At 40.4% G+C, this 72,089-nt stretch overlaps 1 protein-coding gene and 1 long non-coding RNA gene across 7 annotated transcripts; one reads left to right on the top strand and one right to left on the bottom strand.

Annotated features, from left to right (window-relative positions):
• Nucleotides 1–20,062: 20,062 nt before the first annotated feature.
• PABPC1 (poly(A) binding protein cytoplasmic 1) lies at nucleotides 20,063–35,035 on the bottom strand. 3 transcript variants are annotated; one of them, XM_037503205.2, is made up of 15 exons: nucleotides 34,313–35,035; nucleotides 31,155–31,348; nucleotides 30,853–30,968; nucleotides 28,771–28,910; nucleotides 27,221–27,315; nucleotides 26,785–26,922; nucleotides 26,496–26,591; nucleotides 23,746–24,018; nucleotides 23,445–23,535; nucleotides 22,841–22,951; nucleotides 22,610–22,764; nucleotides 22,101–22,185; nucleotides 21,358–21,488; nucleotides 20,776–20,869; nucleotides 20,063–20,184 (listed from the first exon to the last, which is right to left on the bottom strand). In XM_037503205.2, the coding sequence occupies exons 1-14, from the start codon at nucleotides 34,503–34,505 to the stop codon at nucleotides 20,777–20,779; spliced, it is 1,911 nt and encodes a 636-aa protein (XP_037359102.1). In that variant the 5' UTR covers nucleotides 34,506–35,035; the 3' UTR covers nucleotides 20,063–20,184; nucleotide 20,776. The 3 variants fall into 3 exon arrangements, with proteins under 3 accessions (XP_037359102.1, XP_054548036.1, XP_054548037.1); XM_054692061.1 differs by having other exon boundaries at nucleotides 28,780–28,910; XM_054692062.1 differs by lacking the exon at nucleotides 34,313–35,035 and adding an exon at nucleotides 33,689–33,713.
• A 5,132-nt stretch (nucleotides 35,036–40,167) lies between these two features.
• LOC119237788 (uncharacterized) lies at nucleotides 40,168–71,296 on the top strand. 4 transcript variants are annotated; one of them, XR_005123451.2, is made up of 4 exons: nucleotides 40,168–40,348; nucleotides 43,283–43,324; nucleotides 43,710–43,787; nucleotides 70,744–71,296. It is a non-coding gene; the product is annotated as an uncharacterized LOC119237788 (long non-coding RNA). The 4 variants fall into 4 exon arrangements; XR_008550592.1 differs by lacking the exon at nucleotides 70,744–71,296 and adding an exon at nucleotides 70,707–70,743; XR_005123460.2 differs by lacking the exon at nucleotides 70,744–71,296 and adding an exon at nucleotides 66,629–66,864.
• The last annotated feature ends 793 nt before the right edge of the window (nucleotides 71,297–72,089 follow it).

Here is a 72,089-nt window from a genome sequence, read left to right as displayed (position 1 = left end):
TTCTAGGCTGGTGGTTTGTATACTTCCTGTGAAACAGATCTCTAGGCCCAAGTTCACTTCAGGCTTGGCAGTCATGTCCACTGAGGTTACGTCTATGCTTGAGGTAACTGTACTCAGTAATAATAATGTTGTTCATGAATATTTTACTCTGGGCCAGGTGCATCAAGAGCTTTGCATAGGTTATTTCCAATAAATCTTCCTAAGAATCTGTGAGGTGTAGCCCTTGACTCGTTCCATTTGAACAATAGGCTGTTGAAACCTAACTTACTCCAAATCCAGAGCTGGTAAGTGATGGTGCTGGAATTTGAACCTAGGAAGTCTGTTTCTAGTCTGCTAGCTGAGCCACTGTGCTAAATTCTGCCTTCATGCTTTCTGTTCTATCTTGCGCTTCTTGAATTCTGACCTAGCTTCATCCTAGGGCCGGACAGAAAGTGGGGCAGCAGGAAACGATGGTATCAGTGTTTATGATGACCTCCCTGCTGGCCAAGTGAGGGTGGCTGGTAGTTGTGCCCAGTGTTTGTGTCACTGTGTGCTGAGGGACACAGAGAGGTGACCAAGTAAGGCCAGAGGAGCAGAGACTGATGTAGCCCACCCAAACACCAGCATTCCTTTTTTTCCATACAGACATGTGCTACCTTAATTCCGGGTGGCAACTATAAGACTAGATTTCTCCACCTCCCTTGCATGCATCCATGTGACTAAATTCTAAGCAATGAGATGTTAACAGAATTATTGTGAGACTCCTCTGGGATTAAATAAACTTCACTCATGGGCTTCCCTGGTGGCACGGGTCAAGCACAGCACTGTGAAGGTGTCCGCAGCCTCTGCAGCACGAGTTCGATCCCCGGCCAGGGAGATACCCACATGGTGCAGCAGACCTCTCCTGACTCACCTGCTGCTCCCCTCAGCAGTATACTTCAGGAAGTATACTTCTGCCTATTCTGTTCCCCACTCGTCTCTGGTGGGTGAATCCTCTCACTTCCCACATGTCTGGCCTGTACTCCAGTTCTTGTAATCATAAATAAATAAATCTTAAAAAAAAAAAAAGAAAAGAAACTCACTCAACAGAGAAGTGAGTCTTTTCACTTACTTTCTTCTCCCTGATGCCTGCAATGCCACTATAATGGTCGGTGCCCCAATAGCTGGCTTGGACATTGAGGTCATTTACTGGGTAGGTGGGCAGTGCCTCTCAAACTTTAATGTCATATGAATCACTCAAAGATTCAGTTTAAAATGCAAACTCTGATTCAGTCGTCCTGGGTACATTCCCTAGCACTTTGTACCAAGGGATTGATACATAAGAATACACCCGACACTCAGATTTGAGCTTCTAAATATCATGTTCCACTAAAAGAAAGCAGGGTTCCTTGGAAAAATGTCTGATTGAAGGACTGGAACAGGAAAATATAAGAAAAGCCTGGCACATCTTGTGCCCCAAAGCAAGAAAGTGTTCAAAAAATAATGGGGACATGTCAAAGGGAAGCCAACTTGAAAGGACTGCCACTGTTATGTCAGGGAAAATTTGAGCACAAAAAATATAGTATTAATAGTAACAGGTTATAACCCATTGAATAAAATAGGAGACTATGAATCCATACAGATATAAATAAATCAATGAATAAATGAAATGTCTTTTTTTTTTAAGTAATTTCTTCCTAATCCACATTCTTTATGAATGGACAGGAGTGGTGGGGATGGGGGAAGGTCCACTCATCCAGGGATGCAGCTCAGCATTAACCCAAGGGGATCAAATGATAGCATGAACTTGGCCAGCAAAGCATAAGCTCACAAACCACGGAACTGTAAGCTGGAAGCACCTCAGAGACTCTAGCCAAATCCTATTTTGTTGTTATTTTGCTCATGAGTTCTTGATTGTAACTACTCTGGCATAATCAAATAATCCACATTTATTTTCACTATTTTTCCCCACCACCATCCCTTATCCCCTTGTAACTTCCTCCCTTTCCCCCTCTTAACCTCAGAACCTTCACTATGTTTACTAATGTCCACTAGTTTTGTATTTTACTTCTTCAAATTGTCTGTTATACTAGTGTCCAATGTTTGTCTTTGTTATTCTGACTTGCTTTATTAGACATAATTCTCTTGAACCCCCTCCATTTTGCTGTAAATGGCTGCATTTCATCTTTCCTTATGACTGAATATATTCCATAGTGTGACTATTCCACCTCTTCTTGATCCAATCTACTGTTGATGAACATTTAGTCTGCTTCCATGTCCTAGCTAAGGGAAATAATGACACAGTAAACATAGAGCATATAGTTATTTTGCATTGATGTCTTCACGTTCTTTGGATGGATGACCAAGAGTGACTGGGATTGCTAGGTCCCCTGGTAATTCCATTGTTGGCTTAAGATGAATCCAGATCGCTTTCCGTAATGGCTACACCACTTTACATTCTCACAAACAGTGTAATAGGGTTTCTTTTCTCTCCGCATCTCTCCAGCACTTGTCGTTGGGGGTCTTTTTAATAGATGTCCTTTTCATAGGTGTGAGAAGGTGTCTCATCTGTGGTCTTAACCTGCATCTCTTACTTGAACATGGCCTTCCAGATATCCTCTTTGGTTTATATCTCTTCATATCTGCTGCCCATTTATTAATTGGCTGTTTGTTTTTTTTATTTTGGGGTTGTATAAGTATTTTTATATCTTGGATATTAACCTCTTGGCAATTGTATATTGTATGAATATTTTCTTCCATTTAATATGATGTCTTTTTAATCTCATACATGTTTTCTTGCTATAAAAGTTTTTATTTCCCTTGCTGCAAGTGTTGAGTCTCCAAAAATATTTTTATCATTTATGTCATGGAAAATATCATTGTTTTCTTCTACTTATTTTGCAGGTCTTATAGCTTATTTATTTATTTGTTTGTTTGTTTATTGATACAAGAGCCAGGGTACAGGCTAGATGCATGGGAAGGTAAGAGGATTCACCAGAGACAGAGTGGGGAACAGAACAGTCAGACTGACCGAGATACACTGCTGAGGGGAGCAGCAGGTGAGACGGGAGAGGTCTGCTCGCCATGTGGGTTGTTCCGAGGCCGGCGGGGATCGAACCGGCACTGCAGAGGCTGCAGACAGCTTCACAGTGCTGCGCTCAATCGCCTGCTCCACCAGGGAGGCCCCTTATAGCTAATTTTTAATCTATTTGGAATTTATTTTTGTGCATGGAGTTAGAGAATGATCCAACTTCATTCTTTTATGTGTGACCTTCTAGTTTTCCCAGCGCCATTTTAAAAAGAGACTCTTCATTCCCCTTTCTATGGTCATGGCTGCTTTAGCATAGATTAGGTGTTGATAGATTTGTGGATTTATTTATGGGCTTTTATTAAAAAAGATTTATTCTTATTTATGCATACAAGAGTTGGGGTACAAGCCAGAGGTGTGGTGAGAGGATTCACCAGGGATAGAGTGGGGAACAGAACAGGCAGAATGACTGAAGTACACTGCTGAGGGGAGCAGTGGGCGAGATAGGAGAGGTCTGCTGCGCCATGTGGGTAGCTCCCTGGCCGGCTGCAGAGGCTGCGATAGCTTCATAGTGTTGTGCTTACCCCCTTGCACCACCAGGGAGGCCCTATTTATGGGCTTTTGATTCTTTTCCATTGATCCACTAATCTGTTTTTGTGTCAATATCATATTTTTCTTAATTTTAATTTTTGACTTTTTTATCTTGAGGTAATTTTGCTTTACAACATTGTTTGTGATTTAGAGGTATAGGATGTCCCCTGTCAGGTGTTGTTACCACAATGCACCTCCACTGTAGCCCATTTAGCTCCCTCCCCACTTTGTTCTCTACCCCCCTCCCCTCCGGTAATCTCAGTTCTGCAGTCAGACTTCTAGGGTTTGTTATTGATTTGGCTTTATTTGAGCCTTTGTTTGTCTATGTTCCACACGTAAGTGACTCTACCCAGTATTTGTCTTTCTCCTTCAGACTTATTTCACTTAGCTTAATCCCTGTCCCCCAGTTCCATCCATATTGTCCCAGATGGCTAGAGTTTGTTGATGAATAGATGAGTATTCCGTTGTGTATATACACCATCCCTTTCTGATCCACTCATCTGTTTTGGGGCACTTAGGTTGTTTCTATAGCTTGCTAGTATATATATATATTTTTTAAGATTTATTTATTTATACATACAAGAACTGGGGTGTAGACCAGAGGTATGGGAGGTGAGAGGATTCACCAGAGACAGAGTGGAGAACAGAAAAGGCAGATTGACGGAAATATACTACTGAGGGGGATAGTGGGCGAGACAGGAGAGGTCTGCAGTGCCATGTGTGTAGCTCCCTGGCCTGGGATGGGCAGGGACGGGATTGAACTGATGGTACAGTGGCTCCTGATAGCTTGATATAGCTGAAATTTAACCCCTTGTGTCACCAGGGAGGCCCAATAGCTTGCTATTATAAATAGTGCTACTTTGCACATAGTGGTGCATATTTTTCTTCAAATTAGTGTTTTTGTATTATTTGGGTAGAAACCTAGCATTAGAGATGCTGGATCATATGGTATATCCAGTTTTTGATATTTTGAAAAATGTCCATACTGTTTTCCATGGGAACTCTACCAGTTTACATTCCCATGAACAATGTTACTGGGTTAATTTTTCTCCACATCTTTGCAAACACTTGTTTTTAGCCTTTTTGATATGGGTCGTTCTCACAGGAATGAGGTGGTATCTCACTGCGACTTTAATTTGCATTTCCCTGACCATTAGTGTGAGCATTTTTTCATGTACCTGTTGGTGTCTGTATGCCTTTTTTGGAGAAGTGCTTATTTAGCTCATTTGCCAGTTTTTTGTTTGGGTTATTTGTTTTCTTTTCGTTGAGTTGTATGAGTTCTTTGTAGCTCTTGACTATCAGCCCTTTGCCAGATGTATGGTGTGCAAATATTTTCTCCCATAATATCAGATTGTTTTTAACACTGCTGCTCTATAGTTAAGTGTGAAGTCTGGTAATGTGATGCTTATTTCTCTCCTTTTTCCTCAGGATTGCCTTTGTGACGCCATAAAATTTCAATTATTGTTCCATTTCTGTGAAAAGATAGTGCTGGTATTTTGATGAGCATCACATAAAATTTATTGCTGTAGGCAGGGTAGTCATTTTGATTATATTGATTCTTCCCATCTTTAAACAGGAATGTCCTTCCACCTCCTTTATGTCACTGTAGAAGTCCTTTAATAATATCTTGTGGGCCTCCCCTGGTGGCGCAGGCGGTTGAGCGCCTCACTGTAAGGCTGTCCACAACCTCTGCAGCACCGGTTCAATCCGGCTGGCTGGGGAGGGTCCCACATGGCGCGGCAGACCTCTCCTGTCTCACCCGCTGCCTCCCTCAGCAGTGTGTTTTGTCAGTCTCCCTGTTCTGTTCCCCCGCTCTGTCTCTGGTGAACCCTCTCACCCTCCCTTGCATCTGGCCTGTACCCTGGTTCTTGTATAAATAAATAAATAAATCTTTTAAAAAAAATATTAGTATCTTGTAGTTCTCATTGTATAGATGCTCCATGTCCTTAGGTTAATTCCTGGGTATTTGATTATAAATATTTTCTTGTTTATTGTTTGTATTTTAAAATCCCTTGGATTTTCGTATGTTGATTTTTCACCTGCCACTTTGCAATATTCACCTCTTGTTTCTAATAGGTTTTTAGTGGAGTCCTCAGTCTTCCATACATAATATATCATCTGTGAATAGTGATAGTTTTAGCACCTTTTTTTTTTTTTTTTTTTACAACTTGATAACCTTTATAGCCTGTTTTTGTCTGATAGCTCTGGCAAGTACTTCTAGTACTAAGTTAAACAGAAGTGGTAATGGTAACAGTGTTCATCCTTATCTTGGTCCTGACCGTAAGAGGAACATTGTCAGTTTTTCACCATTAGCATTTTATTGGCTATTGATTTATAATATATGACCTTTGTTGGAAATGTTCGATGAGGAACTGGATATTTACCTAGTTTCAAAATACCTCCCTCCAAAATATGATTTACAGAGGCAGATACCAACTTAAGTGCTTCCAATGAACATTATCTGTAATGGGATAAATTGAAATTATGGATGTATGAGAGGAAAGCAGCATTAATTCCATGGAATTCCCACAAAATATATATTTAACCTCAACTTTATAATGAGGAAACATCAGACACATCCAAATCACAGATACAAATACAGAATAACTAAACTATAATGTTCAGAAGTGTCTAGGTCATGAAAGTCAAGAAGAATCGCTCCAATTGAAGGAGTCTAAAAGTCGTGACAATTACATATAATGCATAGTTTTAAATTAGATCCTTTGGCTATCAAGGCATTACTGAAACAGAACCTTAAATGTGGATAAAGGATTAGATGGCAGTACCGTATCAATAATTTGGGTGGTGGTGGTATGGTTATGTAAGGGAACATCCTTGTTTGGAGGGAATAAAAACTAAAGTATTTGGGGGTACCAGGATGACAACTTACTCTCAGATGGTTTAGAGGAAAAAGAATTTGTACTGTATTTCCAGTGTTTCTATAATTTTGTGAATGTTTCAAAGTAAAAATTTTAAAACCGGCATGTTCAGCAGTAAAGTGGGATGTTTGGATTCAGTTATATCCCATTGCAGGGCATATTTTGATTTGGGGGCTTGGACATGATTCTTTTAGCCATGTCAAAATCTCTTGTTCAAAAGTATAAAATTTTTCCTGTAGAATGCAAATAGATATTTCAGATTTTTAACTTCATCCCTGACTCTCTACCCCCACCATCCAAATGCCCAGTTATGAAGGGCTTTTACTTTCTTCTTAAGAGGATCTATTATTTTTGGGCCTTCCTGGTGGCTGGCGCAAGGGGTTAAGCACCACACTATGAAGCAATCTGTAGCCTCTGCAGCCTGAGTTTGATCCCTGGCTGGCCAGGGAGCAACCCACATGGCGCAGCAGAACTCTCCTGACTTACCCGCTGCTCCCCTTAGCAGTGTACCTCAGTTGATCTGCCTGTTCTGTTCTCCACTTTGTCTCTGGTGAATCCTCTCACCCCCTGCATCTCTGGTCTGTACCCCAGCTCTTGGATGCATAAATAAATCTTAAAAAAAAAAAAAAGAGGACCTGTTATTTTTTAAATAAGTGAAAGGAAAAAAAACAATATACTCTTAAAAGACATGTCATAGCTAGTTAATCTCTAGGGTTAATCTCAGTAGTCATACAGGAGATTAACAATATTAAGTTTAATACCTTTACATTGCTGAGGAAGGACCCAGGTAATATAGATCACAAAGGAAAAAGTTAATATATTGGACTCTATCAAAATTAAAATTCTGTTCAACCTGGTCAGAAAATAGAATACATCACTAATATAAATTGTGTGCATAGGTCTATGTTGATGAATGAATATGGAATTCACATTGTGAGAGCTAGAGTGAGAGCTAGAATTGGTGAAATAATGAACATGGATACTGACGATGATAGTTGTATAACAGTTCTTTGATAAATAGCTTGTCAACATCAACAGTAAGTTGGAGTAGGACATAAGGGCAAAATGCTGTTGGTCCTGTGAAATTGTGTATAGCCTAATACCTTCCATTCAATTAGTATAAGGAATGCTATGGCATGTAAAGTGGGAATAATTTATGAAAGAAAATTAATTATGAACACCATGTTAGGGAGAGGAATTCAACATCTGATTGTAAAGGTTTACAGTTTACAAAATGACAGGACTATATCACCCTAACAACCTGTTTGGGGGCAGGGTTATTATAAATTAATTAGATTAAGATTGTAACATCTGTTTGTTTGAAGGCACTTTTGTAAAATTGACTTTATTTCTCTTGTCCTTTTTCTACTGGGAGAAATATAAAATAGAAATGTACCCAGACTACTCCAGTTTGAAATCAGATCATATAGGACTTTAATTGTTAAACAGACAAGCCACTACTAATATTTATACCATTGGAATGTCCTGATCCAACATTGAGGTCTTTAGCCCTATTTTCTATATGAACTCTGAAAGAGGCTTGTGCATTTATCTTTAGAGTAACTTGTTCCATTGATGGAAGATTTGAATCAATAAGTAATGAAATATTTTGACTAGTTGGTCTAGATTTTAATCACTTGGAGGTTATGCCTTTTCCTGAGGTCATCCCAACCAAAACTGGTCCATTAAAATTTTTGTTATCCCTTGGTTGAAATCCATTTGACCATATATGTAAGAATTTATTTCCAAGTCCTCTAGTTTACTTCTTAGTTCTATATGTCTGTCTGTATGCTAGTTTCTTACTTAGCATAATATCTGCATGGTACTTATTTTGTTGCAAATAGAAGGATGGCCTTTCTCATGACAGAATAATTTTCTGTGGTGTATTTATATACCACATCTTCTTGATCCATTCATACATTGATAAGCACTTGGGTGCTTCCATATCATGACTAAAGTGAATTATGCTGCACTAAACATGGGAGTGCATGTCCTATTTTCTTTTTCTTTGGGTATAAACACAGACATGGAATTGCTAGATCATATGGTAGATCTATTTTTAATTTTTTGAGGAACCCTATATTGTTTTCCATAGTGACCGAAACAGTTTACTCACATGGTGCTTAATAACACAGCCTAAGAAATGTGTTCTTAGGTGATTTCATTGTTGTGCGTGTCATAGAGTGTATTTACACAAACCTGAAGTACTAGCCTGCTACACACCTGAGAATTGCTCCTAGGCCACGAAACTGCATAACATGTGACTGTACTGGATGCGGTAAGCAACAGTAACAATGGTGTGGGTATCGACACTTACGTTGACATAAGAGAACAGTAAAAATACAATACAAAAGATAAATGGTGCATCTGCATGGGGCACTACAATGCACAGGACTTGCAGGACTGGAAGTTGCTCTGAGTAAGTCTGTGTGAGTAGTGAATGAACACAGAGGTCTAGGCCATTGACTGAGCACTACCCTAGACTTCATGAACACTGTCCACGTAGACTACACTAAATCTATGAAGAACACTTTCTTCATTAATAAAATGATCATAATATTTTGCTTCATAAACTTTTAACTTTTTGACTCTAATGTGTTTGTAGCTGTTATTACACTGCACAGCTGTACAAAAATATTTTCTTTTTTCTTTTTTTTTTTTTTTTTTTTTTTTTGTGGGACCCTCGCCAGTGGCTGGGCATCGAACTGGGGCTGCAGAGGCTATGGGCAGCCTCGCAACCCAGCGCTCAACCGCTGCAACACCAGAGGAGGTCCCCCCACAAAAAAAATTATTTTATTTCTTTACATCCTTGTTCTGTAAACTTTTTTTCTATTTAAAACTATTTTTCACTTTTTCAATTTTTCTTTTCAAAAACTAAGCCACAAACACATAAGGTTGGGCCACCAATATCACTCACTTCCCGAGAAGAGCCACGAGGGTCTTTGGAGGAAAGAACTTGCATGGAGCTGTCCTCTCTCCTATAACAACAATGTCTTCTAGAATAAGTCCCAAAGGACTGGCCTGAGGCCCTTCTTGAAGAGGGGTCAGTCTCTTCAGAATTGTGTCTCTGGTGCTTGCTTGGTTTCTTTCTTTTTCCATCATCGATTTGCTTATAAGTAAATAAATGCACCATGAACATTTCTTTTTTAATGAAAACCTTTAGATGTTGAGATTCAAGTTTTCAAACATTTTAAGGAGCTTACTGAGGCCTACAGAAGTTTCTGCTAAACACTTAACTGTGAATTTTCTGTGGAGTCTTCCTTTTCTTCCCTTGCTGCTTCCCCAGCTATGCATTCCTGCCCCAGTTCCAGCAGCTCACTAGTTCCTCACGAACCACCGCTGGGAGTGCCTCACTGTCATTCATCCTCATTCACACACAGGTCATAACTGCATTCCATCTTAACTGCAGCCTCGTTGATTTTTATAACTTCCTCATTCTTGGCACATCGTTGAAGACATGGACAAATCTTTTGAGTGTCTTCTTCCAGATGCCACTAATATATCCTGTGATGAAATCACCTCAAGTTCAAGCAAGATTCTTGATGCAATCATAGATGTTGTAATCCTGCAATTGCATTAGTTGTAGCAATGGGCAAAGGTCCTCTTCAGGTACTAGGGCTAAAAAAACTATCACTCTTTAGTCGTTTGGTTTGATCAAAGAAGTGATGTTTGGAGCGAGAGCCACTTTAATATTGGGATGAACATCCCCCATGAAAGGAGGATGTCTAGGAGATTATCAACAATAGGCAAAATCTTGAAAGGGATGCTGTTCTCCAAACAGTATTTCTCCATTTCATTGGCCTAGCAATGCAGGAAGGCATGTTGGAAGACAAGCTGGTCCATCAATGACTTCTTATTCCTCGCTAGTACGCTGGCAGTGTGTGCTCACTGATATGCTTGAAGGCCTCTGGGTTCTCACTTCCAGATCACAAAGGGTTTTAATGTGTAGCCTGCAACATTGTCCTCAAGCAAGACTGTTATCCAATCCTTTAACACCTTGAAACGCAGCATCAACTTGACTTCTTTATGGCTAAAAGTTCTTCAGGTGTCCATTTCCAAAATAGGGAGTTTTCATCCATGTTGAAGATTTGCTCTGGCAAGTAATGTTCCTCCACAGTCAGCCTACTTATTTTTCCCTCAAAATTTCAGCTGCCTTTACAACACTTGTAGATGCGCCACTCACTTTCATACTATGTAATGAATAGTGATTCTTGAATCATCTGAACCACCAGAGCCAACAGTAAATTCAACATCATAGTCAGCTCTTCTTTTCTTGCAACATCAAGAACTTTTTGCTTTGGTCATAATCATCATAGTGTTGACAAGGACACACTGTTTTTTTTTTTAAAAAAAGATTTATTCATACAAAAAGATTTATTCATGCAGGCCAGAGGTGTGGGGGGTGAGAGGATTCAGCAGAGACAGAGTGGGGAACAGAACAGGTGGATTGTCTGAAATACACTGCTGAGGGGAGCAGCGGGCAAGACAGGAGAGGTCTACTGTGCCATGTGGGTCACCTCCCTGGCCAGGGATAAAACTCATGTTGCAGTAGCTGCAGATAGCTTCATAGTGCTGAGACTTAACCCCTTGTACCATCAGGGAGGCCCCAAGGATACACTTCTGTGTCTGATCTTCAATCCAGGTCATAGGCGTTTCTCCAAACTTGATATATGATCTTCTCAAATTGTTGCTAGTCTCATTACTTTCAAAGACACGGATCCTTTTACTTCTTCATAGTCATGGTGAAATGAGAAGTGCCTGGCTGGTAAAATCACTGCTTTTCCATTTTTGTAACACCTTGAACACTTTTCATTTTGTTTCCAGTTCAGTCCCTTGATGTGGCCTCTTCACTGGCAAAATTAATAGTGGATTTTGAAAATGTTGCTTCTCCCTGTTCTTTAGTAACTCTATGCTATATGATTTCTCCCCTTTCATTTGTGATTGTTTATTATTTTATCTTTTTTTGTTAGCCTAGCTCGAGTTTTATCTATTTGGTTTATCTTCTCAAACCATCTCTTAGCTTTATTGATGTTCTTGTATAGTCTTTTGATCTCTATTTCATTTATTTTCACTACTTCTTTCTACTGAGTTCAGGTCTGACTTTGAGTCTGCTAGCTCTGGGTCTTTTTCAAATTGCTTTATGTGTGACATTCAATAGTTTACGTGAGTTTATCTTGCTGCTTAATGTGGGTCTATATTGAATTATCTTCCCACTTAAGACAGCTTTTTGCTGCATCCCATAGATTCTGGTAGTTTGTATCATTTTCTTTTGTCTCAAGATATTTTAAGATTTCTTTTGACTGGTAAGATCAGGCTATTTATGTTTAAGGTGACTGACACTTTAGTGCACAATGCCATTTTGTTATGGTTTTGTTTGGGGGGGCTTCCTGTTGTTTAATTCCATTTCCATTGTCTTATGTGTTACTTCTATTAATTTTTGTTTGAGGGTTCTGCTGAGGTTAGTATATGGTGGGTTATTTGTATGACCCATTGGACAGCCCCATCTATGAGTGGCTCTGATGGGCGACATGATTCTGTGTCTATTGCCTCAATATTCATTGCTCTGTTGCTTTATAATAACCCCTTGAAAACTTCTTGCGTGGCTTGGTGTTGGTAATTCTTCTAATTTTTGCTTTTCAGTGAAGCTCCTTACTCTTTTGTCTTGAATGTTAATCTTGCTGGGTAAAGGAGTCTGGACTGGCAGTCTTTTTCTTGAAGTACTTTACTATCTCCTTCCGTTCCCTTCATGCTTGCTGTTTCTACTGAAAGCCCTGCTGACCTGGTTAGTGTTCTCTTATGTTACCCATTTCTCTCTTGATTTTTTAATATTCTGTTCTTGTCATTGGCTTTCAAAAGCTGCATTATAATGTGTCTTAGTATGCATCTGTCTGACAGTATTCTGTTTGGAACTCTTCTTTGGGCCTATTAGATCACAACATCTAGTTCATTTCCCTACATGAGATGATTTTCAGTAACTATTTCTTCCAAAAAAAAATTTTTTTAATAACTTGCTTTTTTTTTTTTTTAAAGATTTATTTATTTATCTATTTATACAAGCACTGGGTACAGTTAGAAGCATGGGAGGGCAAGACAATTCACCAGAGTCAGAGCGGAGAGCAGAGCAGGCAGACTGATGAAGTACACTGCTGAGGGGAGCAATGGGCGGCAGGAGAGGTCTGCGCACCATGTGGGACCCTCGCCCAGGGACCAGGGATCGAACCGTCGCTGCAGAGGCTGTGGGCAGATTTGCAACACAGCACTCAACCGCTGCGCCACCAGGGAGGTCCACTTCCAATAAATTTTCTATAACTTTGTTTCTCTTGTGGAACCTCCATAATAAGGACATTATTTCTTTTTAAGTTGTCCCAAAGTTCTCTTACACTGTTTTCATTTTTCAAGTTTTTTCTGTACATTGTTCTAGTTGTGTGTTCTCCAACATTGTGTTTCGAGCTCATTAATTCTTGCCATTGCTTCTGTTTGATGTTGAGGCCTTCAACTATATTTAAATCAGCTATTATTTAACTGTTATTTCTAATTGTAGTTATCTCATATTTTCTTTATATTGTTGTTCTATGTACTTAGTTGTGTGTGTGTGTGTGTGTGTGTGCGTGTGTATTAGTTCCATAAGTGTTAGAACTATTCAGGTTATCTTGAGCTCATCTTCTCTCATGTTCTGCCATTCTGCTAGGTTGGGCTCCTGTCTGGGTTTTTTTTTGATCCAACATTTGTGGTGTGATCGTCTGTCTCCTCATTTTAATTTTTTTATTGGTTGTTAATAGGAATAGAGCTTCAGACTTGTCTTTTTACTTGTTGAAGTAATCTGAAGACTGATACTGACAAGGGGTAGTAGGCTAAAAGAGGGCCCAGGCAGTAGGACACCAAAGGATCACATCCAGTGCTCTCAGGAATTGAACTTCCTATTGTTTTGTGGGTATCAGAGTTGTGTGATGGGGGTCCACAGTGACCCCCTCTCTAGGCCAGCTCCTTGGTTATGGTGTCTCTTACAGTCTCATGTCCATTTCTACTCTGAGGCATTATTAAACACTAGAAGCAATGTTGGCACAGATTGTAATTGGTACGGGCACAGGCATAGAGACTTATCCTGCAGTGTTTGCTCCTGCTATTGACAGGTGCTTGAGCTCTAGTTTGTTCAAGTCTTTGGTTTGGTTTTAGCCTGGGGTGAGGATGATGGCAGGTGTTTTGAACATCTCAACCTGGGCTTCAAGGAGTAACCTTTTCTATTAGGATTGCCAGGTGCTGTGACTGCTTTTCCCTGCCAATTCAGACTCTAGCTGTTTTTGAGAATTGAGTTTTGAGAGTTTTCGGCCCAAGCCAGTAATCCACATTATACTGAGAGTTTTAGGCCCAAGTCAGTTATCCGCATTCGACAGCCCCACCCCAGCAGCTCTCCCGTAGTGCACTCTGCATCCTGTGTGCCAACTTGCACGCCCCCTTATCCAATGCAGTGCCAGGTCTCGGGGAGTCCCTGAAGTTGATGTGTCAGCATGAGTCAGCACTGTAGGGGGATCTGCACGGCAGCTGTTCCTCCCTCCTGTGAGTTGTGCTGCCCTGTTATCAGTACGAAGCTCACTTAAAATTTGTCCTACCCCTAACACCAAATATCGCTGCTAGTGTGTGTTGCGGTCATCTGTTTTTCCCTCTGGAGATTTTTGTCTTTGTGTTACTGTAATCTATTTTAAGTGTTAGGAAGAGAGGAGCCTGTTGTTTTCACTCTTACCATATTGCTGGGCTCCTCGTGTAACTGGATTAAGTCTATATCCCTATCTTCCAAGTCATTCATTCTTTCTTTTGTCCTGCCTCTAACCTATACTCTGTATTGCACTTTTTATCTCACTCATTGAATTATTTAGCTCTGAAATTTTAAAAATAATTTTAATCTCTCTAGTAAATAAGTCCTGTATCAATTTTATCCTTGAGTTCATTGTCTTTTTTTTTTTTTTTTAACTAGGTTGTTGAATTTCTTCACAATATTCCATGTGTTTTTGTTTTGTTTCTGGAGAACTGTTTTATTTTTGTGCTGCCATATTTCCTGGGTTATTCATGGTGTTTGTAGGTTTTGCTTTCACATTTGAAGTAGCAGTTATCTTCTTTAAGTTTTTTTTTAAAGATTTATTTATGCATACAAGTACTGGGGTACAGGCCAGAGGTGCGGGAGGTGAGTGGATTCACCAGAGTGGGGAACAGGCAGATTGACTGAAATATACTGCTGAGGGAGAGCACCAGGCAAATCAGGAGGTCTGCTGCACCATGTGGGTAACTCCCTGGCTGGGGATCGAACTCATGCTGCAGTGACTGCAGACAGCTTCATAGGTTGCACCTTAACCCCTTGTACTGCCAGGGAGGCCCTTCTTTAAGGTTTTATATTCTCTTCCGTTCTTAGAACTCTATAGGTTGGCCATTAAAAACCTATCTTTTGTTTTCTAGAATTGACCTTGTAGCTCTTTTCTGGTTTTTCCCTTGCCCCCCACCCCCTCATCTGCTATTTAGGCACACTGTCTACAGGAGCTGATGATGCTTATGGATGCATTCAGGCACACAAGTCAGTAAAAGAGGTCTCATCTTAGCACTTGGGTCTTAGGGTTGGTGGAGGGGGGATCTTTGAGGTTTGTAGGTAGAATTCCTGATTAAGTCCTAAAGCAGACCCCAAGAAATGTATTCCTGTAGTGGCTTTTGTTATTCTTGTCTGCTTCCTTCCCTCCCTCCCATCATAGAAGTCCCTTAAGAAATATGAGTGCTGGGTCTCCCTGGTGATGCAAAGGGTTAAGCACAGCACTATGAAGCAATCCACAGCCTCTGCAGATCAAGTTTGATCCCCAGGATGGCCAGGGAGCAACCCACAAGGCGCAGCAGACCTCTCCTGTCTCACCCGCTGCTCCCCTCAGCAGTGTATTTCAGTCAGTCTGCCTGTTCTATTCCCCACTCTGTCTCTGGTGAATCCTCTCACCCACTTCCACCTCTGGACTGTACCCCCAGCTCTTGTATGCATAAATAAATCTTTAAAAAAAAAATGTTAAGTGCTGCTGTAGAAAAACAGGTTTTTCTGGCTATAAACCACAAAGGTGTAACAGCTGGGCAGTTGTGACTTTTGCTTTCCACTTCTTCTGTGGGATTGTTGCTTTCCATCTCCACTACTGAAGAGATCACCAAAGCCACTGTCCAAAGTCCACCCTCTTGTCCTGTTGTCATGGATATCTGCCCCATTCTGCACTCTCCGGGAGTGTTTTCTCCCTGATAGTGGCAACTTGAAGTAGAACAGATTCCTGAATCCATTGGATTTGCAGCACTTACTGAGGAACTATTTATTATTATTCAGATGCAGAGATGGGCTGGAATCCTTGATATACCTTGGTGTAATATGCAGTGATACTTTTGCTTGGTTATGTCTAGTAAGATTAAACTGGGGGAGAAAAAGGAATGACCTACACCATAGGTCATCAGACCTATGGTGCTCATGTATTTTGGTCATCTCTTAGACTAATTAAAAGTTCAAATGACTTAAAAAAAATCTTTTGAAGTTATTATTTCAGCACAGTAATACTGTGCTAAAACTTCTCAACATTAAGAATTAGCAAGGGAAGAAAATAGTTAAACTAAAAATAGAAACTAAGAGCAGAGCTTGGAGTAGAGCCTCAGTTTCAGATGTCACTCACTAGCAGAAAACATACTTAATTTGTTGAAAATTTCTTTCGTAATTGGTGTCTTATCCAGTGTATTTTTTAATAACTGTTGAGAAAAGGTTGACATCTTCCTATTGCACAGATGGCAATAAAGGGTCAGTTAATTCTGCAGGTTTTATAAACTTACTAAGTTTTGGTTAAGTCCATGCATCAATTTCACAGTACTTAAATGGGAATATGAACAAGCTCAGAAAAATCAATGTTTGATATTTAGTCCAAGGTGCTCAAAAGAAACATGATTTAGAATTTTAAGCCAGCCTGGTTAAAACCCTTTTCTTCTAAATGACTTTCTCTTTTCAACTGCCCTGAAAATGTTTTGCTCTCTGGGTCATCCCACCTCTGGATCTCCAGACTGAAGGGAGTCCAAGTACCTAAGATTTTATGGAACATTACAGGCATTTTACACAAGCCTAAAAGCATGAAGGTCTGGTGCCTCATCACCACTGTGACTGTGGGCAAGTCATTCCTAAAGCTTTAGCTTGCTCCTAAGAGATGGGACTATACTACTGAACCTAGCTCATAGACTGGTTGTAAGAAATAAAGCAGTGCAAGTAGATACTAACCACACGTGCCTCTGCCTTAAGGATCACCATGATACACAGGTGCTCATGACGGCTCTTCTTAGCTCACATATTCTAAAAAAATTTTATCATTTTCATTGTTGGCCATAACTGCAGAGCTACCCAATTATCAGTGTATTACGATTGGTATTGTCACCAACACTTGTAAATAATTGCCTATTAGGAATTAGACTTATACAACAGTTTAAGTTAAAAATTAAAGGACATTGCTTTGTACTTTTTAGCATCTGATTAACTTTACATTATAACTTTTTTATGCTATTAAGAAAATGGTCATGTCTTAGATTGATTCCAGGTTTGGGAAATACTATTATCTGCAGGCTGATACTTTTGAATGTGAGGCTGGCACGTCTACCTGACAACCTGAAAATGAGCAAAATGAAAAACACTCCCAAGTATACCACCAGCCACCCATGAATTTATCTGCTCATATATACCTTAATTTGTGAGAGCTTTCCCCAAAACACAAATGTTGACTTCCAATGTGAGGAGGATTTCCCTACAGATACAGCTTCTAATGAATATGTCTCCAAGTTTTATGGGCATCTAATTAGTCATGTTTTTCTATTCAAATCTTTACCCCTCCAAATTTGGAATGATCACATAAAAGGCTAACTATCTCCTGAAGTTTGTAATTGGGTTACCTTACCCCTTAACTACACTATGTATACAGAGAGCTTTTACCACTAGGTGGTTAAGACAGATTATCAGTGATTTGAGTATGGTAGAAAAGCAGTAAGAATCCTGAAATCATAGCTATCTGAAGGTATTTATAGAAGAATCAATATAAAGCCTAGAAAAGGGATCTAATTCCAGCAGTGTCACTTTGGCACTGTCCAGAGGCACCCGCCCTGACTGGACAATGCCAGAAGATCAAAGGATCAAAGTTGGTCTCGTAGCACGGTGTGCTTCAAGTTGTTGGGTTTTGGTAAATGACACTGGCTAGTAATGCCAACTCCACACTTTTTTGCTTCCAACTTCTGATTTCACCTTGTTTTTGAGGACTGCTAAGAAAAACATACTCATTAAAATACCTGTTCCCAGGTCCTCTTCAAAGTCATACTCCATGCAAATGATTAATTTGGAACTGTGGCTTTACATTCAAAGAATAAATTTTGTTGTACTCTGGCACAAAAATGGAGACACACTCCAGGATAAAAAAAAAAAAAAACGTTTCTCATGAGCCATTATATACATAACCACAGAAAGTGTCCCTGTCGATTTTCTCAAAATTTTCAATAAAAGCAACCATACATGTACTTTAGCAGAGAGGTAAGATAGTCAAATGTCAGCTCTTATTCTGTGCTTCACCTCAAATCCTGAATGAAAACTAGGTAGTGAAACAATTATAGATCATGAGCCACACCCTCATGAGATGCCAAGTCAGATCTTGTCAAGAGTGGTGGTTATGTTCTAGTTTCACTAAATTAGTAAATAATCAGTGCCCAGGGGAAAGAGGGTGAGGTTCCTGTGAATATGCCATATTTGCATTAATTGATACATAGTCGTGATTTGTGTTTCTGTTTAAGACACCTTATTTAAACACCTGAAGTTTATCAAACATTCTCTCCACAAAGCACAGCCTTCTGGCACTTATACCACCAGACAGCACTTCAGTGCTAAGGGGCCATTTAAACGGTACCACCACCCAACAAAAAGCACAAAAATGTCAAGAACATGGCATGAAGTAGACTGCCAAATGGACACTTATTTGTAATTTCTGCGCAGACCGCCAAAGGTCTACTGCAATCTTGGCTCCTTCTAAGCCACCAGCTTGTTACATTTTAAAACCTGAAGACATTTCAATAGATGAAACAATTTATCTTCCTGCCATACAAGACTTACAGAAAAATCCAAATTATGTAAACCGTAGCCACAAGACTCAATTTTGGAATTTTAGTGTAGGAACTTTACAGGTAAGCACTTCTATAGTCTCCAATTAGCCTGTTCTTTTAAAACTTCAAAGCCTGAAGCATTCTGTATTCAAATTTTGAAAAACACGGCATATATTTGTCTACCTTCTTTTAACACTATAGATTTCATGGTGACTCATGTAGTTTTACTGTTTAAATGGCCCCTTAGCACTAAATGCTACCTGGTGTTTCTAATATAGAAGGTAGGTCTACTATGGCCAAGTAAAATACAAAATAATTAAATAACTACTCAGTAGGATAGATTCTAAGTCAGTTTTCGGTTTATCTCTTATATTTCAAGAGAAAGCCAAAATGAAAAGGATTTCAAGTACATAAGCATCATAAGGCTTCCTTATGCAGAGGGCTGACTCTGCATAAGCTACAGTTTTGTTCACTTGTTATTAGAGGCAGCAGAACTGTTCCTAGCAGTGGGCAAGATAATCAGATGTGCAACTTGGAAAGTTAGCTCTGTAGAGAAGTCAATGGAGACTAAAACGAATCCATTATCAAAAGTGCAAACAGTGAAGGCTATTTGTTTTATGTAGATATCCTGAGCTCAGTCCTACTGTAAATCCATCTTTCTGGAAGATGGCCTTAATCTTCACTTGAAACAAGTACTTAAGGTATTTAAGGTAATATAAAAAGTTGAATGGTGACTTACCAATCAAGTTAAAGACCCCCTTTCAAAAATAAGGTTTAAAACTAACTTTGGGGTATTTAGCCAATCTAAGAGTTGTACCAATGACTGATAAATGTGCTCTTTCCTACCAACAGAGTAGCTGTTATTTTATATAAACTCATAAGTGAGAAATGATACTTTAATTAGCTCATAGCCTAGACCTCAACAGTCATAAAATGGCATAGTCTCAAAAACCATTACAAGTATAGCTATATGCCAGATCAGGAATTCACACGGAAATCTCAATTCATAAAACGTAGCAGACTGTCTTGTGCCTTTTCCACAAAACCATTTAAACTTAATAGCATACCTTTTTCATGAACCAGATTCACACGCAGCAAACTCCAGCTTATCACCAATACATGATTGCCAATTACAAGGAGAATTAAAAAAGCTTAACATCAGTGTGCACTGTTTAAGGAATTTTTATTAAAGCAAGAATTTTATAATCCAAATTACGTTTCCTTGCTCAGTCATCAATTCTGGTATTTTACAGAAGTGACATTCTGAGCTATTCCACAGTAAAGAATTACAAAATTAAAGAAAGGAATGCTTTAAATTTTTGTACTTTGCTGAAAATTCTTTTTTTCCCAGGATCTATAAAACATTAATTTGTTTTTATATTTTACTATTTTTTTGTATTTTTTTGTAGTTTTTAAATCAATAAGTAATCTAGGACTAGCATTATGTTTGCTAGACCTGGCATTTGCTCGGTACATATGGTTCAAAGTTTCCTTTCCTTTTTTTATTTATTTTATATTTTGCAATGTTTTTTTTTTCATAGTATTTAAATTTTTCGATGTTTAGATATTTTTCTTCGGTGAAGCACAAGTTTCTTTTCGTGGTCCCTGATCAATCTGTAAAAAAATAAATAAATAAAAATGACCCAATACTGGCATTTGTCAATAGCATATTAAAACGCCGCCAAATTTAGTCCTCAGCCTGTTTCTGTCAAGTTTTACTGGACAGTTATCTTGTTCATTTACATATTGTCTATGACTGCTATCCTAACAGCAGAAAAAAAATAATTACAACAGAAAGTCCACAAAGACCAAGTATTTATCTGGTCCTTTTTAAAAAAGGCTTTGGCAATCACTGGGACTGTTTTTTGCTACACAGTTACTCCCAAGAAATGGAATAATATAATGAAGGTCACAACAGTAGAGGCCCAAGAGGAAAATTCACAGTAGTTGCCATTGTAGAAAAGGTATAAGGCACATGAAAGTCCTCCAGAGGACAAAGAATCAACATGTTTCAGGCAATCTAATAGAAATAACTATACAAAATGCACTTATAAGCAGATTTTAAGAATTTAGGACAATGTAAAATTTAATTCCTCTGTATTTCTACTTCTTAGAAGTAGCAACATACTTAGATTAATGTAAAATGTTTAAAAAATGTGACCAAATTGTTTAAAACAAGCCTGAATCAAGCAGGAGAAAGCTTACTTTAAACAGTTGGAACACCGGTGGCACTGTTAACTGCTTTCTGGGCAGCCTCTTTAGCTTGGTGGGCTTGTAGTACAGCTACAGCTTCATCAACCTAAAAATAAGGAAAAAAGACAAATTACAATTTCAAATGTATAATGCAAATGCTTTTCAAGTGAAAAGAATAATTTCAAAAAGATTCCAACTGCACCATACCCTTTTAGATTTTACTACTACTCTTGAACTATGAAATCTCTTTGCTGTCCCCATCAAAATCCCCCCCCAAATTTGAGAAATATCAGCAAATCTTTCTTCATTAAAGCAGCACTATTAAGACAGCATGGATACTGAAAAAAAAAAATGATTGGATTTCAAACTAAACTCTGCCAATTACTAGCTGTGTGAGCACTGGCAAATTATTCAAATACTATATATATATTCAATTTCAGTATTTAGTGGGGCTAACAACACATTATCACTAGGATTTATAATATTTATACAGCACTTGTAAATGTTCTATAAAGCCAAGTTCCTTCCCCCCCCCACACACACACACAAAAAAACAACTCTGAAGAGGCTGCTAGATAGGCTGATTTAAATTACTTTAGAACGGAGAGACTCTGGAGACTCAAGCATATGAAGAAGTTCTGAATTATCAATCTCCAACAACATGCCAGTGATTTTTCCAGCAAGAGTAGGGTGCATGGCTTGAATGAGAGGAAAAAGCCGCTCACCTGTAACAACAAAAAACCATTCCAAAACTTCAAACATTAAAATGCCACCATTATTAAAACTGAAGTTTAAAGACCTTACTTTTGTATATAGCAATATATATTATCACATAATCCACTATTTCAATACATCCTTCATGGAGGATTCTCAAGATCTACCACAAAGCAATTTTTGTCACTATCAGTTTGCCAAAAAATGAAGCTATATTCTATCATTAAATCTGTACTCAGGTAACACCTAAGCTTTTATTTAGTTCAAATTCTCTTCTAAAATTGTGGTAGGGCCCATGTCAAACAATGCTATAATGGCCTATCCACCAAAAGCAAGATTTTAACAGCTTTCCAGATTTTTAATTAGCTATCTAGACCAACTGTGCCTTCATAACCATTTATACCAATTTAGCTCAATCCTATCATCCTTTTTTTTTTTTTTGGTGGGACCCTCACCAGTGGCCGGGGACCGAACTGGTGCTGCAGAGGCTGCAGGCAGCCTCGCAACCCAGAGCTCAACTGCTGCGCCACCAGGGGAGGCCCCTATCATCCTCTTTTATCTTTAGGTGCAAAGGATGTCGAAGTGCCTTGCAGTCTTGGATTAGGTGGGATAAAGGTACGTACCCAACATTTGCTTTTGCTCTTGAGGAGGGGCAGATGCCAACATGGAAGCAGTCAAAGGCTCCTGACCTTGTACATGAACAGCAGGCTAGATACAATTAGGAAAATTTCAAAGTTAAAAGTATAGAAGTAATGGCGAGTGCAAATACAGGCATCACTGGAAAATTACTAAGAAGCCAAGTGAACTAAAAATACAAGTATTTTATCCACATGGGCAATTTCATTTTATTTGGAGTATGTTTTGGAACCCAATTCTCCTTATGACTGATGACAGCTTTGGCCCTAGCGTCAGAAAAATGGGTAAGTGAAATCTTATTCAATTTTCTTTTTCTGCCAACTATCCAAGGCAAAACTCTCAAGCTGGGGTCTTATAAAAGTTGAACTCCTACAGTGTAAAGCCAAGTAAGATTTTTACATAGGGATATCGATTAGTAAGATATTCTAGATAGCAACTCCATTTTTAACTTCTTTGACATGAAAGATTAATTTTTACGAAGAAATCAAGTTCGTACCTGCTGCATGGTAACCTGTGGCTGTGCATTAAGATGTTGTTGAGGATTGCGAACTCCCGCGGCATATTTGTACTGTGGAACGGTGCGAACAGCAGGAGTAGCTGCAGCAGCAGCAGCTGCAGGACGTGGACCCATTGTTTGTGTTGATGTGTTAGCTAAAAGATAATTTTTTATTTTCACCTTGCTATTTCAAATTGTAAGTCAACCTTTACAGAAAAGATTGAGACTTACCAACACGCTGTGTGGACATGACTCGTGGAACCTGTGAAGAAGCTGGTCTCATAGTACTAAATGGTGGTCTAGGAGCGGCTGGGCGGATAGCACCGGGCATATTTTGGAATGCTACATTTAAAGAAACGAATATACATTACGACTGAGAAAATTTCACTGTAAGTCTTTGTGCTACACTGTTTATATCTGGAGTTTACACAAAAAGCTAAAGGAGTAGACAAACATAAGCATCATTTCTAAATGCTGTCTTACAGACTTATCAGAATGTTTGACCATGGAACCTGGTTCCAAGTGCTCCTACAATAAAAGCACTATCCACAGGGCAGGCAAGGTGAGAAATGCCAGGGAGACTGGTCACATCGAAGACATTTGATTTCCTATGATTGTTAGAATTCTGAGTTAGAGCCACCCCCAAATTGTCAAACCAGCAAAGAAATGGCTATCTCAATAGGCACGAATGATATTTTGAAGACTGAAAAAGCTAGGATCCCCCAAAATCAACACCTCTGAGAAGTAAAATACTGATGAAATATAACAGCTAATTTGCCTCTAGTATGTAAGTACAAATAACTAACAACCTTAGAAGAAAAGTGAAAGAGCTTACGATGAGGTCTGGCACCCTGAGCAGTCCAGCGAGGACTTGGTCTTAGTTGAGCAATTTGGCTAGGAGGATAATATGCAGCACGGTTCTGAGTCTGTAGAAAGCAAGCAAATACACACACCAATCAGCAAGTACTTGCTTGCTCCCTGAACATTTAAGGCCTCACATTAAGTAATTTTTCAAATTGAGTCATAATTCATCATGTCCACTCATGTTTCCATCTTAAGGGATTGAGGGGCCAAACCACCAACAAACACCAAATACGAAAACCTTCATGAAGGTTTAGTTCTCTCTTAAAACCTACCTGTGGGATAGCTGCCATGAAGTAACCTGAAGGAGGTGCTGGCTGGTAGGGGTTGATTACAGGGTTGGGCACAGCTCTTACACTTGCCATTCTCTGCATATACTGGTTAGTGAGGTGAGCCTGGCGCTCTTCTTTGCGCTGAGCTAAAGCTACATACAATGGCTTGGTGGCCACAATTCTACCATTCATTTCTGTTACTGCTTTAGTGGCTTCTTCTGGGGAGGAGAAACACACAAAACCAAACCCTTTGCTGCGACCTCCTTCCATCATAACCTGTTGAAAGAAGAAAACAGTGTTAATGAACGGTATTTACGACGAGGCACAAAAAGGAGAGATTACTTAGCATCAAGCTATACTTTGACTCAAATAACAAACTCAATGTTTTATTCGCTTTTGGAAATTTTCCCTGAACACTCAAAATATAAAGGACAAGTTATACATATCATAACCAAGCAAAAGAGAGCTGAAGGAAGTAAAAGGGCAGGACTACAGCTGGCAAATTTGGTGAATTTTATATATTCAGATAGATTTTCAACATTAAGGTTCAAGTAACTATGTACACTGGAGGCCTACTAAATTTGAGTGTACAAGATGCTCATATTTACTACTGTCCTAAGGGGGAGCGGGAAGCAGTTGAATCTTACAATAAAAACTTCATATTCAAGACCAATATAGTCTTGAATATTGGGGTGTAAATAATCAGCTCTTAGCAAAAAACCAATAAAGATTTCAAGCAAGCCATGAACAGGTACAAACAACTTGCTGGCCCTCCAATATATAAACAAGAATCCAAAAACACACCCATGCCAATTAAATGTTTAATATTTACAATTTAATAATGGGGAAAGGTGAACTTTAGACTATTTAGTATATTGGACAACTGAAAAGATAAAAAGTTAGATCAGTTGTTCACATTACTACCAGAAATTTCCCTATTTTTGCACTTTTATGTGACCCAAGTTGTAAGTGAAGGACCGTAAGTGAAAGCTGGGACAATATTTGCAATTTAAAGATACATAAAATACTATTATCAGTAAGACAAACAAAAGATATGTACCACTTTCTACTGGTTCTATCAACTTTAAATGCACATACCCGCTGACCCAGCAATTCCAATTCCAGAACTTTAGGATCCATGTGTGCTAGGATTATGCCTAAGAAAGCCTGTTGAGTGGTGGATCTAATAGTATAAACATGCATAATGACTCAAAATGCCTATCAATACTGGCACAGTGAAGTTATGGTACATCTAAACCATGAATTTTCAGTTCTTAGCAAAAAAAAAAAAAAAAAAAAAAAAGTATGGAAAATTACCTGGGAAAGCCAATTTCAATTTTTCACTTCTCTGCTAAGCAGTAAGTGATACTATGATCCAAAAAGACTCCTTTGTAAAGTAAAGCATGCCTGTTTCATAAACTGAGGTGCGATATTTAATTTTAATAACTTGGGAGGACCATAACGGAGTAATAAATTCTACCACACTCCAGGTACTTTCAAAAATGCACATGTTGAATCACAAGACAACCATGTCACTTGAATTTCATTTGTATTCAGGTACTTCCCGTCACTAACTTTTTTTTATTAAAAGATTTATTTATTTATTTATACAAGCACTGGGTATAGTCAGAAGCGCGGGAGGGTGAGAGAATTCACCAGAGCCAGAGCGGGGAGCAGAGCAGGCAGAAGGACCGAAGTACACTGCTGAGGGAAGCAGCGGGCGGCAGGAGAGGTCTGCGCGCCATGCGGGACCCTCCTCCGGTGGCCGGGGAGCAGCCGGGGATCGAACCAGCGCTGTAGAGGCTGCGGGCAGCTTCGCAACCCAGCGCTCCTCAACTGCTGTGCCACTGGGGTGGCCTCCCCCCCACCCCCCTAACATTTACTTCCCTCAGTACCATCGAAGCTCCCTTGGTCAAAGGGGCTGGCCAGTATAGAAAAATCAGCGCGAGTTTTAATTTTTTGTGGACTTTTCAGAATTTTGAGCCCTTAATTCGTTTTAAACACATATGAAAGTATGTGAATGTGATATACAGAGGGATTCTGAACCAGACTCCCGAAAAACACCTACATCGGAGGGTACTGAATAAAAATCTCAGAATTCAGCTAGGATCCCACTGTTCTATTTGATTTCTGGTTTCAAGTAAAAGTATGTCTAGAGGTTTTACTCTCAGAGGTAGAGCTTGACTACTCAGAATGAACTGTGTTAAGTGAATATAAATTATAGCCTATCTGGTGAATTTTCTCACCCTCCCGCGCTTCTGACTGTACCCAGTGCATGTATAAACAAAACAAACAAACAAACAAATAAATAAATAAATAAAAACATGCCTCTATTAAAAAAAAAAAATAAAAAAAAAAAAATAAATAAAATAAATTATAGCCTAGTAACAATTACAGTTCTCAAATTGCCTTCTTAAACCAATAGTTTAACAGTACAGAAGAGGACCTATCGTGCAATGATCCATCACTAACTACAATCAAGGGCATCTTCATTCCTCAGCGAATGCAGAACTTGTCATCTATAAAGAGAAACTACTGAGCTACAATATGCACTTTTTAATCCCGAATACAAGTCTTTGAAAGTATGAAGCAAATAGCTACTTCACAGAAAAATGGATAGGGATTTTTCTTCAAAAGAAAATCAGTGTGACCACTGCTTACCAAAAAGTCACCCTAACAGTTACATAAGGTATATTAACATGAAACTGCTAACATAGCCATAAGCATAGCTTAAAAAATTTCACACGCCTTACCTTTGCACTAGTGATTGTACCAAATGGAGAAAACTCTTTCCGGAGACGTTCATCATCAATACCATCATCAAGATTTTTCACATAAAGGTTAACACCCTAAAAAGAAGGAACATAACTATAGAAATAAGAAAAGCACAGGGGCAGTTAAGCACACTTACTCCTATCCTATCCCATGTTTCTTCTCCTTTCCCCCTCCTCAAATCCTTCAGTTACCTGGGATAAGTTGAAATGAATATAAAATAGGTTCCCTCATCCCTGTCTTATTTTGCTTGTTCAATTAAAAATGAACCTGGTATCTGGTGATCCTATCTTGCTTCATCTGTTCAAATTTGCGTTTAAGCTCCGTCTGTCGTTCCACTTTTTTCTGAGCTCGACCAACGTATATTTGTTTTCCATTGAGCTCCTTTCCATTCATTTCATCCACAGCCTTATGGAAATCACAAAATTTTAATTACCAACTTGCAACACAAGTTCATTTTTAGTAAAAAAAAAAAAAGTGTTAAGATTATCAAAGTTTCAGGTGGACCCATCTCAAAACAAAGCTAGGTTTTGGGAAAATACAGGTTTCTAATTTATACTTTCAAAACATATTTGGTGTAGGGCAACAAGTAAAACAGCCACTAGCGTGCATGTAACTTTCAACACAAGAGCAAGCCAACTGGCATACCCCCCCTTACTGCAGAATATAGGGGAAAAAAAAGTCCTTTAGTATATTTAAATCTTACTTTCTGTGCATCTTCATGCCTTTCAAAGCTCACAAATCCAAATCCTTTGGATTTTCCACTTTCATCAGTCATTACTTTCACACTTAAGGCAGGTCCTAAAAAAAATTTTTTTTAAATAATTCAAAGATATTCCATACATTTATACATACTAAATTTCAACACAAAACAAAGCGTAGATAAAATTCCATGCCTTCAAAATTTTATTTCTCCTCTAATCATCCATTTTACCCAATAAGTCACTAAATATTCTCCTCAAAGACCCTTTATTTCTGTATTTCTACTAAATGGTAAACTAGTCACTGAAACATACCTATAAGTTGTTTTAAACAATTGCTAAGATGAAATTTTATTAAAATTACCAAAAACTATTGTATCCTTCTTCAGCTAACAATGTGATTTTCTTGACATGAAAATTTATGAGGCTTTCTTAGGCCTGATTTGTCAACTAATTTTCAACAGGAAATACTTAGTATAACCTTTGAGGAGACATAGCAGAATCACCTGAAGGCACAATTCTGGAAAGAATGTCTTCTCATCCCCTCTAGTGGAAAAGATACTTAACTGAAGTAGGCAGGGTAAAAGTTAGGTTAAAAGTCACATTATAGAAAACCTGGAAGATGTATGAGGCACATGTAAACATGCCTCTGTCTCAAGGCCATATTAAAACGCTATACCAACAGTAAAGAAAATATTCAATATATTGGTTAACTTACATTAATCATTTGGGATAAGATCCAACTTTGGTTAACTAATTTAAAAAGACATGAACTATATACCAAAGCCAATCATTTAAGAGAATCTGGGGTAAGATACAAGACACTGACATATTGGCTTCCTATTACATGATTTATCTGTTCAAAATACCACTTTTAAAATTCTTCATTTGCAGTACTCAAATGGCAGGGGCAAGCAAAATCATCAGCAGAAGAATACAATTTAAAGTTCATCTTCTATCAGTTCCACAACTGCGGAACTAAAGTGAGGTTGGTTACACTTAATTAGAAGCTTAATGAATTTGAAATGCAAGGAAACAGTAGTTTAAAATTCCATAGACTCAGAAGGTTGTCCCAAGGAGATATCACTGGAAAATCTGAATCTTTGGCTTTTGTCTTTGAAAGCCATTGTTTTAAATTGCTCAAACATGACACCGAGACTGGCTAAATATCTTAAAGCTGGCCAGCTTTCCTGTCACATAATCAGAGACTACCTCCAATCTAAGTTGGCTGTGTCACAGGCATGCTTGGATGAGATAGGCTCTGTAAATGCATAAATCCAGCACAGTATCTTAACACAACAAGCCCTTTTATAATCTGTTCCAGTTACTTAGAATCATATACCTTATACCTTACTGTGCTAATATAATGCAATTAACCTTCACATTGGACAGTGTTATTTTGTAGTATAATGGACTGTCAGTAGCTTAAGCTATATAACCACAAATATTTTTAAGTACCATGTTAAGTCTCATCTTTCTTTTAGGATAAAATATTAATTGAAACTAACATTAAGCAATTACTCTTAAGTGTAAAAATTTAATTCAGACACATTACCAAACTTGCCAAAGAGATCCTTAAGGCGCTCATCATCCATGTCTTCTCCAAAATTCTTGATGTAAACATTGGTGAACTCTTTTGCCCTAGCTCCAAGTTCTGCTTCTCGTTCTTTACGAGACTTAAATCGTCCAACGAATCTAATAAAATATGTAAGAACTATAAAATTAGGTTCTATTTTATTAAATTCAAGTTAAGTCTGATGGTTCTGTATTTGTTAAGAATTTCAAGATCTTTCCTTTTAAATTACAATTTTTTTTTCCTTAATCCGTTCCCTCTCTTCCAGATAACTCAGGGTTAAAAGGGATCACACTCCTATATCAATACAAATGAGTCACAATATTTATGGACTATGTGAACGAAGACATAAATTTCAAAGTTGAAGTTTCAAGTGGTTCTTGCATTTTGCAATCTACTAAAATAGAAATTTAAACTTTAGTTCTATAGTCTGACACACAATAGCCAACGTAATTATTTGCAGCATTACCAATAAAATGTCTTTAAAGTTTTAATTTTCCTCTAATATAAAAATAGTACCATTAAATGTAAAATATACATTATAATATTAAATGGGGGCCTCTCTGGTAGCACAGGGGTTAAAGTCTCAGTGCTATCAAGCTACCACCAGCCACCATGGAATGAGTTTGATCCCTGGCTAGGCAGCTAACCCACATGGCACAGCAGACCTCTCCTGTCTCACCTGCTACTCCCCCAGCAGTGTATTTCAAGTATATCTGCCTGTTCTGCTCCCCACTCCGTCTCTGGTGAATCGTCTCACCACCCCCCACACCTCTGGCCTACACCACAGTTCTTATATGAATAAAAATTAAAAAAAAAAAAAATTAAATGGGTACCTATGGTTTTATTTCCCTATCCCCTATTATCTCCCTACTCATATGATGGTGCTTCTCTGTATTATCAGTTTTATAAACTTTCTCAAAGCCAACATTCCAATGTAGACATCAGAACTATCTGTTTTTGTGAGTATTGCCGGAACTTTGAGACTATTTGTTTCTAGGACGAAAAACAGAAATCTAATAATTCAAGTGCATAGAGTAACCTCAAAATTATATGTATAGTGAAATTGTTTTCCAAAAGGGTTGTATCATTTTATACTCAAAACAGCAATAAATCTATATATTAGATTTAGATCCCTACCAGTGGAAGGCATTCTTGTTTGCCCCCTAAAGTGTGCCTAGAAAAAGTGTATTAATGATGTTTAATATTACTCTTATACAGTAAGACAGAGAACTCAAATAGAACTCATCCTTCATGTACAGTGGTCACACCACTCGATGCAGTGATCTATAATAACCTAATAACCACATCTTGAGTACTGTAGTGAACTTGTAACTCAATTTGCATGTCACCATTGCAGTTTACACAGCACCGAGAATGGCCATACAGCTGGATTTGCCCAGATAATTAAGTAAAACCCACTGGTAATGAGAATAAAAAATTGTCAAATCATTAGGTTCATAAAATCTGGATTTCTTATAATCTCTAACAGAACTGGTGTTTTATTTATGTTACATTTAGTTTGCAACTTTAAAAAACAGGATTACTTCAGGAAAGGATAATCAGCAATATGTGATTTAATTCTGCGTTAACACCAACAATAACAAAATCAACACCAATAATAAATTATAGAAATATGGCCACAGAAAGAGCTGCCCTGGTCTCTGCATTTAGACTAGATTGTATCCTAGGCTCATCTGTTATACCAGCATGTAAATACAAGCTAATTATCTTAGCCAGTTTCTGCAAGAAATGGGCTAATCAGGAATTACGATTAAATTTCTGTCTGGATTCCTGGTTTTTCAACCATGAACTTAATTTTTAAAGTTTTCCACTCCAGTATACCTATCTTCTTTCTTTTTGATTTGGATTATTAACTGATTCTATTAATTCACTGTTATTTCCGTTACATTGAATATGGAGAAACAATTTAAAATCCACAAGATACGGCTTATTAATTTCCACTCTAGCTCTCTGTCTTCAGGAGTACAGTATAAACTTGTAAGATGAACAACTCTTAACTATTAAAAACAATTTGAAATAAGATTAGCTAAATATACTTACACTTTGCGATCATTTAGAAGCATCCCATTCATTTTTTCAATAGCTCTTTCAGCTGCTTCCTGTGTCTCAAAATGTACAAATCCATAACCCTTAGAACCATTTTCATCACAAACCACCTAGAAAAAAATGCATACCAATTTTTCATTACTTGCTATTGATTTAACATTTTCCCAGGATACAGTAATATGTCAGCAGCATAACTTGGGTATCGGGGAAACGAAGATACACATTTAACAACAGCAAAGTTGCTATTTTAAGGAATAAACAATAAGCATCTAAAACACTGTCATGCTTTTGCTTACCTTACAAGAAAGGATGTTACCAAAAGCAGAAAATGTATCATACAGTGCTTTATTATCAATGGATTTGTCCAAGTTTTTAATGAATATGTTGCCCACTCCACTTTTGCGAAGTGATGGATCACGCTGAGACCACATGATGCGCACTGGCTTGCCCTTTATAACATCAAAATTCATGGTGTCCAAAGCACGCTCCGCTGCAGGAAGGATGTTTTCAGAGTATTACTTCAAGTTTTTTCATAAGCCATTTAAAATTATATAAACTATTACAGGGGAATGGTTAGGTATAGCCTTACTCCTTTAAACTTCAAAATGCCTAAGTCTTACCTAACGCAAGCCCAGCTTTAAACTGCATAAAGCAAATAAGCATCAGAACCCCTAAATTCTACATTGACATCATAGTGCTAATAGTGTATTTCTAAAACAATCTATTCCCTTAACTGCCACTTAATGTAAAGCATTTTTTTTTTTACTCAACATAAAAATCAAGATTCCCTTTCATACAATCTGCTTAGTGAGTAATAAGACGTTAGGCAACTGTAGATAACCCACAGTATCAGCTCATGACTTTAAGTATCATTCACTTTCCTATTTGCCAAAATTGGATTATTTCATTGGTTACCCACTGCCAATATTAATCAAACGTTAGTCCCATTTTCTTTGAGAAAGTTGCCAAAGTTATCAGGAGATTTCAATGATTCATGGCTCAACTTCCTATTGTCAAGTCAAACCACCACCCCCCCAACTAAAAAAAAAAAAATCCATGCAGAGATTTAAAATCAGGTCTAAAAAAGTAACATGAAGTTGGACACAAGCTGCATATAATTTCTGAAACACCAGGCTTACAATAGTCACAATCCACTATTAATGCATTATTGATGCATTTAAACAACTTTACCTAAAAGACCACTGATTTACTTAAGTGATGATTTAACAATTACTTCTAGATCTTCCTAGGAAACGTCAAGATCTATCCTATGATTTCAGGGTCTTAGGAAGGAGTGAATTATGTGCTCCTGTACCATTACAGCAGCACTGAACTTCAGTCTACTGGGAAAATATACTGTATGTTTACCAAAAAAAAAAAAAAAAACAAAAAACAAAAAACACCTAGTGGAAACCAGTCCTTGAGGCCCTGAAGTATCTATTTTCAAATTCCATGCCAATGTTACTGTAAAGTTAGTCTGAGCACTTATTTTCCAGCCACCTCTTTCAATAAATGAATGCTTGTTTCTAGAATACAGTGACAATCAGCTGCAGCTCATTATCAATTACTGACCACACCTACTCAACTCCCCTATTTTTTTCAGCTGACTTTGCTTGAGTTTCTTTTTTGATTGAATCACCTTTTCCTGTTATATTGGAAACGCACTTTCAGAAGCTAGTTCACAAATCCATCAATGTGGCATAACTTTTAAAAAAAATCAAAATTTATCTGGAGAAAAGGTAAATTGTACATAAGCCAAACAGGTAAAAAGAAAAAAAGTGATCTTCAAGAGTCACAGTACTGGTCTACTGGTATAGACTAATAATACAGTGTACTGTAACCATGGTAACCTGAAGTTCAACTTTTTAAATCCAAGAAATTAAAAATACTGATTTTATGGATTTAAAGCTGTTAAGTTAGAAACAATAATTACTATTAAGTTCCCATTTAAAGTTTTCTCTACGAACCTTTACACTGTGATTACCTGCCCCCAAATTATCTTCCCCAGTCTGACTTCTCTGTTCTTTGATAAATCTTGCCCAGAGTTACAACTATTAGGAAGCAACATTTTGGAGCTACTGCTCAGAGCAAAAGGGCAGGAAACCTGCAGTGTAGTTTTACAACCTGTCTTGGTGTCACCAGTAGTATGCTTACCCAGAATCTCCATATTAACTTTACCTAGCCAAAAGGTCTTTACTGAATCAATTTAATGAAATAAAAGTGCCACCCTTTTCTATAAAAATAAAAATTCCTTAATTTATAATATTTGACATATATTCAAGCAGATGGGGGAAAAGGCAAAATTGGGCACTAAAACTGAGTGCAGCGGTCTATAAATCAATTGATCCAGATATAAAGAAAAAATCCTGGTAACTCATCTGGCCACGTCCTCTTTCACTGCCAAATTTTGTTTCCTGCACTTTAAAATACGCTAACAACATTCCCCCAGACATTCCCTCCACCCTTAATTTTAAGCTAACTCTAACCTCAATTACTTTGTACGCAATCATTCTCCATGACTTAAGTGTATTCTGGTCCACTTTAAAAAAAAAAAAAAAAACCTAAAGTACTGGTAAGTAAAACGGTTAATACATTTTAAGATTAAAACCCTTCAAAATCACAGGAACTATTTCAGAACGAGAAAAGTAATACCCTGAACACATCACCAGTCTCATGAAACTCATTTTAACCAAAAATTGTAATTACGTGGCCGGGGAAAAGGCTGGCCTTCAAAAGGCTCACACTACAGATTTACTCCTCCTCTCCGGCTGTTAATTAAAGTGAGAAACGCCTGAACGAGGGGAACACGATCGTCTCGCTGGTTATTTACATCGCTAAGGTCGTCGGCCACCGCCGAGTTATCGGGACGGGACCGAGAGCCCCGCGGGCCCGACACCACCACGCCGACGTCTCCTCCCGCCCGGTGGCTCCCCCAGGCGCCCGGGCCGGCAGCCGGGGCAGGCCTCGGGCCTGGCGAGGTTACAGGGTTCAACACGTGGTGTTTCCCGAGCCGGGAACCGCACTTCCTCCCCAGCCAGCGGCGCGGCCGGAGCCCGGGCGGTGGGACGCCTCCACCTCTCGCCGAGAGGGGGGCTCTGTCCGCGCAGCCCCAGAATCCCGGGGCGGCTGGCGGGAGCGCCGGGGAAGCACCGAACCTCACCCACCCTGCCGGCGCGTCATCGTCACCCTAAAGTTTGAAAGCGGCTGAGGCCGAGAAAATGGTCGCAAAGGAGGAAGTGGCCGGGCGTGCGAGGGGCGTGCGGCGGCCGGCTCGCGCGGGGCCCGGGGCTCGGGGAGCCGGGTCCCGGCGCCGGAGCCTCGGGTCGCCGGCCCTCCGGGGTGACAAGCCCGCCCGCCCGCCCCCTCCCCCCGGGCCCGCCGGCCTAGCCCGCCCGCCGCCGCCGCCGGAGCCTCATGGCCGCCCGCCCGCCCGCCCGCCGGGCCCGGCGCTCACCGTCCGCCGGCTGCTGGAAGTTCACATACGCGTAGCCCAAGGAGCGGCGGGTGATCATGTCCCTGCAGACCCGGATGGAGAGGATGGGCCCGGCCGGGCTGAACTTCTCGTAGAGCATCGCCTCGGTCACGTCGGGGTGCAGGTCCCCCACGTAGAGCGAGGCCATGGGGTAGCTGGGGGCGCTGGGGTTCATCTCGGCACGGCTGCCCACAGGGCCACAGGCCGCGACCTTTCCGTGAGAGGAGGAGAGCGGGTGCCGGGGCCGGGGGCCGGAGCCGGGGGGAGGGGAGCGGGGGCAAGCGCAGAGGGACAAAAATCAACCGGAATCGAAAACTACTCAACGGCCGCAGAACGGGGTCGATCCGCTGCCGCTGGCTGTTGGCTGCCGGCGGGAGAGTGCGGGTGGCGGGGTCCGGGCGGCAGCGGGAAGGCCTCGGTCTCTTGGTTCCTTCTTGGAGCTGCTGCGGGGCCGCGGGCGGGCGGGCGGGTCGGTCTCGGCTGCTTCACCGGGTTATTTTACAAAAGAGGAAGAAAAAAAATAAAAGTCTCCGGCGGGGGAGACGCGGATTTTTTGTAAATTTTTTTTGGGTTTTTTCAAAGATTTTTTTATATTTTTTTGGATTTTTTTAATAATAAATGTGTGTTCCGAGCCCGGAGCACACACTCCGCACTCTCAGCACTAACCGCCGGGGAGAAGGGGAAGCACCGCCTCCTGCACCCTCTACTTATACCCCCCGCCGCACTCGCCCCGCCCACGCGCGTCTGACGCCAGGACCCTACGCGAGCGTCAGCGCCGGAGGAGGCGGAGAAAAGGAGGCGAGGGGGAGGAGGGACGAGAAAACAGGAGGAGGAGAAAGCAGAGAGGAAGGGAGAGGTGGTGGCGGCGGCTGCTGCGGGTGTGGGGGTGGGGCTGGGACGGAGGGGCGGGGCTTCTGCGCACGCGCCGCGGCGGGGGGGCGGGCCCAGGCCGCCCGGGACCCATGGGGGAGGGGAAGGCCGGCTCGCGGGCGGCTCTTGGTGGAATCGGGTGGGACGGCCCCTTCTCCCACACACCCCGCCCCACCTCCGCCCGGAAAAGCGTTAACCCGTCACCGCGGCGGTGGGCGGTGCGCAGGGCTTCCGGGTTCCTGGACGCCAACCACCACCCACGTGCGCCGCCACGGGCGCCTCTGCCCGTCCCGGCCGCCCTGTCCCGGGACGCCGGGCGGGAGCGGGCCGGCGGGATCCCCTCCTGGCCCCGCTTCCGAAACGTGCGTGAAAGGAGGCTGGGGGGGGCTCCCCCTTTTCCTACCCGGACCGCACTACGAGTCCCAGCGGGCAGCGCCGCCGCGCGTCGGCCGCGGAACCGGTGCTTGCCGGGAGCTGGAGTCCCCAACGGCCGCGGCGCTCGCTGACCCCAACTGGCCGCTCGCTCAGGGACCCCAACCGTCCGGGCGTCGGGCCCGCGTCGCCGCCCCGCGGGGCTTCCCCGGGGGTGGGGGGATGGTGGGGGGGATGGTGGGGGAGGGGGGATCTTTGGGCTCTTTAAGCTCCGGGCTCGGAACCCTACACGCCCCCGGCTCCCCGCTGGACGCTGTCACTGGCGAAAGTGACTTTAATTGGGGCAAGCTGCGGAGGGTCGGCCCCGCTGCCCCGTGTGGGGTCTGAGTGCCGCTAAGGAGCCCTTAGGGGTCGTTCACTCGTGCTGTTGCTGCGAGAAATTTCTTCGCGATAGAAAACTCAAGAAACATGAGTGTTTTCCCCTACGGTGGAAGTCCGTCACAGTCGTGCATGGCACCACACATCTGCAACCAGGCAAAATTAGCATCAAACAATGCATTTTTATAAACGTTTAAAACTATTTGGTACATGAGTTGTGGGATTTCATAGGAATGCTAACTTTCGTGACTTGATAGCCACAAAAATAGCAGTTAATGGAAATGATATTAAGTCAACATACAAATTCTCACTTTAAAGTGGTAATGCACTTAACCGGTTTTTTAAAGCACTTGCATAAACATCCTATCATTTGTTCCTGACAGCAATCTTGTGTGGGAGGTGGAGCAAGTAGTAATAATTTTATTTTACTGTTAAGGGAACGGTCTCAAGTTAAATGATTGCCCAATTCATTTTTCAATTCAGTAAACTTCAATGCATGCCAGCTATATTGTCAGGTGTAGGCTAGACACTTGACTCTTAATTAAAATTTAAACCAGCAGAATCCTGCTTATGTGCCATTTTGCCCCGTCTTGGTGGGAAGAGGATAATATTTTTGAAAAACTTGTTTCTCTCGTGTGTTTTATCAGGCAAAAGAGTAAAACTTAGGACGATGCATTTTGAAAACACATCTATTTCTAAATGATAAATCACCAATCTATTAAATTTCTGTGGTTAAAATCAATCCATCAATACATTTATTGAACGCCTACCAAGTGGTGAGTAGTGTATCGGTAAGTTAAGATAGATGACAGACAAAAAATTCTGATCTCAAGAGGCTTATGATGAGCTCTCTCTGGTAATCATATAAATATAAGCATTAACGTTAGTGCAATAAACATCCAATGCCAGCATTTTATATGACTATGACAGTTTTCTATTAGATTCTAATTTTTTTTTTTAAGAGGGTGGGAATTCCATTATTGCACTCAAAAAAGAAAACATGACTTTATTTTAGTGTTTTCATTAAATTACTGAACAGGGACAATATGAAAAACCAAACAGGTATAATAAAAGAGGTGTACTCAGAAGAAAAGGGTGAAGGGAGGTCACCTCCAATAACTTGGAAATTAGATTGTACCAAGAGTAAAAACTACCAAAAATCACATACTAAGATTATCTATCCAGGGGTTTTCTCACATACTTCTGGTAGAGGAAGATGAAGATACAGTTTCTGGTAGACCTCATAAAACTTAATTGTAAGTAACAAAGATGGGGAAAATGGCCTGCATGGAGCCTGGAAATTTTTGTCAGAGATCAAGACTTTGGCAAGCTCTATCTAGTGTTTCTCTAGTGGGTTTAAGTATGCAAGTCACTAGCAAGGTCTTACTCAGATTTCACTAGAGCCTGGATTAAATTACTCTCAAAAGACTTCTCTTTGTTTATAGATTCATTTTGAACAAGCAGTGTACCAGTTGAAAAGTCCAATTAATCGTTGACCCTCCAGAGGAGGGTCAACACCTTAACAATGGAAATGGATGCCCTGGATGGTAGAAGTAGTCTAGTCAATGGAAAATGTATGTCAGTTCTTTATAGACTAATAAATACTTTGAGATGGAAACCGGTTATCAGGACTTCTATGTAGCTGTGCTTCTTGGTATTCAATGGATGCCATTGTCATATTTCAGGGAAATACAATTGTCAAAGTCCACCCTGAGGGAAGGGAGCTGGTAGAATCAAGAGAGGAAGTCATAGCCCATCCCAGGAGGAAACAGGGGCACGATCTGGAATGAAAACCAAGAACTTACTCCTTTGATGTATCAATCACCTCTTCCTCATTATCTCTGGCCAGCCCTTTTCTCAGATTAGAAACCTCTTTCTGATCAAAAGTCAAAACACACCTTCCTCTCTACCTCATTCTCTTTTCAGTCAGGCTTTTTATTTCTAATTCTTGTCTCCCCGTGATTCCTCAGTGCACTACAACCTAACACCTCCACCACCACTCACTCTGCCTTGTCAACAGCTGCTTCAGATTCATTTTAATCAACATCCAACATCCATAGAATCAGACCATTTTCTTCCCTCTCACTCTTCTGTAAGGCACTCTCTCGGTTTCTGGGCTGCAACTGTCCTGGGTCTTCCCAACTCTCAGACAATTTCTGTTCTCCAGTTATCATCCTTCTCTGACTAGATTGGGCTGGGTACCCTTTCTTTGGGCTTTACCCCAGCCACCCCTCTGCCACTACATTTACCACATTATTAAAATAAAATAGCCTCCTTATGAGCTGTCTCCCAAAATAAGTGGTAAGCTTCAAAAGCGAGCTGTGTCATGTTTATCTGTGTTCTGACCACTGAACACGAGGCCTGGCACATTGAGGTGCTTTTCTTTTTTTAAAATCTAACCTCAGGGGCAAGGCCAGCCTCATTTAGGAATTGCCCACGCAGGATGGTGGTTCATACCTGATGTTCACAAGGGCACAAGGGCTGGCTGTTCGGCACTATTTCCAAACTCCACAAACTACTGGAGGGAGTATTTCCTAACATACTGGCGAAGGGCTTATTTCCATGACTGAGCTTGGAGATAGAAGATATTTAGTATCCAAAGTCAAGCAGGACAAACAAGGACAACTGGATAAAAGGAGTTTCTGGACTTTCAGATCTGAGGCACAGTACAGTGGTAATACCATTAATGTTGTGTCACCCTTCAGGGACTAGCAGACAAACCCCTTCTTTGACCTTCACAATATGACTGCTTCTGAGAGAGGTAATTAAGGCTACAAATAAAAGGTAGAAGAGAGAATATTGGTCAATTCCTTTTGCCTCTTTGATTCACTACTTTCATTTTTCTCTCCATCATTTCTTTTTGGTCTTAAAAAATTTGCTGTCTATGTTTATCTGGCTTGCCTGTGTATATCTAATTTTAGATTGCAAGCTGTGGGACAGAATAATGTCTTTATATGTATACCATCTCACTGTGGGTGCCTTAGAATGTCTAATAACATCAACAGCATTCAATTAATCTGTTTCTATCTTAGCAAATGAAATGTAAAGTTCTCCAGAGAACTTGTTTACTTGAACATCACTAGAGATTTATAAATAACGGAGGTTATATCCAGGATATATCCAGAATATTTTCAAACTAATTTATAGTATTTCATGTAATGTATGACAAATTAAAGGTAGCCTGATACGATCTTTTGGTAATACTAATATTTAAATATTTGAAATGAATAATATGAGAACACAAATGGAGAGAGATATATATACATATTATATATATATATATATGAAGAGAGTACATTTATACATGTATATATATTCTACTGAAGTAATCAATTTTCTGTAGATCCCTGAAATAGGAAAAATATTAAACTATAAGACCAAAATATACAATGTTTAAGATTAACTCTGCTTTATTGGCCTGTGGGGTTGGTGAGGAATCTAATACCTACTCAAATTTGAAAACTGTCATGCCCACAATCAGAAAGATTTCCTAAAATAGGAGTCGTATCCTGGTTTTATATTTTCTTTCCTAAGTATTACATGTTTTCCCCATACTAACCAAGACAGATTTATAGGAGTTTGAAATTGCTTCTGACACTGTGTGTCAGATGATGTAATGTGACATTAGTTTTGAGACTATGGCTTCCAAGAAGACACAGATCTTGTAACAGAGTCGTAACACAGACTCATAAAGCAGAGATAACATTGGAAGAAAGAGGTAATTAGTGGCTTCATTGCAGTAGAAAGTAAGAAACTTAAGAGAAATCTCAATACTTAGGTTTCTTACAAAGTGTTCTTTTAGTAGCTAGCCATCCATGTTAGACCAGTGTGTTTGTAATGACTGTCTAATATAACAGGGATACTGCTGTGTGACAGGCATACCAATAACTATGGAATAGGATTATTGTGAAGAAGATACTATATGTAAACTGAAATTGCATCACATACAGTGCTGCTATTTATTAACTCACATCTCTAAATATAACCACATATCAATTTGTATGATACTAAATTCAAATTCATGGCAGAAGTATAACAAAGACACACACACACAGTCACACCAGAAATGTAACTGTCACTCTTTTAAACTAATTTGAAGACCAGAAAAATTCAATGGGTATATTGGGACAATGTTAGATATTAGATTGATGGCAACCACAAAAAATAACTAATTGGTCAGTTGCCTACCTATCCATTATGTGGAGAGGGGTGGATGTGAGAACTCTGAAATGAAATATATTCTAGAACCATGGTTTCTAAGGCACAAAAACCCAACTATTTAAGTTAAAGTCTAAAGACTGACAAAAATACATTTCAAGTAAATTGAAGATATTTTGTTAATATTAAGAACTGACCTCTCTTGAGTGTTTAAATGCCTCCTCACAACGAAACTATCAGGTATGAAATTACAGTATTGTTAATGAGGGAACTAAGTCTGAAAGAAGTAGAATCACTTTGATTGAAAGAGGTAATTCAGAGCCTCCCTGGTGGCGCAAGGGTTTAAGACACAACCTATGAAGCTATCCACAGCCTCTGCAGCACCAGTTCAATCCCTGGCTGGCCAGGGAGCAACCCACATGGTGCAGCAGACCTCTCCTGACTTGCCCGCTGTTCTCCTCAAAAGTGTATTTTAGTCAATCTGCCTGTTCTGTTCCCTGTTCTGTCTCTGGTGAATCCTCTCACCCCCCACACCTCTGGCCTGTACCCCAGCTCTTATATACGTAAATAAATAAATCTTTAAAAAAAAAAAAAGAGGCAATGCAAGGTCAAAGAATGAGGCCTTTGATCTGGGAATTAAGGGAGGGCAATATTAGAAGCAATGAGAGGAAAGGGCATTGTATGGTGGAGGAAATAACACCAGAAATGGCAGGGAGGTGGGAATATGCAAGATATGTTGAGGATATGACAAAATCCCATGACTGAACCATGGTAGAGAGCAAGGGTGAGAGAGAGGAGCAAAGCACAATGAGAAGGGAGCATGAGATCTAATCTTATTACCTGATGGTTTATGGGAAGTCAGTTCTGGTAGCCATGAAAAAGTGCTGGGTTTGAAAGAGGAGAGACAAAGGCAGACCAATTAAGATATTCTTGGAATGACCCCACTTTCATCTTCCTGAAAGTAAGGTCAAAGAAAACAAGTTCTTACTGTCTAATGAAAAGAAGCACACCAACTTGTTCAGTAAGATAGACTTTTTTTCCCGTAGTAAATCTGCAAAAGTATTGTGTAGCTCTTTGTATAAAGGTCATTGAATCACAGAATTCATTCACTTATTCACTACAGAGCAAATGTTTATTTAGGCCTATGGGGTATGCTGTTAAGGCACTGCATATAAAATATTAAAATCAGCAAAGTCTCTACTCTCATGGAGGTTACTTTCTAAAAAAAACTGTGCAATTGTCTTATACATTTATAAAATTTGTATTACAAATTCAAAAATTTGAATTAATGAAAAATGTAGGAAAAATTTCATGTGGACATTTTTCTTTTGTCAATTCTTAATAGTGGCTAATTATAATCCAGGAAAAGTATTTCCGTGAAGAGCTGAATTTGACATAAAGTTTACCAAAGTGTAGAACCTGGTGGTGTTGTACCATTTAGACAACATATCTTAAAAACCAGTGGGCTTTTTAGAAAAGGTAGATTGGTGATACTTTCAAATTGAGGTCTCTGGTAAGTGACTAAAAGACAACTATTCTGGGTTTGGTGATTGAAAAGAGATATAGAGGGCCTCCCTGGTGGCGCAAGGGGTTAGGCACAGCACTATGAAGCAATCCGCAGCCTCTGTATTGAATGATATTTTAAGAACCTTTGAATTCTGCAAATACAGAAATGTATAAGAGAATCTCTACCTTGAGATATGTATAACATTAACACAATTGAATGCACTCGTGTGTGTGTGTGTGTGTGTGTGTGTGTGTGTGTGTGTTACTCTTAGTGAATGGACTGCAAAGTTCTCCAACAAACTTAACTACTTGAACTTTCTCAGAGATTTATAGTTTTCAAGTTACTGGTCTCTAGGGAATTGAGAACAGACTAACTTATACTTCACTGTCTAAGATAAATCAGAGTTGATGGTATGTGGCTATTTAACTCTACCATTAAGAAACCTATTTGATGTGAATAATGAGGGAATATTATAACTCCTGATCAAGGAGTTGTACTTTCAGAGACCCCTATCATTGTGAGACGTTACATGAAGGAAGAATAAGCTAGTGGACCAGCAAATGTGAATGCCAACAGTCACAGAGCAACACAGTATGGGGAATAGGAGTAGGGTGAACCGGTGCTTGGGGCTGGGAGCCTGAGGAGACATCAGATTGAATTTCCTTAATTTAGTAATAACCACATTTAGTGAGTCCTTTTTTTTTTTAAGATTTATTTATTTATGCATACAAGAGCTGGGGTACAGGCCAGAGATGTGGGGGGTGATAGGATTCACCAGAGACAGAGTGGGGAGCAGAACAGGCAGACTGACTAAAATAGCTGAGGGGAGCAGCGGGCGAGACAGGAGAGGTCTGCTGCACCATGTGGGTTGCTCCCTGGCCAGCTGGGGATCGAACTCATGCTGCAGAGACTGCGAATTGCTCCATAGTGCAGTGCTTAACCCCTTGTGCCACCAGGGAGGCCCCTAGTGAGTCCTTTTCTCAATACACAGCTCAGAGCACAAAGTGAGTCCAGAGAACGTCAGCGCACAGGTAGGTGGCAGGTCCAGGTTCACTAGCCATATGCTCAATGATGATGCCACCACCTCTGTGTTAGGCACTGACAGAGTACCTGGAGAGCTCTCCTTGAATAAAATGAAGAAAATCAGTTCTGGTTCTGTGTTATTAAATATTAGGCAACTCCTATAACTGTGGCTCATTGTATTTTTTTCTTCCATGAAACCAAGCAGGTATGAAGAACTTCCTTCTGTACGTTTTTCTTTCGGCTTTGTCACAGATTGATTAAGAAAACATATTTATGCTAAGTGGTGAATAACTGCCTATGTCCTTACAAGTGTACCTGTGACTGAAGTGACAAGAACTATATATATAAGTATCTGTCCAGTGTGTGTCGGACCTGGAAATCTACAGTTGTGTAATCTAGAGTTGAAGCCCACTTTAATAGGTTAGAATTATTTTAGGTTTACCCACCAATACTATTTCCTTTTCATTAATAATTTTGGAACATCGACCAAAAAAATCTATTTTTGAAAGATAATGTGAAGATAGCCGATCTGCCATTTAAATTTTGATAAATAATTTGCATTGGAAAAATAAAATTTCATCTCTCAAGAGGAGAGAGTGAAGGCCGCTACATCCAAGAACTCAATGTCCATTGTCTGCCCACAGATGCCCTCACGTAAACAAGACAAGAGACCCAAACACACACTTGTAAGTATAGAAGGACACAAAATGAAGACTTACTGTGAATGGCAAAATAATTGGTCTTGTCATGCTTCTTGAGATGCATTCGAAGAGAAAAGCACAGAAAAATTCAAATATTATGAATAGTTCTACTGTTAACATTTGTATTACTATATTATTCTTTTATCATTAGATAAAAGAAATAAGTGAATATGCTAACTTTGTTAAGGATCCAACATTATTATTTAGAGTGATAATTGAATGTTTCCTGGAATTGTAAAAAAATGGAAATAAACCTGTAATTTGGTTAAATAAAAAATTACAGTGGGCACTCTAATGTGAGAACTAAGTCAGAAATATTAATATAAACTATGAATACTTAATAAAATTTGTTTTTTCTATCTCTGTCCAGTGAAATGGCCAAGGAACACTATTGCTCCATCATCACGGGCCTTGTGATTGGTATACATTCCTCGTGCCTAAATTCCAGGTCTGCTATTAGTTTTTTCCTGAAAGAAACCAACATGTTTTGGAAATATAACTGATACATGTCTGGGTCTGGGAAGGTACAAGAAAGTCTTGAAACATTTTCTGGGGTAAGAAAGCAAGAATGCTTTAAAAAATAATGGGAGGTGGAGTGAGAGGATTCAAAATGCCCAGCCGGAGGATGGGGTGGGAGAGGGGAAGCAGAAAAGCACAGAGACTATGTTGACAGCTCACAGGTGATGGAGGTGGGAGATTTATGGGGACTGCACCTGAGGGGAGAAATCAAATATTGTACAAAAATGAGCAATGTAAGAAAATAAAGTTTAGGGCCTCCCTTGAGATGCAATGGGTTAAGCACCGCACTATGAAGCAATTCACAGCCTCTGCAGCACGAGTTTGATCCTTTCCTGTCTCACCCACTGCTCCCCTCAGCAGTGTATTTTGGTCAGTCTGCCTGTTCTGTTCCCCCCTCTGTCTCTGGTGGATCCTCACACACACACACACACACACACACCCCGCATCTCTGGCTTGTACCCTAGCTCTGTATGCATAAATAAATAAATCTTTTAAAAAATAATAAAATTAAAAAGTTTAATAAGAAATAATGGTGTTGCATGGAAGGACACAGAAGTCAGTTTAAAGAGTTTAAAGTCAGTTTATGAGCTCAATTCTGTCCAGTTGAGTATTAAAAGAAAAGTGATAACTATGGTTAGTTAAAATGTGTGAATTTGTGAAAAGCTGAGTTCATAATAATAGCAAAAATGAGAAAAGTTGACAAATTGTACTAAAGAAGCTGAATCTAATTGAATCTCATTACTCACCCTGTTATCACGTTAGTACAATTGACTCGTTTATGGAAGCAGTGCAGAGTATCAAATTCAGTACATTTGTTAGTTTTGCTTAATGTAAGTTTATACTTAGAAAATAATTCCTAACACTTAGGCTATATTTGTCAGTGTCTGTACTAATGAAAACTGAATTTTTGTAGTGAAAAAAATTGTTCTGGCCAGCCTTAGAAAGGTAATGCTGGGCATTTTGATGGCATCTCAAAGTGCCAGTCTAGTGAGTCACTTTGGAAAAATAGCAATGCAATTATATTTGAAATATTGCTCACCTGGGTCTCTATATATTGATCAGTTAAAATTTAAGAGTTACTTCATAACCCTGGTGATACTGTTTAAGTCTGTAGTAGGCTGTCTGATAAAACTTCCCATGATAGAAATGTTCTATGTCTGTGCTGGCCAGTATAGTATGGTAGCCATTCATCCCATGCAGCTAGTGGTTAATGAGCCCTTGAAACATGGCCAGTATAACCAAGAAACTGAATTTTAAATTTAATATTATTTAAAATTTTAATGTAAACATACACATGTCTTGTAACTACTGTGTTGGACAACATAACCGCAGATTTTCAACCTCCTTTTTATTTATATGAGTAACTCTAGGTTTACCCAGCAATGCAAATCCCTTCTCAGCAATTCTGGAACATTGTTTGTTTCCTTTAAGATAAGGATCTATGTTGGAAAAAATTAGGATTTAAAAGTTTTGGAATAAGGACTACAAGCCCATTGTTTTAAACATTAATAACTTATACAGGAAGAATTCTCTCCCACTCCATTTCCCCCAGCATCCATATTTCTTCACCTTAAGCACACCCAGTGTTATCAGTTTCTTCTGTGTTCCAGAGATCTTTTATACACACACAAGCAGTCAGCGATAGCATGCCATTGCCGTGCATGCAATTTTTTCCTCCTAACAAATTTTAGGTATCACTCCACTCTAGTACATGAAGAATTTCCTTCCTTATGATTGCATAGTCTTTGGAATCTATTTTAAAGGACACCTGAAGGTGGCCATCTTGACAGCTGATGAGATTGCACTTGGAATGTGAAGAATCCTAATTTCAAGAGACTGTAAAGATAGCAGCTCGCAGACTCCATGGTGGCCCCCACTCAGCATCCTGTCGCATGCAGGAGGCCCACATTCCAAAATGCCTAGTCCTTTTTTTCTTTTAAACTTATATTTTAAACCAAATCATGCTAAGCTTTGTGAAATGAATCTATATTATTATCACATTATGATTTTTTCAAAGAACAATTTTAACTTCAAAAATAGGTGAGCCTCTTTTGGTAATTTTTCTTATTTTACACAATTATTTAACAGATTGTTGAACTTTACGATACCCTTATTAAAACTGGAGGGCTAAATTATTATTTTTTTTTGGTTTGGATGTATTCTGTGAATATTCATGTATTTTGTCAAACTACAAAGTCAATTGAAAACAAATCCATGGTTTCATATCACATAGTTGTATTAGTTTCCTGTGACTGCTGTGACAAATTGTCACAAAATAAGTGGCTTAAAGCAAAAAAATTTATTCCCTGGTAATTCTGGAGGCCAGATATCTGAAATCAAGGCCTTGCCCCTGAGCTGTGCTCCCCAGAGAATACATCCCCCTCCTTTTCTAGCATCCAGTAGCTGCTGGCATGCCTCGCTGCTCTTCGCTTTCTAGCCACACCACTCCAATCTGTTCATCATTTCCTCTTCTGTTTGTGTCCTTATCAAATCTCCCTCTGTACCCCTCTTTTTATAAGCATACCTATGATGACAGATGGGGCCCACCTGGACAATCTAGAGAAACTTCTCTCAAGAGTTTTAAGGTTACCCCACCTTTTATTATATAAGGTAATATATATAGTGGTAGGATCAGGAAGTGAGTATGTCTTTGGAGAGCCATTTTCTCCCTATTACAATAATAAAAGGAATAATCTAACAGCTATTTAAATTTATATTTATCAAGCTCTATAAATGTTTGCAGTTTTTTAAGCATGAATGTTATTATGTCTGCCAAATAAGAACTTCTCCAAACTGATTTTTTCAAGCATTAAATATGTTTAGGGCTTTTTTTCTCCCGCTACCATTCCTTATACTCCATTGAAACTTTCTTCCTCCTCTCTCCCTTTTAACCTCATAGACTCACTTTGTTTACTAATGTCCACAAGTATTTTGCTTTGTCAATCACCCACTGTGCAAATATCCAATATTTTTCTTTGTCACTCTTACTTGCTTCGCTATTCATAATTCCCTTGAATTCCTTCCATTTTGCTGTTAATAGCAGAATTTCATCTTTCCCTATAGCTAACTTGTATTCTATTGTGAGGATATACCTTATCTTCTTGATCCAATTAGCTATCACTGGTGTGAACTCCTTTAGTAGCTTCTGATTGCACATAAAGTAAAATCCAAACTTTTCACCAAAGCCACCAGGTTTTGCATGATCTGGCTCTATACTTCTCCTTAATCACAAGTTTCCAATCATATAAGCCTCTTAAGACAGACAGCTCTCTCCTGCTCTCTCTTCTCTCAGTCTGGCATGCTTTTTTCCCCCTGGTTTTTCCTGCATCATTCTACTTCATCCTGCAGTCTCATCTTAAATGTTGAATCCTCATTGATCTTTCCTAAATATGTCATCTATACAGTATATGCTCATCCCACTCCCATACTACTATTTTCTTCATAGCACTTATGATAATTTGTAATTATTTTGTTGACTTACAGGTTATCTCTCTCTCATTGGAATGTAATATCCCTGAGAAGAGAATAGACACTGTCTCACTGATATGTCTTTAGGAGCTAAAACATTGCTTGGCATACAGCTGGTGTACAATGAATATATTTGCTCATCCAAAAAATGTTGAGTGAACAAATACTAAATACATTTCAAATATAGCACCAGAAACCTAAGAGAATTTGAACAAGTGCCATACCTTTCAAATAGCCCATTATAATTGAATAAAAATAGTAAATTTCTCTAAGAGGATTACTATTTTTATGAGAGGTTTTTGTTTCCATTAACATCTATCTGGAGTCCTGTTTACTTTTTTTGTAAATCAAAGACACTCAGTATATTGACTCACTGAAGCTCCTCGATCTGCTGGGATCTTCCATCTCTGCAGTGATGGTACTTAGCCTATAATGGTATGTGCTCTTCATCCTTCTGAGTCATGAAGTCAACATGTATTGGTCATAATGTCAACATTTATTGGCCTAGTGCTTATCTTGCCATTACCAAGATACATTTATATGGTGCTTTAAAGTGTGTAAAATGTTTTTATTGATGTCAATTTATTTGATCTTCACAACCCTCTCTGCCCTCTAAGACATGTTAGGGCTATTTTATTGGTGAGGTTGCTGGAATTCAGGAAAGATTAAATTTTGCTTAAGACAACATGGCTGGTAAAGGAGCTAGTTAAGTATACTCACTTCTTCCAATTCCAACTTCAAGTCCAAATCTTTGGCTTTTTCAGTCATATCACAGCTACTCCCAACACTATATTTGAATACAACTTGGTAGTTGACAAAGCACTTCCACAGAAACTATCTCATTTTTTTTTTTTTTTTTTTTTTGTGGGACCCTCGCTGGCAGCCGGGGAATGAACCAGCGCTGCAGAGGCTGCAGGCAGCCTCACAGCCCAGCGCTCAACCGCTGCGCCACCAGGGGAGGCCCAGAAACTATCTCATTTGATCCTCAGTACAACCCTTGTGGTTGACTAGGCTGGTAAAATTCCTTCCCTAAAGAATTCAAATTGTCTCTTTAAGGAAACAATAGATATGCAAAACTGAGTACACTGCTACAGAGTAATATAAACATTAGAGATTAATTATGAAAATGTATATAGATGTCAAAGAGATTGTGAGTTGTATAGCCAAATAAGATCTATCAGAACTTCTAGAAGAAGTGAGTGCAGTTTTTATAAGGAGAGGAGAAACCTGATTCAAGGACTCAAAAATAAGAGGGATGCAAGCCTCAGGACAGAGGTCATGGTCTGTGCAGAAATGTACCTGAAGGCCTGAGTCCTGTTGAACAGTGGCCAGCAAGTCAGCTTGACAAAACAGAGGGTTCCGTCAAGAAAAAAATGAAAGCTGAGAACCTAGGTTGAGTACTTCTAGTTAATAGGAGAAATTAGATGCCAAAGGGAGCTTGAATTCTATTTGACAGACATTGGGGAGTTGATAACAGCTCATACAAATAAAAGAGACAAAAATAAAGTTTGATGAGTCTTCTGGCAGTTACATGTAGAAGGAATTGCTGCAGGAGAGATTGTAGTAATCCTGGTGTGAGGCAAGGCGGCCATAAACTCTAGTGACTGAGGAAACGATGAGGAAAATGACCTTACAGAGAAAGGCTCATCAGGACAGGATGATGGATTTAGAGAGGGGAGAAGAGAGGAAAGAGGAGACTGCAAGGTTTCCAGCCTGTGAAACCGGGCTGATTATGGTGCCATAAACACATTATTTTTCAAGGGAAGCCTTTTGGCTAAGGCCAAGAGTTGAGAGGTGAAATAAAGAGGCTGTGGGGCTGTCTTTGAAATGCTAAATTAAAGGTGATAAAACCCATAGGCAACCAGAGAAACAAGTCTGAAATGAAGGTAAGAAGTCAGAATTTGTATTGTGCCATTTTTATTGACCTCTGACTCTCTTTTCCAAACAGCACACTCACTGCCTACTCAGAAAGCCTCAAATGCTGTCCTTGGCAATTCACAATTGGGAAGTACTCACATTTCTTGATGTGGTGATTTCCTTGGGAGCGCCTTGCATGGGGGCATAAAAAAAGAAAAAGAAAAAGAATTTTAAAAATATATTAAGATTTTTACCCTAAGGTAATTGTTTAGAAGTTACCTTGGTTCTTAAAAATTAATATTCATTACTTTCTAATTCAACTCTTCTGCTTAATTTTTCACATTAAATATCCATCTTACTCCATTTAAATATCTAGCAAATTGATGTCTGATCCCCTGGGTTAATAATTTTAAATATTTTAGATGGTACTTATTAATTTAATGATTTTATTTTTTTCAAACACATCAATTTTCTAGTTAACAAACCATCCCAAATTCTTAATTCTCATAAAACCAATAAGTTAAACAAATACATAGAGTGGCACATTGTTTTAAAAATGCCAGTACAGTGTATACACCGTGTATAAACTTTTTTTTTTTTAAAGATTTATTTATTTATTGATTGATTGATTGATTTATACATACATACATACAAGCACTGGGTACAGTCAGAACCGCGGGAAGGTGAGAGAATTCACCAGAGCCAGAGCGGGGAGCAGAGCAGGCAGAAGGACCGAAGTACACTGCTGAGGGGAGCAGCGGGCGGCAGGAGAGGTCTGCGCGCCATGTGGGACCCTCCTCCGGTGGCCGGGGAGCAGCCGGGGATCGAACCGGCCCTGCAGAGGCTGGGGGCAGCTTCGCAACCCAGCGCTCAACCGCTGCGCCACCAGGGAGGCCCGCCGTGTATAAACTTTTAAAAGATTTTTCACTTAAAATCAAAGTCCAAATTGATTAGTCAATTATATACCTTATATTACAAATTAAATCTTCAAATACTTCATTAAATGTTAAAAGTATTTCTATCATATACTATTAAACATTAGACATACTTTAAAAATTAAACACTAGAAACATTTAAAATACCAAATGTGTAAGTTCCTTAATACAAAAAGTAATGTTATCAAGTTTGATTTCCTTCATTGTATTCTAATTTAATTCTAAATCTTCCCAGATTATGGGATGCAAATTCACTAAGAAAACAATTGTGCCAACCTTAGCAAATCTAGAAGCACCTTCTCCAGAAGGTTTACCTACAAGGTTTCTCTAGCATCGGAGTGGCTCTTGGCCTCTGAGTCTTCAGTTCTTGCCAGCTCTCCTGTGGCTTCCCAAAGGAGGAGCTCCAGCTTTCACTCTGATCAAACGCCAGTTTCTTCCCCTACCTCCTTCAAGACTGACTTCTGCCCTCTCTCCGGATTCCAGAACACTCAGTAAGCCTCTGAAATCTTAAAGTCCTACCTAGGGATCCAAATCAGGCCAGGTCTGGTTGCAAACCCACTGCAGTCTGAACTTTTTCAAACTTGGTCAACCTGTAGTAAGGAGAAAAAAAGAGTTCATTAAGATGAAAAGCAGAGAATAGAGCCTCTTAGGACAAAGAACTGTCTCTTAACTAAAGATCATCACAAAGCACTTTGTGTGGCCAATTTTACTGTTAAAGGACATGGCTCCTGAGACATATGTTGAATCAAATGACTTGACGTGATGAAGAAGAAATTTTGATTTCCAAAGAGTAAATGGAGAGGAGTCAAACTCCGAGGATAAGCAGGATGGATGAACTCTGTGGAGAGGGACCTATAAGAATCTCCTGGTGGCAGCAATGGTGGCCACAGGAGTGGCACCAGTGAGGTTACTGGTAGTTTGTTCTGCAGCACTCCCTTCCCTGTCAAGACCATGTGATGTCTTCAGAAAACTTATCTGATAGTGATAGGCTGTGGTGGGATCAGAGCTGCAAGAGACTTGAGGTTGAAAACAGTTAGGAGCCCCTCCCAATTGTCCAGGAACAAAGACTGAGCTATTGAGGTATTGACTTATGTGGACAGAGACGGCAGATGGAGGAGATGCGGGCACATCAGCAAGAGGGGTTGGGGGCAAAGTGAGAGAATGGGGAGACTATTCACAAAAAGAATGTGGCCAGAGAATTGGGGGTGAGGACAGGAAGGAAGGGGTTGGGAGCATGGGGGAGCCATGTTGAATATGATTATTCTAAGGCCTTCGGTAGAATTCTATCAGTGGACAGAGCAGTGACATTTGCAAATGGGGTAAGTTTCTGAGGGCCTGAATTTGGAGAGGAAAGAACAGATTAAGTGCCATGGGACCTTTGAGAATGCTGTGCCCCAGAATTAGGGAGATGGAAGAAAGGAATGGAAAGAAATGGTATGAAAGAGAGGACTTGAATATGGCCAAATGGTGGAGCCCTAAGAAACAGAATAGTTTAAATTATCCCAAGACATATAAAATATACAGTTCAGTTTAGTTCATGGCCACCTTCAATATGCTGGACAGGAGACTATAGGTATAAAAAAAACAAGATCTCTGGGGCTGGCCTAATGTCAGAGCGGAGTGGGGAGAACTGTCCAAGTAACAGATCTGTCTGGATACGGGTGCAAATTATTGTCTGGCAGGCGGTGGGGGGGTGTAGGGGGGTGCTACAGGGGTTAGCAGTTCTTTCATGTTATTACACCTCACACTTGCCCTGAGGCCTGGTCCAGACACAGATCTCTGGGCCACACTCCTGCAATTTCCTATTCAGTAGGTGAGAAGCAGGACCTGGGAACCTGCATTTTAACAAGTTCACTGCTGCTGCCCAGGTTGGCACTTGAGAACCACTGCATGAGGCTGATGGTGGGATGGGGCTAGAGGTGAGAAAGTATAGAAAAAGTAAATGGTGTTCTCCTTTGCCTTCCTTCTCTCTGGACCTCGGGGTCTGACCACAGAGGTTCCATCACTGCTTCTATTGTCTTCTTACCACTTAACAACTACAGGGGCAACTTCTAAGTCTAAAGAATTATTTAAAAGGCTGCTGCTTTTGAAAATTGTGCTGGAGTGGAGGTGGAGGTGAGATAACATTCTTTAAAGCTCTCCCCAAACTCCAATTCCCTAGTCCCTTCACATCACCTCCCTGGCAAGGCCCTGGGCCTAGCTTCCTATAACAACAATTAAATGCTAATGTTTCTAGTTTCTGTTTGGTTGTTACAGAGAAACCTGAAAACACACTTGAGTTCTTAAACTACGAAATCCATATTCAAGGAGCAGAGCATAAATTCAAAGGATGGTTTTGCTACCAGGTCTCTTCAGTAACTGCATTAAAGACTAACAAGAGAGAAAAGTACCCAGCCGGGGGAAGGGAAATTTGGCTAGCCAGAGAAATACAGAGGCTGGCTTTGGCAGGGACTCTCAGGCTTTGACCAAAGAAGAGAGGGCTTTATTTGATAGTCCTATTGGTAAGGCCATTCCTAGTGTGGGCACAAGGACAGCACAGTATTTTAACTTGATTCCATGAGCTGTTTGATTCATCTAGCTTCTATTGTTTGGATTCTCACTCATCTTCATGGGTAGCTCTCTTAGAGAAAGTGGACTGGTCTTTCATACTCCAGTATTACAATCCTGAGGAGAGTATGGCTCCTATTGTAACTAATCTGTTGATATATTTTTTTAAAGATTTATTTCATTTATACAAAAGCCGGGGGTACAGACCAGATGCGCCAGAGGGTGAGAGGATTCACCAGAGACAGAGCGGGGAGCAGAACAGGCAGACCGACGAAATACACTGCTGAGGGGAGCAGCGGGCGAGACAGGAGAGGTCTGCTCACCATGGGTTGCTCCAAGGCTGGCGGTGATCGAACCAGCACTGCAGAGGCTGCGGACAGCTTCACAGCACTGAGCTCAACCGCCTACGCCACCAGGGAGGCCCCCAATCTGTTGATATTTTGAAAGGGTGGTTTTCAAGAAGTTAATTTGAGTCTAGCACTAAGAGGTGAAATTGTTCTCTTACCCTGATGAAATCAGGTCTCTGAATGTGAGGACCAGACCCTGGACTGGTAAAGTCACCAAGGGAATATCTTAGGAGACTGGCTGGGAGTCTTCCCAATTATTCCCCAGGAGTTCAGAGAGTAAGAGTTTACTCTTGGGGTTCAGAGGAGATTCTTGGAGATGATAACATTTAAAGTATATCTTAAAGGCTGAGTGAGAGTGTTCAGGTCAAGAGAGGTGGCCAGGGCCTTCCCAGGATAATTAGGGCCACAGAGAAGAGAATTAGTGTGGTGAATTGTGGGAATAACAAGTATAATTTGGGGAGGGGTGACTGCAAAAATAGATAGGGACCAAATCAAAGAGTCTCAAGGGCAAGAGAGAGTCATTCCAGTGTTTCAAGTAAGAGGATGACAGGGAAAATTTGTGTCTATTACTCTACCTCTAGGGTGAGTATGATGTTAAGGGGCTATTGATAGATAGTTAGCCCCTATCTATAGGGGCTATAGATAGTTTTGTCCAGAAGAAAGATAGCTCTGGACTATTATAATGGGGAAAAAAAACCATTTAGGAAGTAAACATCAGCTGGTTTTAGTATTTTGGACACAATATGCCAAAAAGAATAATAAGGGAAACAAGAGCAAAAGGAACACCTAAGTTCCTTTGGGTGTCTGCGAGGATGACAGTGCCGTGAACTCATATATGGAACAAACTCATATATGGAACTTATATATGGAGAGTTTGCTTCATAGAATCTAAAAATAGAGAATAAAGGTGATTGAAAATGATAATGTTTGTCTTGAAAAAATGTAAATTTTGAGGGACCTGTGAGTATATAAGTAGAGATGTTCAGCATTCTTTGGGTGGCAGGGGCAGGTGGGTGGCTGTCAGCTGCATTTCAAATGGATCCTAAGTCATTTAACAAGGGAGGGCACATCTACTGGTGGGAGCCATTCTCAGATATATCATTGCATCTCATCTCACAAAAAGCCTAAAAGGGAAATAGTGTTGTGACCCTACACCAGAGGAAAGAGCCTCCGGAGAAGTTAGAAAACATTTGCTAGGTCACACAGTGTACAGGAAGCAGACCCGGGGCTTTGCATCCAAGCCTGTCGAGCACACGGTCTCTGAAAGATCCCCGGTACACTGTGCTGCTTCCAAGCAAAGCAAAGGCAGGTGCTGTGTTAGAAAAACATGTGAGCAGTATTAAGGGGACAGTGAAGTTTTTATCTTTGAAATCGGCTATTGGGGCGTTAGCTGCCTAGGTGTAGAGATTGTCCTGGATTCCTGATTGTCTAGTTGGTCTAGAAATCTATCCAACTGCAGCAAATGACACAGGCCCATTTAGGGCATCAGTGTGTCATGCAACAGCCTGGTTAGAATTTGAATTCAGAAGCAGCAGTCTCTGATTTTCTATCCTATAGTCATTACAGAGTCTTTGTGATAGTAAGAAATGTGGGAAGGGTCAGAGAGTATATTTGCTGCCCTGACGATTCTTAACCAGTAGCCATAACTAAACTAATTAAATGATCACTTAGCGAACTGCTAATGGGGATTGCATCTAAAAGGAAGCCAAGGGATCACCCAAGATATATTGGCCTATATGTTATTGAGTTGAATACATTTAAAATCATCGAAGATGGTGTAACCTTACCTATTAAATGCAAAGTCCTTGGATAACATTACCAAAAGGCAGGACATTTGCCCGCAGGAGTTCTCCCAGAAGAATAGTCAGAGACCCTGTGGTTCTCTGTGCCCTACAATCTGAAGTGTGCCAAGTCTTTGGACTGGCAGAGACGCCACAGCACATGCTGCCAAAACATCCCTGCCATTGTGTCAGCAAGTCCTACGTGGAGGAGCAGCAGCGAGGATGCAGCAAGGGGAAATTAAAGCTTTCTTTTGGAACCCTGGGTGTTCTAGGGATTAATGCCAGAAGGAGAAAAGCAGGTTCCTGGGTTCATATGGCTGTTACATAGGCTCTCTCCTCAAACTATATAAAAGGGCAAGTGATCAAAGGTCATACAAGGAGAATGCTGGGATTTAGAGATCAGAAAGAGTAAGGATACTAGAGGGAAAGGCTTTTGAAAAGTATCTGGGAATACTGGGAAAAAGGGATAAGAAGGTAGATGGGGCTGGTCGTGGGAATTATGAACCCCCTTGAAATCTCTTCCACTTTTTTTGTGGCCCGAGGACAGAATTCTGCTTGTCCTCACATTTTGAGTCTAGACTTGGCATCCCACTCATCATACTCCCCCTAATCTCTAATTTTTTCTAAAATACTGGGGCCCTCCTATATGCTGGGTTGTGTTCTAGGTTCATAGGAACACACTGGTGAATAAGAAGGACAAGGATGTTCTTTACTTGCTGATGCAAGAAGCTAGAAAATAGAAAATATCAGATGTTTAAAAAAAAAAAGAGAGAGAGAAATCCAAATCAGAATAATGAGGTAGGGCGGGCTGGCAGGCTGCTTTAGATTAAGATGGTTGAGTGAAGGCCTCTCTGAAGACCTGATGTGTAAGTGGAGACCTGAATGAGAAGAAGGAAGCATCTGAGGTTCTGTGGGATGAATGTTCTGAGAAAACAGCAAATGCAAGCTCTTCCTAAGCTGAGATACAGAAAGGATGGTGTGGCTGGAATTAGAAAAGAGGTAAAAGAAAGAAGGTAGGGGAAAGGGGCTCCTGCTGAGGTAAAGAGTCTGGATTTTATTGCAAGGGCAGTAGGGAGCCATGGAAGTTTCTAGAGAGAAGACAGACATGGTCCTATTTATGAGTCAAAGCTCTCTTTGGCTATGATGTGGAGAAGAGATTACACAGAGCAGAGAACAGAATCAGTGAAATCCGAAGTTTATCGTGGTATAATTCAGGTCATAGCTTGAACCAGGGTGGAGGAGAATGGTGAGATTCTGGGTATGTTTTGGAGAGACAGTCAACACAGGTTGCTGATAAGTCAGGTACAGGAGGTAAATAGGAATCAGGGATCCTTTGGAGGTTTGGAACTGGGAAGTTGTAGACTTTTCCTTACTTTTTACTGCTATTATATTCCTTATGAAAACTTAAAAGTTTTAATTATAAAAGCAATATATTTGTGTAAAACATTTAAGTACAATTAAGACATAAAATATTTTGTGAGCCCGCAATTCGCAGATAACACTATTAATCTTATAGTTCACTTATTTCTAACCCCACTTCTCCTTTTTTTAAAAGAAATCATCTCCCAGGTAGCACTACATATTAATTAGGAAAATACAGAAAAAAATAAACATGGAAGTTAAAATCACCCATATATAACCATAATTATTTTTGTGAAGATATATATGCATATACTCAACTCATTACTAATGTGTGGCTGTGTATTCTGTTGATTTTTTACAAATTTGCGTGATCTTACCTAGTTGCTATTGAAATTATTAATTTTTTTTGTTTAGTAGTAGGCATTTAATCTTGATCTACCTGAAATTGTCACATCAGTTGTTAAAGGACCCCAAGTTTCTAGATTTCTAGGAACTTTGTCTTCACATTAACCTTCTTACCCCAGAGTTTTTTCTTCAACAGGAATAGCTGACTCAGAATCTCAAAGATGCCCAGAGATAACTCAGTGTGTTGCTACACAGGGTCTTTTCAATAACATTTCTCAGCCCCCGGAGCACCAGCGCTTTATGAATGTGACCAGTGAGAAGCAGGGCAAGCTTTCTCTTCCCAAGAACCCTTGCTGGTGCCCTGCTGGGCATCAACTTCTGCAGCCCCGAGGGAAAACATTCCTGATGTGTTTTGGGTAAATAAGTGGCGAAGCCCTCACATGTGACCTTTTTCCCAAGAATGAATTCTACATGACTAGTTTTTAGGCGCCTGACTCCCTAACACTGAGCACCTGCTAATGACACAGGCAAGGTCACATGTACTCACCATGGAGAGCCACTTGGATGGGCCCTACCACTGGCCCAGGTCCCCTGAAAGAGAAACATGGCTGTTTCTGTCCTGTCTTGAGCCAGGTTCTGAACCGCTTTGGGAACTACTATTATATCTGCCCTGCTTCTGACCTGCCTGCCCCCCATGAATGGCTCACCTTCAAACAGGCAGGAGATGGTAAGGCTAATATCATTTGCTCATTTGAGGAAGGTGGATAAGAAAACCCAGTGCCACCTGGAGAGAGATACTCAGTGCCTGCTGCTTGATTGATTGATCATAAAATACATCCATTTCATTTACATCATTATAATTACTTTCTTACCATAGGCAAAGAGTGCCTCAGTCCTTATCCCAAAGAGAATTTGGTTTATTTTTAAACTACAGATGAATCGGAATTTTTATAATCATCCAAAGTCTGAGCAACTATGACAAGTAAACATGCTTCAGCTGCATAATCTGAACGGCTGCAGGGTGGAAAGCTGGTGGATAATAATACTTTATATTTGTACCATATCCGTGTTTCCATGCTCTCTCTCCCAAATGATCACATTTGCTCATGACAACGGCTTGTGGAGACAGGCAGAGTTGACAATTTTATTTCCATTTGATAGGCTTAGTTCATCAAACATTTATTGACTCCTTTTTATATACCTGAGCAGAAGCAGGGCATTGGTGATAGCGAGAAGAAGATAGCAGAGTTTCTACATCTATATTGCTCACAGTCCAGTGGGAGAAACAGTTACCACAACTAACTAAAGTGTGTTGAGTGAGCAGTACGCAATGGCATCAGCAAAATATTATGGCCCCAAGGGGAAGGAAAAATGAACGGGGCTGGAGGGGGGAAAATATCTTGGGGTGCCTACTAAGGGGCTGGTACTCAAAGAGGGGTCCATGGACCACCAACATCCACATCACCTGGGAGCTGGTTAGAAGTGCAGAATCTCTGGCCCTACCCAACCCCATGGATTCAGGATCTGTGTTTTACAGATATGCAGGACTTCTTTCTGCCCATTAAAGACTGAGGAGCACTAGGTTAGGTGATTTACAGATTTTCTTTAATATGCCAGTCAGTGGAGTAGTGATCATTAATTCCATATTATAATTAGGAGGTGGAGCCACATATTCTCTCCATGTCATGCAGCTTTGCTGTGGGGCTAGAATTTGGAATCAGGCCTGGCAGACTCTCAGACTGCATTCACTATGCAACTTCTTTCTCTCTTGGGGACTCAGGGAGGCTTCACAGAGGAGATATGGACTAGACTTGGAAGGACCTCCTTGGGGGAGGGGGTGCCTTCCTATGGAAATACCGCTGGAGCTTGGTATCATAATGGAATAGGGCGAGTCAGGGGAGTGTGGGCAAAGAAAACTGGGATCAATTATAAAGAGCTTTGAGTGCCACCCAAAGGAACTGGAGAGATTTTGCAACCTGCTGCAGAATTGTGGTGATGGGCAGGCTGTGTGTGGCAGAGCCCACCACGCACTAGCTACATGACTTCCAGCAGTGTCACAGGCTAGGTTGTCCGGAAGTGGACACCAAGTGGACTTTGGCATGGAAGATGGTTATTAAGTATCAACTCCTATGAGAGGAAAAGGGAGGAAACAAGGATGGACAGAGGAAGAAGTCAAAAGTGTTTCTGCTAACCTGCCGGGAAAGCCCTGGAATGAGAAATGGCCTGTCCGAGTTGTCCTGTATCAGGCTGACATGCCAGGCCTTGATCCCCCACCAGACACCAGATGCCAGACACAATGTGATCTTGGATGTGTGGGTCTCTTTGGACCCTGAAGAGGAAGCTGTCTGCTGACAGCTGGGTAGGTTCTCTGCTGGAGGTTTCCGAACCGGGGTGCAGCAATCCCCCAAGCAGAATTCTTCCTTCTGTATCTCTGTCCTTTCCCTGGCAAATGGACATAGTAGTAGTAGATCCCCTGCAGGGCAATTAGGGGATTGTATGCATAAAAGAGAACCCCAGAGATGCTAGTTATTATCTGCCCTGACAAGGTGATCACTGTATGCTTTCTTCCCTGGGAGCACTCAGATTTTGAAAATTTGAGGACTGTAAGAGGGTCATGTCCCTTCCAGGCTCACTACCTGGAATTCTGGCCTTTTTGCACTGTGTTCCAGGTCTCATCGTTTGTCAGGACATCCTGGCTGAGCATAGCTGCGTTAGGTAATAGGGAGGAATTGAGGGATTTAAAGCAGGGGGATGACATGTCTGATGGGTGGTTTGAAAAGATCAGATAAGTGGAATCATGATGAGTAGGCATTATGAACTAAACTTACAAAATAGGGAGACTTAAAATAAGACACAAACAAGAGAGTTTCTTGCTCATGTAATGTCTAAAATAAGTGGCCATGGGCCACAGAGGTGGTACCACTCCATCAAGCCACTCAGAGACCCTGGATCCTTTTACCTTGTTGCTTTTCTATCCCCCAAGGCTGCAGCTCTCCAGGCAGTCCCTGAAGCAAGAGCAGTAGCATCACCAGGGAATTTAATAGAAATGCACAGGGTGGGGTCAGGCAATCTGGCTTAAGGAGCCCTTCAGGTGAGTTGGATGTGCTCTCAAGTATGAGAAGTATTCACTGAGGATTTTGCCCTCATTCTATCATGTCAAAATTGTGGGACCAGCCTGTGGAAAGGCTGAGAGAGACCAAGGGGAGAGCTAACCACTTCCTTTTCAAAGAGAGTGCCTGGAGGTTGAATGTATCACTTCTATTGACATCCTATTTGTTGGCACCTAATCGTGGGGCCACATGGCTTAACAAGCTGTAAGAACCTTGGGGAATGTTATCTCTAAATGGTCAGTGTTAAGTCCAGCCACAACTTGGGACTATACTAAGAGAAAAATCAAGGAATGAAAACTGGCAGAATATTAACAACCTCTATCACTATTGCATAGGACAGGCAAAAAAGTGAGGGCCAGCATGAAAGCAGTGGCTAAACACGGTAAGGGATGTATGTGAGGACTAGATTCTATTTTGATCTTACAGTGAAAGAGGAAGAAATGTACACTCCTAAGTTTCAAGGTGAATGATGGGTTAACTGTGGTAGAGATTGCAGTGTATGAAAAAGGGAAGAGACTATGAACTTGATACCAGACATGATGTCCAATCCTGTAGGCACTTGGAAAGACTTGCCTGAGGCCCCTGAGAAGTGTTAGTGCTAGAGAGAGCTGGCAAATACCAAAGTCCAGGCTTGGATGTGAACAGCACAGTCCCAATTTGACATGGGAAAAGGAATCAGTGCTGGGGAATACTGGCATGTAATTGAGCACTGGAAAAGAAACCCATGAAGAGAGGGCAGAGTGGTAGGAGAACCAGAGAGCAGGCAATTACAGACATGAATGGAGGAAGCATGGTGCTGTAAGATCAGGAAGGGTGCCAGTGTCAGGTGCTGCAGAGGTGACGCATAGGAGAAGCATTTAGAGGCCATCTTTTTGACAAATTGGAAAACTGAGACTCAGCACAGGTTCTACAGCTAGTAGGTGGCAGAGCTGGGGCTAGCCATGGCTTCTGGTTCTAGTCTTCCCACTAAGATCTGGGGAAGTTATTGGTGCTTTCTTCCTAATGCTTTGTCTATGTGGGAAGCCTTAGCATTCTCCCCCACACCAAGTATCTTCTTGTTTGACTCTCCGTCCATCTGAAGGTCTGATTCTCATAGTTTTCATGGCGCTTTCTGCCTCCCCTTTGCTTGAACTGACCCACTGAGATGTGTCAGATTGTGACATCCCAGCCTGGTTTATGGGCTTCCCCATAAAACCAGCATTCGCAGTCATGTTGCCTTTTGTCCTGGTGGAGGCCCTGCCCTGCACCCCAGGTTCAGAGCAATGAACCCCATGCCCCTCTGTCCACCATGGTGTTAGCTCAGTGCTGGAAAGAGGAGTCTGATGACTCAAACTCAAATCCATGGCACCGCTGATGCTACCTTCCAGGTATTTTTGAAGTGCAGACACTTCTGAACATGCCGGACACCTAGATCAAGGCTAATTGCCACCATCATGACCTTATTCTCTAGGCAGCCTGTTGGTGTGAAGGTTCATCTTAGCCTTGGTGCCATTCAAAGTTGCTTCTCTCCCAACTGTTTGGTTTGTTTTCTACACAATCTTCCTAAATATTTGACAATTTTGTGCATCGGGGTGCTTTCAAGACAGCTGAATTCTGTGGCAGCTCCAGCACCCTGAGATTGGTGAATGTTTTTGTCCATTGGAAGGACTCCACAGCTCTAGGCAGACTCCCACCATCCACCAACGGGCACATTGTCAATCCATAGTCGTGTGCTGACTGCAAAGTGGCCTCAGGTTTTTGCATATCTTGTGAGATCACTATGGGAACACAGTCATTATGATACAGCAGTTCCTGTCTTGAGTACTTCTGGTAGTTTAATTTTGTGGTTTCATTTCCTATTGATATGAAAGAAAGTGTGGATAACCAAAAATAAATATATCTACAAATTTCAGGTTCCTTGTTTTATCTATGAGCATGACTTCATAATCTAAACTGAATAAGCTGATCTGTTGTGCGGCTATGTACTCGTAATAGGTGAGTCAGACAGGACTCCATCGACTCTGACATGCTGGATAACTTTGGGAATTTAGTATTTCCTATGACGTGGAACAAACCAGTTAAGTAGTTACCAGCAGAAACCAGGCATAAATACTACAAGCAAGTGCTACTACTGGTTCTAAAATCTCACACCTCACTTTCTGCTACCACCAAAGTCCAAGCTGTTGTGAAATTATCACTAACCTGAACTATTAACCTGTCTATTAAAAGTCCCTCTTTTCATTCTAAATCCCTCCACCCATTTTCACATAGAAGTTGGAGTCTAATAGGCTCATGTCACTCATCTGTTTAAAAATCACCTGCATTCCATCTTATCTCTAAATAAAACCCAAGCTCAGCACTATGAGGCCCTGTGTCATCTGGCTTCTGCCTGATCTCATCCACACCCCTCTCCTCTTCATAACAATCTGCTATACTGTTTCTCCTCGACCTTATAATGATCTCTCTACACTGACTTTTCTGCTTCTTGCACTCATGCCTGCCGTGTGCAGAGGTAGAGGTTGTGTACTGCACAACTCCAGGAGGGACACTCAGTGAGCTGTGGGGTGAATGACACTCTGGGGAATGTGCAGTGTGGCAGTTCAGACCACATGTACCAAGCTCTTTCCTACTACACAGTCTTGGCACTGGCTAGTCCTTCTGTTTGGTCTATCCATCTGCAAGTTCATTGCACAACTGGCTCCTTCTCATCATATTTTCAGTAACAATTCCACAAATACTATTCTATCCCAGGAACAACTGGCTATATAATTTGCAGGGCCCAGTGTGAAATGAAAATCACAACCTCTTATTAAAAAAATTATTAGGGCCTCCCTGGTGGCGCAGTGGTTGAGCGCTGGGTTGTAAAGCTGCCTGCAGCCTCTGCAGTGCCAGTTCGATCCCCAGCTGCTCCCTGGCTACCAGAGGAGGGTCCCACATGGCGCGCAGACCTCTCCTGCCGCCCGCTGCTCCCCTCAGCAGTGTATTTCATCCATCTGCCTGCTCTGCTCCCCGCTCTGGCTCTGGTAAATTCTCTCACCCTCCCGTGCTTCTGACTGTACCCAGTGCTTGTATAAATAAATAAATAAATCTTAAAAAAAAAATTATTAAAAATTTCAAGATGGTAACATCAGAGGATTAAACCAAGCACACTCTTCTGAGTTTGGGGCCCTGTATGTGTGTCACAGCCCCATGAGGTTTGTGCTGACCTCAGTCTCAGCTGAAATGTCACTATTCCAGTGAAGTCACAGAACCACCCAAGCCACAAGAAACCTTCTGATCACTCTGTGGAATCAAGCTGAGGACTCCCTTTCCTTTCCAGATAAAACCACAACACTTTAAATTACAGATAAAACAGGAACCCTTGCTTCCATTCACACTGTGTTTTTAGACTGAACAGCCAATCTACTTAAAAAGTTTTTGGTTTCTCTTCAATGAGGTCATAGACAAGTTGTCATCTTTTCTATAAATTGGCCTTGAAATCAATAATTTTATAAACTGACCAGAATTTTGGTGTACAAAGGTTAAAATGGCCCATCACCTGTGGTGAAGGACTGTGGGTGCTTTGGTGATACGGGGACATGCAGCTGGGGGAGGTGTGAAACTATTTCCCTGAATCATCTGAAATGTTGTAAACCAATGTTACCTCAATTAAAAAAAGGTGGGGGGCCCTCCCTCCCTGGGGGCGCAGGCAGTTGAGTTCAGTGCAGTGAAGCTATCCTCAGCCTCTGCAGTGTAGGTTCGATCCCCACCGGCCACGGAGCAACCCGCATGGCACAGACAGACCTCTCCTGTCTCACCCGCTGCTCCCCTCAGCAGTGTATTTCAGTTAGTCTGCCTGTTCTGTTCCCCACTGTCTCTGGTGAATCCTCTCATTTTCTCGCACATCTGGCCTGTACCCGGTTCTTGTATAAATCTTTTTTTTTTTTTTAAAGGGGGGGGGCATTATAACATTGCAGACTTTGAAAGGATACTGTGGTTGGATTTTTTTCCTAATAAAAACTAAGGATTTCATGTGTATTAATGAACTCAGTTGTCTTTTAAAGTTTAGTAGAAATTGCCAAGTTAATAATTGTCTAACATCTATTCCCCTGCCTTTGAAAGTAATGGTTTTGCTTTTGATGAACTAAAGCAAAATTATTTAAGTATAATTTCATCTGCAAAAAGTCAAAGTTTTTTGTTGTTTGGGTAATAGTGTGAAGTTTCTTATTAAAAGGCAGTTCAAAATATATTGGTTACTTTCATTCACAGGACATTCATAATATTAGGTTATAAATTTCCATATGTGTATTTGACTCAGGAAAAAAGGCATATATATTTATATTCCTTAAATATAAAATCTTTGTGCCTTATTATGGTTTTCTCTTTCCTACTCTTAGGAGCCCTATGTGCTCAGTCTAAATAACAGGAAAAGCAAAAGTTCAAGGATCTGTGACAGTGAGATAAAGCAAGAGCATGTAATTTTTAGAGAGAGCGCTGTTCCTGCCACCATCCTCTGGCTAGGCAGTGCCATCTGGGGGCCTCAGATATGGTTTTCTGTACTGGATTACCCTTGGGTTGTTGCCAGGAGTGATGTAGTCATAAAAATGCAACATCCTGAAAGCACTTGTAACCAAAGAAGAAAGTACGTTTCTGCCCCAATTTTTGCTAATTTTGTAAGCAACCATTAAAAAAAGAAGAAAGTGACAAGAACCAGGCCTAAGATGACATGGTTTATAGCTGTGCAATGTAAAGAATGAAAGGGAAAGCTAGTCATATATAAGTTAACTCACTCAAGAGGCCCTAGGCTAAATCATGAAGAACAGTGACTTCCTGCCTTCTCACCCCACTTTGCTTAAAGAAAATAGCTGATAAACTCATTTAGACTGAGGTGTAAATGACTAATAAAGATGAATGGGTTACCTTCTGTAGGAGTTTTTGTGTTAGAGAAGGGGAAAAAAAGTCTTTGACAAACAGCTGAGAGTTTCTGTGGTAGAATTTCAGCAGAGCTCAAAAATCATCAGATGGACTAGTCTAGCTCAAGAACTGTCAGTATTAGAGGGTCCATTGTCCATTTTCATTCTCTCTTATGCTTCATCATCCCTCTCTCAACTTTCTCATCTGACTAATGACATCTTATATAACTGTGGCACATTTGTCAAACCCAAGAAACCAGCATTGCTACACTGCTATTCACACAACTCCAGACTTTTTTAAGATTTCAACAATTTTCCCACGAATGTATTTTCTCTGTTTGCTCCAATCCAGGACACACACTGCATTTAGTGTCTTCTCTTTTATACCTAATCTAGCCAGGTTTTTACCCCCACAACTCCACATTAAGATCTCCCATTAAGCACCTCCCATTAAGACCATCAGTGACTGTCATGTTGTCAAAGCCAGAGTGATGCTGGTCTTCTCTGGTTACCTATTTCAGCAGCTTCTTTGAAAGTTCCTTCCCTCCTTCAGGGAACCCTCTTTAATTTGGCTTTCCTGCCACCTCACTGCCCAGGCATGCTTGGCTTTCTTTGCTGGTTCCCCCTCTTCTCTCCTGCTAAGTCCCGGAGAAACCCAAGGCTCAGCCATCTCCTCTCCTCTGTAAACACACTTCGAGTGTTCTCATTCACACACACGGTGATAAAAGTCACCTATTGTGATGACTCTGGATTTATGTCTTCTACCCTGATCCCTCTGCAGAACCCCAGACCAACCTATCTAAAGCTGTCTGCCCAATACTTCCCTTGGTTTCCAAGGGGAGGCTCAAACTCAGCACCTGCCACTCTAAGCCCTTACACCTGCTCATCCTCTGATCTTCTCTGTCTCAGAAAATGGCAACTCTGGTCCACTGGTTGCTCGGTCAAAAGTCTTAAGATCACTCTTGCCTCCTCTCTTCCCTTTATACCCCCATTGGATCCATCAGCAAATCCTGTCACTCTGCCTTTGGAGCCACCATGATTCTAAATACTTTCACTATACCCACTGCCACCATCCTGGGCCCGGTCATCATCTTTCAACCGGGAGTATGGCAATAGCCTCCAAACTTCCCTGCTTCTGTCCTTATCCTGCCTTTCTCCCCACCACTCCAATTTATTCTCAACACAATATTTTTTCAGTGTAAATCTGGTCATGTTACTTCTTTGCTTAAACCTTCCAGTGGTTTCCATTCTCGCTCAACATAAACCCCAAAGTCATGACCAAGACCACAAGGTCCTACACGATCAGCTCCCTCCTCCAATTCTCTGCCTTCATTTCCTACCATGCTCTCTCCACACACTCACTACAGCCACACCGGCGTCCTTGCTCCTCCTGGACTATCTACGTGGTGTTTTGCCTCAAGGCTTTATACATGCTGCTCCCTCTGCTAGAAATGTTTTACCTCTTGATATTGTCCTAGTCTGCAGAGAAGGGAAACAAGATAAAGCGACCAACTCCTCCAGGCTTTCCAGGCACAGTCCTGATTTTAAAACCGAAAACCCCTCAGTCCTGGCAAACTAGGACAACTGATGACCTAGCAGGGGTGAGGGTGAACATGGGGGTGGGAGCCAGAGGGCTTGTGAGCATTTAATTTGGAGGTCAGAGAAGGTCTCATGAAGGAGGAGATGTTTGGACAGAGGCTTAACAGATGTGAAGGGACAAGTTAGCCATTGCTTATTGTTGTATGATTCCTGGGGACCTCGATATAGAACCCCATGAGCATGTGTAACAGAAACCCCAATGGTTACCCAAAATTACAATTTGAAATATTTTTTTCATAACTGAACTCTCAGATTTTATGAGATCTACAAAGAATAGTGAGCAAGGAGGCTTTTGAGTCCAACAAATCTGAAGTCTTAACTCTGCTGTGAGATCTTGAACAAATTATTTAATATCTCAAAGCCTGAATTTTTTCATTTGGAAAATAATGATTACAAAAACCTCAAGGGTTATTGTGAAGATTAAAATAATTCATATATATATACACTATAAATATATATAATAATTAAATTATATATATGGTGTTATGAAGCACTCAGATACACGATAAATACCCACTTACGATCTACTGTTGCTCTTTTCTCACCAGGTTTCTGGTGTGGCATCACCAAAAGTGCTGTGTGTACAGGACACTGGGACAATCAAGACCTGTGGAAGGGAGTTAGGGAGACAGAAGACCATAAAGCATAAAAAAGGGGGGGGCCTGAAAAAATAAGAGCTCAGTTTGGTGCTATGTTAAAATAATTTTTATTTTGAGATCTTTGTAAATTTACCTGCTGTTTTCTAAAACAATATAGAGAGATCCCATGTATTCCTTCAAGTAGTTTCCCTCAATGGTAACATCCTGCATTACTATAGTGCAATATTACAACCAGGAAACTGACATCGATACAACCCATGATAAATGCTTATCATTTTATCACTGAATGAAGACTGTAATCTTCCTGGGATTGAATGACCAGTGCTTCACCTTGGAGGTGGGGATGGGTGGTGGAGGCTGTAGGTCAACGTCGGACAATCATTTCACTGCCAGACTCTTGCTGAGGTGGGGGGGTCTCACCTTGCTCTCCCTGCGCCACTGGGAGCCACAGAGTATGCTTCTAAGTATTGCTTCTTAGCAGGTTCTCTTTTGCAGTAAGCACAATCAAAGCTGCCACTTACTGAGTGTTTGCTGTGACCACAGGCCTGTGCTAAATGCTTTTCATGCATTATCTTAATCTTTACACAACAGCCCTATGGGGTAGGTGATAATATAGTACCCATTATAGGTGATGAAACTGAGGTCTAGTAGGGTTAAACAACTTCTCAGGTCAAACATCTAGGAAGTAGGAGAGCTGATTCCAAAACTATTCTTCCTCACCCACATATCTCCCGACAGGAGAGGAGAGTAGAAAGGAACTGCATTGTCTGTGGCCTATGAGAGACACTTTCCTTCCTTTTCAATTGTTAACTGAGTTAACTGAGTTGGGGAGGCTGAGTACAGAAGTGCAAATACAAGATAATACAAGGCAGTCTGTGTAAAGCTCCAGTCCAGGTGCTTTGGGAACCCAAAGGGTGGAGCAGCTGGGAGCGGCTTTCTGGAGGAGGCAGATGAGGAAGATGGGCTGGGTCTTGATGTGGGCCTGGACTCATACATGTGCAAAGCTGATGTCTGGGAGGACTCACATTGTTACAACACTCACATCTGGTTTCACCCTACTTTCCCACGTCTTCCTCCTCAAACAACTGATCTTTGGAATATATAGTAATCCTAATAGCTAATACAGGTAGATGACTGGTATTGTGCTAGTCACAGTTCTAAGTGCTATGCATATGGTAATTCACACAGTCTTCACAACAACCTGTAACAAGTACTATTAGCCTCATTTCACAGATGAGAGAATTGAGGCACAGAGAAGTTACTTAACCTCTGCCTGAGGTCACCCACTCAGTGAGAATCAGGATCTACACCCAAGCAGTTTGGGTCTGGACTTCCTGCTTTTGAGCACTGTGCCATGGTATAAGTTTATTTTCCTGCCTGGTAGCCTTTGTAGAGACCCTGCCCTCTACTCTGCAAGTCCTTTTCCACATACCTCTATTTATAAAATCTCACCCAGTCAAAACTCAAGTTAAACAGCACAACAATCTTCAACCATAAGAGAAGCAAGTGCTTTCTGAACAACAAACCTGTGTGAATGGCCCCAGGCCCAGCGATCACATTTCATTTTCACAACAGTCCTGCAAGGTTTTTAAGAATGAGGAAATTGAGTTTCAGAGATATTAAGTAACTTGTTCAAAGGATGAGATTCCCAGCCCAAGTCTATGCCCTCCTCACTGAGGCTCATGTCTCAATCCCTCCCTTCCCCTCCTCCCCTCTCGCCCCCCCCTTCACTGAGGCTCTCCTCCCCACCACCCAGTAGCCACGCATCAGCATCAGTCTCTGTTCTGCACTGGCACCTGCCTTCTGCATCACTTTAGAAATGTGTACACATGGCCTTGATGGTTCTCTCTAGCCAGGAGCAGCTTCCAATGTCAGGAGCCACAAAGCACACTTTAAGAAGTGTGGGGCTTACAAGATCCTGAGTTTAGAACTAGAAAACACCCAGAGATAATCAGGCCCACTACCCACTCCATGCAGGGTGTCCTCCTACTATGATCCTTGATGGTTCATTCATTCAGCAATGAATGCCTACTATATGCCAAACAAGGCACAGAGCTACAAACAGGACAGTCAAAATCTCTCATCTCCAGGAAGCTCCATTTGGTTGAGGAAGAATGACAACAAATGAGATTTTTAAAAAGTAACACATGCAGGATATTAGGGGTTGCTGTGTGTTAAAGAGAACACATATAAAGTACAGAAGGGGAAAACAGAGAATAGTGTGTGTGTGAGAGAGAGACAGAGAGACAGAGAGAGACAGAGAGAGAAAGAGAGAATATACTGGGAGAAACTTAGGTTAGCCATCTCTCTAAGGAATTTTCTCACAAAATATGCCATCCATTCTTTGCTTGAATATGTCCAGTTATAGAGAGGTCATTCTCTGAAGAAAAAAAAAAAAAGTCCATTCTGACTTTAACAAGCTCTGATTGTTCTGAAGTTTATCAGATTGTCTCCCTTACTGGGAGGAGCCAGTCTAGAATCTTCAGAATCTGGAATCTCGGGACAGCCTGGGACCAGTGGAGAGGGAAGCATTTCCTTCTTCAAAGAGCTTCTGTGGGGATTCTGAGAAAGAGGCAAGAGAGGAAGTCCAAGGTGAGGAGAAGCCACCTGAGGAAGATTTCCCACTTGACGTCAGGCAGAGATCCTGGCAGGTAGGTATGGCACAGAGTCAGAGAAAGAAAGCAGAACCATGGTTTTGACATGTCTGCTTATCTTTCTTATGAGTAAGTTAAGCATCTTTTTACATGCCTAATAATTTGTATATATTTAAATATCCTTCTCAAAACTTTCAATTAGTTTAACAGTCTTTTCCTTGTTGATTTCTAAAAAAAAAATCTTTATTTATGAAGGAAATTAACATTTTATATTATGTGCCACAAATACTTTTTTCCATTTTGTCATTTGTTTACTTAATTTTTTCCCCCCTATATAGAAGAGTTTTATTTTGTTTAAGTAGTCCAAATATATCAATCTTTTGTTTGGGGCTTTTTTTCACTTTTTCCTCCTTCACATGTCATAGTATTTAGAAAAGTCTTCTCTATTCTCATGTTATAAACATAATCTCCCATGTTATCTTCAACTATTTATTACTTCACTAATTATATATAAATTTTTTTAAAAAAAGATTTATTTTTATTTATTTATGCATACAAGAACTGGGGTATAGGCCAGAGGTACAGGGGGTGAGAGGATTCACCAGAGACAGAGTGGGGAGCAGAACAGGCAGATCAACTGAAATACACTGCTGAGGGGAGCAGCAGGTGAGACAGGAGAGGTCTGCTGCGCCATGTGGGTTAGCTCCCTGGCCAGCCGGGGATCGAACTCTTGCTGCAGTGGCTGGTGGTAGCACTGAGCCTTTAACCCCTGTGCCATCAGGAAGGCCCCTACATTTAAATCTTTGATTCATCTGAAATTCAGGCTGAGGTATATCATTTATCTTTTGCATATTAATATATGCCAGGCATTGTGTTCAGCATTGCACATATATTATCTTGTTTAATAGTAATAATTTATCAACTTTTTTATATCAATGAGGACATAGAAGTTTAGTAATGTGAACTCAACTAAGATCATAAATCTGGTATCACAACAGAATCCAAGTTATCTTTTTTTTAATGCTTGCCACTATAATATTTATAGGAGGACCATCCTATATGGTTTGCAAATCTCCAACTTTATCACTTCATATTTAAGGAAAAATTGTTGTTGCTTATGTAATGGTTACTGCCCATTCATGAGTGTAAAGAACCAGGAAGATACATTGAGGTAGGACTGTATTTAGCCAGTGTCACTCTCCAGATAGGTAACTGACTAATCCTCAGCATGAAAGCTGAGGATTCAAATTGTTTTCTTAGCAAAAGTATTAACAATTAGATTAAATTACACCAGAGTCCACAGAATCATGACTATTGAGTTCTTGAATGTAAGAGTCTCAATTCCCCTTATCCTAGGACAGTATAGATTCCAAAGTTTGAGTGGGGTTCAACCTGCAAGTAGAGTATAATTAATGAATTTTATTGATTCTTAGATTGACATCTTTTCACATTTGCCATCTCTAAAATTAGAATGCCTCTCCTGATCAATGGTGTCTTATAATTGCTACTGGCCAAGAGACAGACAAGATGCAGCAGAGGTGACCTGCACATATGCCAACCTGTTGCATAGTTCTGATGGCACAAATGGACAACAGGAATTCATCAACTTTTCATTCGGCAAATCACTTAAGGACCATTTCGGGAAGTAATATAATCCTGGTTGTTTTCTGAAACCTTTGTTGATACCTTCTGAAAAGGTGAGAAAGGACCTGCCTTAAAACTTGGTAATGAAAGAGTAATGGAGTCACTAACCTGGAAGTCCTTGAAAAAACTGTTTAAAGAATTAGCAAATAACTGACACTTCTGGTGGCACAGAGGACAGTTGTGTTTGGAAAAATAGTACAAATATATACAACTCTAGAGTGAAATGAATTTCAGAAGATTGGATTCCAAATGAGAAGTTGGGGAGTATCTTAATCTACGTATCTCTCCTATATCTTCTCTTTGTATTATGCATAATTGACATGTGACAAAATCTGTGTCCATTAAATATTTTTAACAACTGATAATTAAAATAGTTGATTTAAACATCAACAATGACTTCAATCTCTATTCCTGACTTTATATTGATGTAAGTAATCAGTTTAACAATCTCAGAAACAACTGGGCTAATCAAAGATCACTGACAGATTCTCTTCTGGAAATGATTCTGAATCTTAAAACCTTCTGCACAAGGGATTTTTCTCATGGTGCTTCTCAGCTGGTGTCTAGACCTGTCCTTTCACTTTGAGGTTCTTTTCCTTTCCTTCCCTAATTGAGTCTGCCCACACCTTCAGGGACTTTCCTGCTGTGTCTGGTGAGTGTGACTTTACTTCACCCTCTCTGGTGCTCCAGCATCCTTAAACACTTCCTGACCAGCCTGTTCCTGGGAGAGAGGGAGCAAGTGCCAGTCAGGAGCTGCAATTGCAACCTTGTCTTCCTCAAAGAGTTATTAAGATTGAGAAAGTTATTTCATTCACCAATCATTATAAAATAAAAGGCTTAAATGATATGAAAGCACTGTGTCCTAGTTTAATTGGGATAAATCATAGGTCTCTCCCCCCACCCCCTTCTCACATGTTCAAAACCACTGGGACATCTTGCAATCAATGTTATCTCATAGTAGATGAAATACAGTAGTTTCAGCTTTGGAGATATGTGGAGTCAGGGAGCCAATCTGACATAAAAGTATATTAGGTTATATTAATCTCCTAAATTTCTACATTTATTCTTATGATATTAAACTGGGTTTAAGTTAATACTTTAAGTTAATACTAATTGCATTAACCTTTGAAACCAGGGTATAGGACTTAGCAAGGTCCTTATTAAATTTCATT

Source organism: Talpa occidentalis, unplaced genomic scaffold (genome assembly GCF_014898055.3).
Source record: "Talpa occidentalis isolate TD23 unplaced genomic scaffold, MPIMG_talOcc4v2.1, whole genome shotgun sequence".
In the NCBI taxonomy this organism is placed as follows: Eukaryota; Metazoa; Chordata; class Mammalia; order Eulipotyphla; family Talpidae; genus Talpa; species Talpa occidentalis.
This window is presented reverse-complemented; position numbering and strand designations above follow the sequence as displayed.

Coding starts and splice junctions, on each gene's coding strand:
- PABPC1 (XM_037503205.2), bottom strand. CDS start 34,505: ATGAACCCCAGCGCCCCCAGCTACCCCATGGCCTCGCTCTACGTGGGG. Junction 31,349..34,312: donor CTTCCAGCAGCCGGCGGACG/GTGAGCGCCGGG, acceptor TCCTTCCTGCAG/CGGAGCGTGCTTTGGACACC. Junction 26,592..26,784: donor ATAGGATCACCAGATACCAG/GTTCATTTTTAA, acceptor CCTTCTTTTTAG/GGTGTTAACCTTTATGTGAA.